We start from the raw sequence: 72,089 nt of genomic DNA, 5'->3' as shown, positions 1-72,089 counted from the left end.
TCCTGGTCTACCATAACTTCAAGGAGGGGTGTGCTCCGGAGTCTCATTATCAACCTCCTATCTTCTTTTATGAATCAATAGGTGGAAAGGATGAAACTCCACCTATATGTCCGTATCACGTGTCTGACCCATAACAGGACTATCCTTGTGTATAGGCACTGAGAAGAAAGCTAAGTGTGTTGCTTCTGCCAGGAAAGAGGACAGTATGGTGGCCAGGATTGGTACCACCAGAAATTAGGGTATTACCACTGTTTTAACAGCCCTTATGTCCTGAACAAAATGATAAAACGCCTTCCCCAGCTTTTTCACTGGTAAAATCAGGGTATTACATGGACTACTAGTGGGAACAATAATCCACTGGTTTAAGAGTGATTCAATAACTAACTGGTATGATGCCTGCTCAGGCTTCTGATTTCAAAGGGTATTGGAAATACAGGTAACTACTTGAAGGGATAGATCTTTATTTGTGCTAGCTTGGCTTTGTGTATGTGTGTTGAATTGGATTCTGCTTCACAGGAGTACAAGGATGAGTAGCGATAAAATGGCCCATTCAGTCCTCGCACTTCTATAAAGCAAAACACAATGCAATCATAAAGGTAAGACAGGGACAATCAAGAGATATACCTCCTTCGCCTTTTGCGTTAACGCGGGTCAAGGGAAGGCTATACTCTTAAGACGGGTGTTAAGGTGAATCAGTAGTGACCCAAACATCACAGTATCACTGTCCAAAATAAAGGGCATGTCCAGTCAAGGTTCTATAAAAATATAAATACTTTAACTAAACACATAGAACAAAAAGAGATTACTATACAGAAATCCACCCAAAGGAAAAAACAGAGAAGATGCACCAGACTGAAGAAAGTAACATCTGATTGTGCTTATAGGGTGGTAAGTAAGTTACTACCATAAAAAGGCTATTGTTGAAAACAGCAACATGTTTTACCTAACAAGTCTCTATTGTTCAAGTGGATTATGGGGGCATCTCAGCGTCAACAGTACCTGGTTCTTGGTGGGCTGACGCATCAGACCTGGTGTCGAGCGTTGATGTGAGCTGGTCAGGCTCAGTTTAGGCACTTAGAATTGTGGAGGCTCTGGCAGCAAGCAGGCGTCAAGTAGGGTTGGATGTGGGTGCTCTGTACGGTCGAACGGCGTCAGGTCAATGAGGCCGGTCGGGTGGTCGAAAGAACGCTTCACTGTTGGCCAGTTCGAGGTGGACTTAGGCCCCTGGAAGGGGCCGGCGACTGATGCTCCAGCGGTTCAAGTCAGTAGGCGACGGTAATTGAAGTTGTGATCGAGGGTGGGTTGATGTACAGTCAATGAGGCGGCAGTTCTCTGGCTAGCTGGGCCAAACTGTGGTTGTAACCCCCAGTTAGTGTCAGCGAGTGACCCCTCCAGTGATTCTGTTTGGATCCCGGCATTGAGAAGTTGCTTTGGGCCTAACAGGTGACGTGCTTTGCTAGGACTCAATACAGTGTTGAGCTGGTTTAGATGCAGTTTGGCTGGTTGGAGGAACATAGATACCAGCACCAGCACATTCCTTAGGGTTCAGGATGCAGGGAACACAGAGTGACCAGTTTGGTGTCATAGAACAGGAAGCTTCGACTGGTCTGGCCCTCTGGTTGCTGTGAGGCCTTTGCAAAGGACTCGAGGACCGGATGCTTACATTCACGGTCTGCCCACCTAGCTTAAGGCGATCCGCTGCAAAGTGGTTGGTCCTGGTCCACAGCACTGGTCACTCCCGATTTGCCCTGGAAGTGGTTAGGGGACATATCTTCCTTCTGTCTTGGACGGCTTCTTCTTCACCTCAGGCTGAGCGATTGGGAGAGTATAACTGCCCCAAGGGAAGTACCGATGAGAATGTACAGAATGACTATTTGGCCTTAAAGGATCCTTGAGAGACAGAGGGAATTCTACTCAAGGGGTGTGTACAAGTCCCCAGGTGATTAAGCTTAATGGACCAATCCCTGCTCCTGGCTGGAGTGGACTTTGCCCTGTTGATGTCACAGTGCTTTACTCCAGCGGAAGTGGAGGAGAAAGGAAAAGGAAAGACAGAAAGTGAGAAACAATATTGTGGAAGGCTTCTTCTAGTGTCCAGAGCACTCCTGCCCCCTTCCCTCCTACTGACAACAAAGACCTTTAGAAATGCACCACCCTGGTGTGAGACTGCTCCTCCTGAATGGGTATGCTCCTTTGATACCTGGTACAGGACAGCTGCCTGCTTTGCGACTGTCTCTGGGGGAGGGTGTTACTGGCCCTGACAAAGAAAATCAAAGAGAGGCTGGGACCTCTGTTTCTGTCCTGCCATGTGGCAGTATTGGGCCATCTGACCCCAACACACAAACCCTTCCACAGCAGAGCTGACTCACAGGCGCTGACACATGTGCAATATCAATTGGGATGTGGCGGTCATGATCATAAGTAGCGCCATGCACTAAGCCCAACCTCAAGCATAGTTTATTCTTAGATATTACCCTGCCACCAGCATAGGGTACTCATGATCATGGAGATTTTGGTACAGGGTGTATATCTTAAATGTCGCCCCTGTGCTGCAGGGACTTAAGCTGTCACTATGGTGATTGAGTGAGCATCTTGTGATCTTTCAACCTGTTCTGCGCCACAAGCAGAGCGGGTGCTGCGGATCAGGATACTGATGCAGTGGGGCAGAAGTACACTATGCTTTTGGCATGGAGTTGATTCAAAGGGGGACCTGCTTAGCAGATTACCCCTTTGGAGAAGGAATTACCTGCATCATGTTATGCTTTAATAAAATGTTACCCTTGCCACATGATTTCAACTACTGCTTTGGTGGCAGTTCAGATTCTGCTGCTGTCTCACTGAACCAAGCCCTTACCAATATTTACTTGCATCAACATATCATCATTCCAACGCATAAAGAGGGTCATATTCGAGACTGGGTATGTACCCATGAGATATCTCTTCATGATTTTACGCTATCACCTTGCCCATGGTCCGATCATTACTTTAAGTTTGCAATGTCTACCCTGGACCTCAAGCCTAGAATACTTACAAAGTTATGGTAACCGAGCAGAATCTTCGTAAGGTTACTAAAGACTCTTGCTCCCCGTTATTATGTACCTCTTCCAAGGGGCTACTAGATCTGCGTGGGAGATCGCAAGCCATTATCATCAAATCTTAACTTCTGCTATGGACAGCATTTCTCCATTAAGAGAACGTACAATCTGTAATACCGTTAATGAATAACCTTGGTTCCTGCCTGACCTGCACAAATTAAAGTCTGAGAAGAATACATTCTATAAGTGACGGCAGAAAACCCTTACCATAGAAGACAAGACACCATATCTAGAAGTAACAAGATGGTACAAGGAAGCTTTAGGTAAAACTAAAAGTGATATTTGTGAACTGTGCATCAACTCTGCAAGCTCCGATTCTAAAGAGCTGTTTAAAATTCTTAGATAGATGGAATATCCTGATGTCAAACCTCAGAACCCAACCCAATTTCCAAGAATAAGGATTGGTGTATATCCATTCAGAATGTGCTAATGGATCAAATACACACAGTGGAGCTGGCAATTGCTAAAAAACAAACTCTTTAAAAAAATGTTTTATTTATAAACAGGTTCAAATTACAGACGACCAGTGAAGTGCACAGAAAATCAGGGGAAGGTACAAATAGAGACACAATAGATGACAATAGGCACTTATCAAATCTAAAACAAGCAGTGAATATAAACAAGCCCCTGTGTTTCAAATAGGCTTTACATAAGCAATTTGCGTGCCACACACGACTCGCGAGGATAGATGTTTTAGACACATCCACCCATCAAGGCAAAACAAATGCATTATAGGAACGTGTCAGGAAGCTGAACCCCACACCCTTATTCCAACTAACTCTACCTAAATGTAGTACTGTATAGCTATCTCAATCCTCATTTACTCCCTCTTCTTCTATCATGGTGTTGCCCTATGATTCTCTAGTCTGTAAAAAGGCTCGAACAGGGCCCAATACGTCTCTGGGCCTGGAGCTGACTGGTAACATCCAACAATACTCCATCTCCATGTCGCAGCACCAGGCAAGGTTCTGTAGCCATTTGGCTATGCTTGGGGCCACAGGACTAGACCTAAGCATTAAAATATATTGCTTTGTTAATAGCATGCATATAGAGAACAGTTTCCTCGCCCCTTTAGAAGTCCCCGGGTGCCACCCAAACATGCAGCAGAGGATATATTGGGCGTCTTGATAAATTATACTACCCGTCATTTCAGTTACCTGTCGCCATAAAGTCGACAGAGACGGGCACTCCCACGTAACATGAATAAATCCTGCATTATCAATTCTGCATGTGGGACACTTTTCATTGTAAGTGCTATCAAATGTCTTCTAAACCATTGGGGACAAATAGGCCTGATGCAGAATTTTAAATTGTATAAACTTGAGCCTGGAACTAATTGCCTCTCCCCTGGTATACGAGCACATATAATGCCACAACATATCTCCCAGATCCGCTCCTATATCCTCTGCCCACAGTGATCTACATGATCGAACCGCCCTAGAAGCTGAGCCTAACACCATCTGATAAACTGTGGAAACCACCCTTCTAGCATTCACAGAGTTAACAAGATAATTCAGGATGGCATATTCCTGAGGTTCGGAATGGAAACACAGTGACCAGGCCCGAAACACCTTGCGAATCCTGAAGTATTGAAATGCCAACCCAAACGCTCCCCCTAACTTAGCCATGGCTTGTTCCCAGGAGACAAAGTTCTTGTCAATGTAGAAATCGAACATATTATTGACCCCTAACCGCAACCACCCTCTCTTAATCATGCCATAACATGTTGGGGCTAGACATTGAATATCCCAGACCGTAAATTCTGGGGTATACAGATTCTGCACCAGCATTCTTTGACACAACCTCCTCCATGCATGGACTGTTCACGATACTAGGTGGATATCAGGGTACTCTGCAAAGAATGTGGGTCGGCTAACCTTCTCTCACTTTGAATATGCGGGAAAGACTGGGAACCCGGCATCCAATATGAGACAAATGAAACCTGAGCCGCCAAGTAATAAAGTTCCATATTCAGCACACTTTTCAGTCCCCCTGTTTCCACGATCCAGTGAGTGTCTCCCATTTAATTCTAGGTGCTTTCAGGCTCAACACTAGCTTAAACAACCATGTTTTCAACTCTTTAAAATATTGGGGACTGGGCCACACAGGAATGTTTAGCATATATGCATACTCAAATAATAGTTGCAGGCTATTTCTATACAGTATTGCATATGGAATGGGATAGATCCACACCTGGTATGAAGCCATTGTTCTGGGCAGCCAAAGCAATACATGAGGGACTGGGAGATGTTGGGCTGTTGGATCTTTGGAGGACATTAAACCCTGATAACAGGAACTTCTCCTTTTATTCCTCAGTTCATGACATTAGGTCCCGCACTTGACATGAGGTCCACTTGCACTTTTCCCCTCCTCCCCTTGCACTTGCACAATCTCAATGTCACTTGGCTTAGTAGGATCGTTGTCTGTTCTCCCTCTGTTTCCCCTACCTTGCCTTGTCGCGCCTTGAAACACTTGTGTATAGGCACGTTATAAATGCCATATCATATCATATCATAGAATATATAATGGTAGGACCGGATTTCATTTGCAACACGAGAAATTGCTCTACGCTGCCGAGGACCTAGTCTGATCACTCCCCAATTTTGTGGCAGTTCATATGGAGAACCTTGTTATTACTAGACCCCACTGGCGTTTTAAGGCTCAGGCTCTATTGGATGTGGTGTACCTGAGTAAGGGACTAGGAGCGGAGTTAAAAGAATTACAGTCTGGGGATGTAGAGCAGCCCTCTGGTGAAAACCTAGCAGCGATTAGGGTATCCCTTGATAATTTAGAGATGAGAAAATTGAGTTGCGGTTTCTTGTGACTCCTCAATTGGCGCAGAGATATGGCTAAGAAGGGAGACCAGGTAGGTATCTGGCTAGGATGGTGAAGGTGAAAAGGGATCACAATGACATCCCAGTGATTAGAAGGACAGATGGTATACTAGTCTCATAACCTGATTTAATCCTTGAAGAATTTCGATCATTTAATGGTAATCTCTATGCAGCCAGTGGGAGGGCGGATCAATATACAATGCAACTCTTTGTTGGGGAGGCCACGTTGGCAGAACTCAATGCGAAGGCCAAAGAAATATTGGGGGCCACATCACTGTTAATAATATTTTGAAAGCAAATAAACATCTCCCAACCTCTAAGGCTCCGGGTTCCAATGGGATTACCTCAGAGTTTTTTAAAGAATGTGGCTTCAAGGTTGCCAACTATTTAATCCAAGTGTGTCCGGAAGATTTGCAGTCGGGTTCTCTGCCTCCTCCGATGCACAAGGGCATTATCTCCTTGATTTTAAAACCCAGCAAGGACCCAATGGATTGTACCTCCTTATAGGCCGATATCCTTCATTAATATGGATATGAAAATGATAGCGGCTAGGTTGCTCGCCTTCTTTCCCTCCATCGCGCAAATGGATCAATCCGGCTTCATCCCGGGTCACACTACAGCGCTTAATTTACAGAGGCTGTTTGTGGTGTTGGACCAGATCGATCCTTCTGTGCAAGCGATTGGAGTGCTTTTAGATATGGAGAAGGAGTTTGGCTCAGTTACCTGGGCTTATCTTTTCACGGTTCTGGGGAGGGTGGGAGTGCCCGCCTAATACTTACAATGTGTTAAAGCCCTGTACTCAGGAGTGATTGCGAGGATTGGTCTTTTTGGCAGACACTCGACATCCTTTGATCTGGGACAGGGACACATCAACAGTGCCCGTTGTCTCCCCTCTTATTCACAATCGCCATGGAACCACTCATGGTTTAATTGAGAGCATTTCACAGACACTGTGGGATTGCAATGGGAGGGATTAGGGAACTGATATCAGTACCCAGATGATGTCATCCTATATATTAAGGTCCCGGAATGTAATTTACAACCACTCACACAGGAGAGAAGCATTTGGCGAAGTATCAGGGCTGCAAGTAAATTGCTCTAAGTTGATCTTATTTCTATTAAAGCTGGAAACCCTTGGGAGCTGAAGGGTTTCGCTGGGAACAGACTTACAGCGACTTCCAGTAGACTTCCAACTACTTGGGTATAACAGTTAGTAGGAATCGAACCTAATTATTGAAAGACAATCATGGGGCTTATTTAGAGCCACTCCTTGGTAAAATAGATTGGTGGACTTCGCTTACGATTTCTCTTATGGCCGGAGCAGCAATTATGAAAATGATGATCCTCTCTATAAAACAAACTATAGTCTGCCTCCTCCGAACTGCAGCGATGGTGTTGCATTTGAGATTCCATTCTTTTAATTTTCCATTATGACGGAACAGGAGGTTGCAGACATCATTGCCTCACTAATGCCCACAGGGCCTCATCACGAGTTGGGCGGTAAGTGGGCGCTATTTCTGCTCAGTGGAAATAGCGTTACCGCTGTGACCCGTGGCCCAAATAGCACTGTATCACAACATTGCAAGCCTGTATACCGGCTCCGGCAGTAACGCTGTTTGCGCCCGGTCAAAGACGCCAAGGACATAGTCAATGATGTGACAACAATTGCACTGAGTGGCCATGCCGTGGAGTTGGTGGGAGGGGGGATAGAGTGCTGGGGAGTTGGTGATAGGAGGTGGGAGGGGTATAGAGTGCTGGTGAGTTGGTGGTGGGGGGATAGAGTGCTGGGGAGTCGGTGGTGGGTAGTAGGAGGCGGATGGAGTGCTGGGGAGTTGGTGGTGTGGGTGCGAGGGGGGATAGTCAGTGCACAATATTTCATTAAAACTGTTGAACTTCATCAATGCAAGGACATTCTTCATTGTTTTTATGTGCAGTTTATTCACAGTGATGGAAGTGGCTTGAACCAGGGTACTGCACTAGAAAATGTGTCTATTTTTTTAATTTTTTTTATTGTTTTTAGTTGAGATAAATCAACTTTACAATTTATTTATCAAAACAAAAGCGAAAAACACGATTATAACAATTAAAATCAATTTAGGCATAAAATGGAAGCCAGTTCACGATAACAAGGTCAAGTGTACCGAATTTGGTCATATTAGCGTAACATTTACTTTACATAAAAACCTTTACATAAAAGTTCACTTCTTTTTATTTCATTTTCATTTTCAGCCTCAGGTGATGTTCAATTTTTATCTGAATTCGTTGTCTCATTCCTTGTCTTTGTCTTGAGTTCTCAGCTCTTCTAAAGTATTTAAAAAATTTAAAGCTCCCATTCTTAGCCGAATAGAAAGTCCACCAACTATCATTTTCCATAGGGTATCATGTGACAGGTTTATGTGATCTTTTACCGCTGGTTTTAAGAATTTGATCCTTTTATTACAAAGTTCACACAATTTACCAATAGGTGGCGTAAGGTTTCTGTTTGTGATGTAATTTTACAGAACCTGCAACCTTTTTCTGTTAAGATTTTTTTCCTTTTTGCTAGAACCTCTTTTGTTGGCCACAGATTAAATCTTAATCTCATAAACTCTTTTATATGTTGCACAGATGGACTTTTTAATAAATATGATTCAGCCAATGTGTATTTCTTATGTATGAACACCGTTCCATCGAAATCGTTATATCGTAAGCACATGTTTCTGTTTCTACCCCAGTCCCACTGGAATAATTTGGTTTTTACTGCATTTGGGTTTTCAGTTAGTAGCTTCAGTCTAACATCGGCGTAAGCCATTGCATTTATGACCTCCTTGCGCCAACCTTGCGCAAAGGTGTCATCTGAGCAGAGTATGTGCTGTGCTAAATCTCCTATGAGCATGTTTGAGTTGATTGCTAAAATGCACTTCCTGCTTAAAGATATTAAGTACCACAAATAACGAGTGTAAATAGAAATCAAGCCCAATTCATTTCTGATTAGTGCTATTGGAGTGCAATTTGGTAAATTTAAAACACTTGTCCAAAATTTTGATTCGAATTTGGACCATAAAGTTTCATGTAGGATTGGTAAAGTTTCAGCTCCATACAATAATATTGGTGTTACCTTTTGTTTGAAATATGTCAGGATTGGTGAGATGGAAAACTTCCCGTATTTTGCTTGGATTATTTTAGCCTGCGAGGTCAGCATATCAAGTTTATTGAACCATTTTGATATTTGTGCTTCATGGGTAGCTCCTGTGATTATCATCCCCAGGTACGTATATTGTTGAACTTTTTCCAGTTTTTGTTTCTGTATTGTCCATATGTAATTTCTGTTTTTTTGCAATGATGGTTTATATACCATAACCTTGGTTTTTTCCAGATTAACCACTAATACGTTTTCTGTTACATATGTAGATAGTGCAACCAGCAGTTTTTATAATCTAACAGGTGTTTTTGACAGGAGTATCAGATCATCGGCGTATAGCAAGGCCGGAATGTTCTTGTTGGCTATTTTTGGTGCATCTGCAAAAATAGCAGTAAAATCCTACGTAAATCTGATATAAAAAAAGCTGAATAAAGCTGAAGCAAGAATAAATCCCTGGCGAAGTCCTCTGTACGTTTGAATAGCAGGGGTCAGAAGACCCTCTTGGTTTAGCCTTATTTGGATACTTGTGTCAGAGTATAGAGCTTTTATTAGATTAATTATATACAACGGGCAATTTTCTTGAATTAGCTTTTGAAGCAGCATTTCCCGTGAGACTGAGTCATAAGCAGCGCGGAAATCTCCAAATGTCATGTGCAGTGGTTGTCTTGTTTGCTAATGATGTTGAATTATTGTGGTTAAAGTTAGTAGATTAATTGAGGTGCCAAGGCCTGCTATAAAGCCTGTCTGGCATGGGTCTCTTTTGTCGTTGTTTATTGCCCGTTTGTTAAAATCCCTCAAAATAAACCTAGTAAAGATTTTCCCTGGTACATCTAAAAGGGCAATCGGTCTGTAGTTGGAAGGGCATGTCCGATTGCCCTTTTTGAAAATAGGTACTAATATCGACTTCCGCCATGATGCCGGGACTATACCTGTGGTTATGATTAAGGAAAAAATGTTGAAGAGAATTTTTGTCCACTGCTCAGGATGTTCTTTGAGCATATAATTACTGAGCCCATTAGGCCTGGTGCTCGTGATTTACTAGATTTCTTTATGAAGCTTAGAATGTCTTCTTCTGAGATAAGTAATTCTTGAAAGTTGTCTTGATTTTTTAAACTTTCTGGGTTTGTCATTCCTTTGCCAGCGTATAGGTCTTGATAATGCCTAACCCAATCCAATTCTAGTACACCATTTATTTGTACTGACAGTTGGGTAGATTGACTTGCGCTATTTAACAATATCCACATTTCAGAGATGTTTTTGGATTCCAATGCAATTAACATTTTTATTCCTTGGTTTTGGTAGAGCCATGCTTTGTGTGTTCTTAACCAGTTCTTATACTTGTTTTATAAGGTTTTAATGACTCCACCTCTCACTTCCATTGGTGAGGTCTTTACCATTTTTATTTCCTTTCTCAACTTGTTTTTACGCTGTTGGATTTTTTCATCAAACTTAGATTTGGAAGCATAGGAATTTTGATTACCCCTACTTGGAATTACTTTATATACTTGTAAACACGAGGTATAAGATTATTTTACAACTTCATTTGTCTTAATTCCTGAAAAAATGTGTCTATTAGTGCCTGCCGGCCCAGTTTCCCATCCCTCACATCATCCCTGTATGTAGTATTGCGCACACTATGTCAATTTTCCCAACTTTGTCAGGGGTGTATATTAGGGCTCCACCAGTACGATCTAGGCACCGGAATCGTGCCTTCAGGAGTTTGAAGGTGCGCTCCATGCACACACGGGTCCGCCTGTGAACATGGTTGGGTACGGTGTACATGGGTCACGCACAGGGGTCATCAGCCATGCCAGATATCCGCAGTCACCTGCATGGGGTGATGCACAGACATTAGTCACTTGTGTCGTACTTGGGGATGGTCTCACACAGTATCGGGGCTTTGGTCATTGTGTTCATGTATGTGTTTTTCCCACCCATGACATGTGTATGTGTGATGTCTCTGCAGCCTTTGTCAATTGTGTCATGCTGTCCTTTTCCTGCACATGCACCCTGTGGCGTTGTGGCGGTTGTTCAGTGGCGTGTCCCTGGGGGCTGTCTTGTGGCTGTGTGGTGCTCTCGTGCATGGGGCATGCTGGGTTCCCTGGCGTCCTACCATACTCTCCTAGGAGCAGTGGGTCAGCATTCCCAGGCTGCTGCGTGTGGGCACATGGCTGTGGCACTGGCTGGCCTGCTGTTAGGTGCTGCATTGTGGTTCTTCGCCTTGCCTAATTCCTGATGCATTGTGGTACATGTGATCATGTGTGTTGTTGTAATTTCTGCAGTATGTTTATGTGAGTGTGTGTGTCGAGTTGTGTCCAATGTGTGCATGTTCCTTGGATATCCCCTGATATTGGTGCGGGTGCTGGCCGGGTGCTGCTATAGGATACACTTGTCATGCCATGCTTCATGTCAGTGTTAGCACCCCCCGGACTCCCAATTTTGATTTTGGTTTGGTGCTTCACTGTGCATATGTGATGGCAATTGTACTCACCCACTAAACTCATTCGTTGTCCTCTGTGCCTCTTCATGTATCCTGGCAGTGTGCTGTTTTGCAGGACCATGGAGTCGTGGGTGGAACCTGGGTAGAGGGCACAGCAGCGGGTGATGATGAGATCAGAGTCCCAGGTTACCTGCACATTGAGGAAGGTGAAGTGCTTCTGGTTCCTGTATACGGTCTAATGGCCCTAGGGTGCCACCAATGCCACATGGGTGCAGTCAATGAATGGCTACAATGACATTGGGCAGTTGGGCAGTGGTATAGAAACTTGCCTTCATATCATTGACCTGGGCCGGGTTGGTGATTGGCAGTGCAATATGGTGGTTCACATGCCACAGGAGGGAATCCAGCACCTGGGCCAGGACTGCAAAGATTGTGGGCTGTGCCATGCCGTGCATCATGGCCACAGAGTGCTGGAAGGCGCCTGTTCCCAGGAACTGCAGGACTGCCACCAGCTTGACCAGTGGGGGCACAGCTGTCCGGATGTTTATCCTGCTCCCTATGTCTTCCTGGATTGTGGCCTGCAGCTTGGTGATGGTCTTCCTGTTGAGGCGGTACAGGGTGACCAACTGGATGTCGGTGAGGGCCCAGGGTGATGGCCTTATCCTGGGGATGGGTGCTCGCCTTGCTTGGCTAGTTCACTTCCTCCTCCTTCTATCCCTCCACCCCCATGCTCCCTGTATTCTGGCCTGGTTGTCCAGCATCTCAAGATCCAGGCACAGCATGAGCAGCTGCCTGTCCTTGCTCGCAGCAAACAATGGCAGCATGGTGTCGGAAACAGGGTTTGTGGTAGGGGTTCGTCTTATATTGCCCTCTGGTGTGTATCGTGTGCACCGGTGGCTTAATTTCTGGTACCTGTGTTAAATACCTGGAAGCTGGAGGTAAATCTCTGCTGTATTAGCGCTGGTTTTTGTCGCTAATACCACCGTACACGGACTTGGGATATGGCTGTAATTGTGCTTTGTGTTGTTGGCGCTATTAGCACCGGCTGTAATAACGCTGGCTGTAATATCGCCAGCTGTAATAGAGCTGGTTGATTTTTTGGCCGGCAGTATTTGCGCCGACTCATGATCAGGCAGAGCGGTATTGGTGCTGTTATTTCCGTTACCGCCGGATTTAAGGGCTACTGCCCAACTCATGATGAGGCTAACTGTCTGCAAAGGATATCCATGTCCAGCTTGCCATTGTTAAGGAGTGTGCTGCCTCTCTTATTCCATCTATTATCAAATGTATTAATGTTTCCTTTGGCACTTAGCCTAGTGTGGGCTCCTAAACTGACTACTTTGGTAGTCTTTTGCATGGATCCGCTCAGAGCAATATCTATATTCTTCAAGCACTGCAACATGGTGCAGTTAGGGTCATTAATCAACTGAAGTGCAGGAATCATGTTACGGAAGCCCGACCACTTGTTGCATTGCCTTCCTGTGAAGGAATGTCTTGCGTTTCGAGTTGCCATATCTGAAGTCCAGATTATCTTTTAGATTTTGTGTGCGCACGTTGCGTTCAGAAAATGCTTGCCTGCTGGCAACACCACAAGTTAATCTTGAAAGAGCAGGCAGATTGGCCTTTGACTCTATTGTTCGTAGTTGGTGGAATGCTCTTCCTGCTGACCTGCAGGCGATGAGCTCACTGCCTGTATTTAAAAGAGCCCTCAAGTCCCTAATTTTCAAATGAGCTTCTTCTGACCATCCTGCTCTTGATTTGTAATGCCCTCTGGACTGCCTTTTGTCTTGCCCCTCGGTTTGTCTATATGGTGTTTCTTTACTTGTTTGTCTGTCGCCTTTGATTCGAGGACACTGTTTGTTTGTTGGTCTGTATTTCTTTGTGCTACACATGTGCTTCTATGCCCTCGGGCATTAGACGCAGTACAAATGAATACACTAATAAATGCATTTAAAAAATGGCAATTCTTCACACACCCCCAGCTAAAAAGGTTGAGAATGAACCTGTGGCCCCAGTTTGTATTGGATGGCCACGTCTAATCCTGTAGGGATATGGCCCAACGCAGTAACTTGGGGTTCTCTCGCTGCATGGGCATAAGACACCTCAGAGGACTGTGGTACTTTTGGACAGTGAAGTGAGACCCCAAAAAAGGTTTCAGCTTGCCTACTGCCAAAACGACCGCAAATGCCTCCTTTTCAATGGTGGCCCAGTCGCACGGTCTCTTGGTCAAGCACATACTTTGGTACGTACAAGGTTATTCTACCCCTTCGGAGTTCAGTTGTGCTAGCATTGCACCAATGCCAAATTTGCAAGTGTCTGTCTGCATGATAAACTTGTGTCAAACATGTGGGATCTTCACAACGGGGGCATGGCCCAGGCCATCCTTCAAGCTCTGGAAAGAGGACTGACAGGCAGGGGTCCCCGTCGGCAGCTTCTTTGAGGTTTAGCATTGAAAAAGAGGCATTTGTGGTCTCAGAGGGATATCTCAGGAGCAACTGCTTGCCTTGGAAGCAAGACAAAATGGAGCAACACTGGTTCGATTACCGGGTCGCGCTTAGAAACCTCTGGGTATTAAGCGCATTATAAATAACCAATGATATGTTATGTTAGATGCATTTATAGAGCGCACAAACACCCGAAGGAACTCTGGCGCTTGGATGAATACAGACCTACCAATAACAAATTAAAACACAGATGTTTTGAGCAAACGCCGAAAGGTAAGGTGATCAACTGTCATCCGCATTGACAGGGGAGTAGCATTCCAGGCCTTTGCGGCAGCCACAGAAAAGGCACCACCGCCTGTACGATTCACTCTAAACCGGGGGACCTTGACCAGAAAAGCAGAGTGAGAGCGGAGACAACGGGTAGGTACGTAATGGGGGAACTTTTCTTGAATATATTCTGGCCCAAGGCCATTGATAGCCTGATGTACCATACACAGGGATTTTAATAATATCCTCTTTTCCACCGAAAGCCAGTGGAGCTGCCTCAACAGAGGGGTAATGTGGGCTCCAATAGGGGGCCGGAGGATAGCTCTGACAGCAGCGTTCTGCAATAACTGAAACCGATGAATCACATAGCGGGGCTGGGCAAGATATAGTGAGTTGCAGTAATCTAGACCACTCAGGACGAGTGCTGCTACCACCGGAGCTCAAAATTTTTCCAGTTTAAAAGGGAGGACTTTCTGGAGTATGCACAGCTTAAAATGACCACTCTTACATACTGCCACAACCTGGGTGTCAAATCGCAAGAGAGGAGGATATCACAACCCCCAAATTCTTTATGGATGCCACAGGAAGGGGGAGAGGGCCAAGGGAGGCCGGCCAGCAATCATTAGTCCAATAAAGAAGAGGCGAGGTGGTACCAGCCACCAGTACCTTCGTCTTACTACCATTTATTTCAGATCATATCATATCATACGTCGTTCTGGGGAAGGGCAGAAGTCCTATGTCCATTAATGAAAGGCTGGTAACAACCTGTGAGGCTCAGGAAGGCCCTCACTTGAGTCTGGGTGGTGGGGATGTGCCAGTGCATCACCACCTGGACTTTGGCAGGGAGAGGCTGTTTCTTACCACCACTGTCCTGGTGTCCTAGATAAGTCACAGTATCCTGCACTATCTGGCATTTGTTCGCCTGGATATTCAAACCAGCCTTCTGCATGGCGTGAAGTGTGTTAGGCAGAATCCTGTGCAGTGCCCTTAGGGACCACTACACACAATTAAGGCTACAAGTGGTAATACAAGTTCACCTTTGGTACAAGCCTGTACTACTATGTTAAAGTGGTAGCAGTAGCGCAGCAGCCAGGCTTATCTCAAACGTATATGAGCAGTAGCAGAGATTACACAAAGGGACCACAATTACTGTGACTCAAGCAAACACTGACTCAAAGTTTCAGGTAAAAAATATAAGTACATTTATTTTTAAACCATGTGTTATAAAACACAACACTTCTATAAATTCAAAACCACACGTAAAATACACTACACACAACCAATTCACTTGGTACAGTATAACTCAAGGTAAGTATCCTATGTTTTAATGGGCCGGTGTTGTGAAACAAAAGACGTTACCGGGAATACATATGCGATCACTTTTTGAAAGTAATGACAGTTTGGTCTTACTAAAGATACGCGTATCCGCGGCAAGAAATGTTACTGGGGCAAAAACACACTTAGCACCTGAGTTAACCAGAGAGAGTTGGGGGCAAAAATCATAGGCAATACTTTTGTCAGGGCAGACAGAATCAGAGAACACTCGTTGACAGAAATACAAGAGTCAATAGGCCGGAGCCAGTGTCAAGTGGAACCGGGTTCCTGCTGTCGAGGATCACACAGTCGGACAGTTTAAAATTCAACGTTGCCAGGAGTACCTAGATATTGTCAACAGAGGAAGCAAAAGTTATAAGAAGGAGGGAAGATAAGGACAAGCCTTGAAAGAGGAGAAAAGGGATTCATCCTAGTTCCTCAAAGCAGAACACAGTACCTTATTCAAGGCAGAAGCTGGTGCCACAAAAGTTGTTTCTGGTAGTTTCCTGCAGACCCACGGTTCCTGGAGCTGCGGAAAGAAGGAGGACGTCTGGAGGGGTCTACACCACACAGGGATGAAGCCAGCAGCAGCAACGGTGAATAAAAGGTGCGCTCCCTTAAAACAGTAGAGGCTCTTCAGGTGGCTATCCGGACCACTACAGCAGTGTGCAGCGATTTCAACCACGAAGAGGATCCTCTGACTGTGGAAGATGAGCTGGTTGACCCCACCAGGCTCAAGGGAAGAAGACTCCGGATTAGATCTTCTCTGGTCGTCGAAGGGTAGATAGCTCAGGACTGCAGCAGGGCTTCACCGGGACAGGGTAGTTGCAGCAGCCGTCTTCTTCTCCCTGTTTCTCTTCGGTTCCTTGTAGTTCCAGTGGCGACTCTGACTTCCAGCCCAAGAGTCCTGCCTTTTATGCGAAAATCCCCCATTCACACCGCCTCGCTGTCAATCATGCAGTAGGGGGGTTGTCCAGCCCGGACAACCACCTCAGCCAATCATGGCAAAGTGCGACTTGGGTTTCCTAGGATAGTCTGTGTAGGGGGTGACTACACCTCTCCCTCACATTCAGCCCACCTAGACACTCAGGTGCCTAGAGGAGGGCTTCTTGGCAGAAGCCCACCAAAAGACAGTGAACAAAGGAGGCAAACCTGGTTTGCCGCGCAAAGTAAAACACAAGAAGGACTTTAACAAAAAGAAATGGCGACTAAACCCGACCGGAGCCAAAAGAAAGAGTATTTGGTCAAGCGGGTTTATGTTCGAGGCTAATATAATAGCCTAAAACAGTACCACGGTTACATGGTATAAACGCGGTACAAAAGTTAGGGTAGATACCACTGCCACCAGCCAAGTCTAAATGTTAAAAGAGCAAACCAAGGCTCTAGGAGGTACAGATAAAAGGGGCTAAGGAGCAATCCTTTCCAGTACTCCATGTAAGAGGGGGTGTACTGGATCTGTGGTTAAATGACTAAGTAAAGTTAATGGCAACTTTACCCTTTTCTGGGGACAGTAGTCAGCCCCAGAAATGGAGTTGGCGGGAAGTCTAAAAGACAAGCCTGTGTCACTGCACTGAAGGTGCTGTGTAACACACAAAAGAAAGGGGCTACTGAAGTGTTGTACTCCAGAGTCCACAATCACAAAAATAGAGGAAATACACATGGCAAAACATGGGTAAGAGTGGGAGAAAAGCTCACACTCTTACCAAGCGGAAAAAAATAAACTCCAGAAATCCAGCAAAGCTGTTGGGGGACTCACTAGGTGAGGGAAATTAGCCATAAAATGAGAATTCTCCCTAACAAAGCACATGTTCCAGATGGGATAGATGGTCTTCCCAGGTGTTGCTGAATTTGGCAACGTCAACGAGGTATGTGACGTGGAAGTCTTCCGGCCCCATTAGGACCTGATTTACCCTCTTCTGGAAGGTGGCAGGGGCATTATTTAGTGTGAATGGCATAACAATTAACTGATAATGCTCGCCTGGGGTGGAAAATGAGAACTTCTCTTTCTTAAGGTCGTCAGACCGACCTGCCAGTGACCGTTCGGTTCAAAGGTATTCATGAATGGGTCAGCGCCTAACCGGTCAATTAGCTCATCTGCCCATTGGTTGGGGTGTGCATTTGTCTTCGTGACAGAGTTGAGTCCCTGATAATCCATGCAAAAGTCGACCTCGGTTTACCCACCACTGGACTCTTTAGGGACCAGTAACCCTGGGCTAGCCCAGGAGCCACAGGATGGCTTAATAACCCCCAAGGCCCATATTTTGGAGACCTCCTCCTTGATGGTATCCTTGACCTTGTCCAACATCCGGTGAATCCTACTTTTCACCGGCTTACTGCCTCTGGTGTCTATGTCATGAATGCACCAATTGATCTTCCTCAGAGTCAGGGAGAACAGACCCACATGCTGGTCCTGCTGCTGCAGGTAGTGTAGCCTTTGCTGTTCAGTGAGGTCTGGGGAGAGTTGAAGACCCATCAGTGGGCTGTGCATGCAACAAGTCACGGAGGGGATTTGTCTCCTCCTCTGTCTCGTCATCCATGACCAGAGCTGTCACCAAGTCATCCAGGCTGTAATGGGGTATTAGCTGGTTGAGGTGAAAGACCCGATGTTTCTGCTTTGGGGTCTTTGTATCAAAGACCCCAAACTGACTAAAAGCTCTGCTATTGCTAATCATACCTGTTCAGGCCATACTAAGTCAACTAGTACTGTATTCGTATTGTTTACATCTCCCGTAAAGGCCCTAGAGATCTGACACATGCACCATCTCTGGATACATACTAGGCCATGACATAGTGTTTAATTGATCTGCTCTGTACATATGCCATATATACATTGCACTACCCGTGCGATTCTAACATTGCATTGTAAATTATGCATCTTGCATGCTGCTTAGTGTCACCACCTTGTAGCGTTGCTGGAATAGCACAGTCATACTGGCGCCAGTCACACTACTGGTTCTATTTCCTGTCTAGATTTTAACATGCTCTGCTACATTACGCCTGCACGGCAGTGTCCGTGACTAGGTACCTACGTATCCTTGCACGAATAACACACTATAGCTGCCTCTACTGTTCTTTTTGCCTATGCGCCTACCAGCATTGCATTATTGTGTTTTCGATGTATAATTATGTTCTGACTTATCTGCTAGTTGCCCTTTCACTGGCTAACCATATGCCACACTGCAATTAATCACACTGCCCACATATTTCATGCCCTATTGCCCTGTACTGATTAAGTGACTATTATGATTTGTACTATTGTCTAGATGTGTTACCTTAATCCTATTTCAGCCACTTAATTGTGCTTAGGCCTAAGTGACTATTTGACTCCTAGGAATTAAACCACCTTCCTTATACTGTTTAACTGACTACTTTGCGGCCCCTTGCGTTGTGCCACCCTCTCTGACATTATAATTGGAAAGATGTTAAATCTAGCAATACTGTTCTTCAGCATGGCTGTCTCCATGTATGCTAACCCTAGAAGCCAAGATCACTTTGCTCAGTCTCTGCTAGTACCTATCTTAGACCCTGGCCTGCCTACCATATCAAATACTGTTACCATGAGTCAACCTATATATAACAGGGCCCTAGAAACAGTATCCTACGCCTCTCTACCCTGTGCCACATCCAATAGAAACGCGAGACTCTGCGCTAGATTAACTAAACTATATGAACCTCTGAGAAGATCCCTTCCGGCTACCAACTTGAAAACTAACTACAAGACTACCTTGATACCCAGTCATCTAAAACTGTCTCCACCATTGTCCACCTCGAATACGAATGCCCATCAGATCAATAATTACAAGCACAAGTCTTGTAATAATAACTCTGACAAATCCGTACTAGTCAACAAAGTAGCTGAGCGCCCTCCCTTAAAGGAGTGCTTCTCAGTGTAAGATCGCTTTTCGCCCACGCCACCGACATTGCCGACCTAATCACCGAAGGTAATATGGATTTCCTTGCAATTACGGAAACGTGGCTCCATAATGCAGCAGGACCAGCACTCATGTTAGCTATCCCCGATGGCTACACTATAGTTAGACAAGACCGAGACAGTGCCCGAGGAGGCGGCATTGTCATTATTTCTAAAACTTGTCTCTGCCTCAGACTAGCCCCCATCCATCTGTCACAATCATGTGAAGCTCTCTCTGCCAAATTCCAGATAAATAACTCACAATCAATCACCATTCAGTTAATATATAGACCGCCTGGTCCTCTTGGCACCTTTGAGGAGGATCTGCATAACATAATCACGAGCAACCTGAAAGCTTCCTCGCAACTACTCCTATTGGGGGACTTTAACTTAGGCTTTAACGACCAAATTGACAAAAATGCCACAGATGTAATCAATATAATCAATGCACTAGGTCTTTCCCAAAAAGTCAACAAACCTACCCATATAAAAGCGAGAATACTGGATTGGATAGTGGATTATAACTGTTCAGGCACTATCGCATCCATCCTGCCGTTATCGTGGACAGACTGCTCTCTGGTGTCATTCCACCTTTCTACTTTAAGACCTACTCCAGTGGCCCAGTCATTAGCGCCACCATGCTCAACTAGGAGTAAAAAAAGTATCACAGCAGAGAAAGTCATCCCTGCTATCCTGCCCACCCTTAATGCACTGCCAGAAAATCTTGACCCTAGTATCTTAGTTCAGGAATTCAACAATATTATGCTCACCACTCTAGACAAAATTGCCCCAGTGAAACTCAGACCTAGCAAACCAATAGCCCATTTAAACAAATGGTTCACTCCACAACTTAAGGACCTTTCAGCTTAAAAAAAAACTAACTGGGGACTTTGCCCCTCCAGCGAGAACAAAGCTAAATTAACCTCACTTTCCTCACATTACAAGAAGGAAATCTGTCGGGCGCAAACGCAACTCCTACGATGAGCGTATTGCCAAAGCCAACTCTAGTATGAAAGAACTCTTCTCCATACTCAAACAAATAGAGTCCCCAATAGCCATACCCGATGTCTGTACCAAAGACAAATTTTGGTGTACAGACGTCCAACATGCTCTAGCTAATAAAATCAACATGAACCTACAGTACCTGCCCAATAACCTCTTGCCTAGTGTTTCACCTTCGGCACACAATAGCACTTTCTATTTTTCCAAAATGTCCACCTTGGAAGTAGAAAAAATGATCTTATCACTGAAGCCTTCGAACTGCAAAGGCGATATCTGTCCTGCACAACTAATAAAAGACGCTGCCAGAGAACTATCCCCATTCATCACCAAACTGATAAATGCCTCCTTTGCCACAGGCACCATCCCGGCTAACCTCAAACAATCATGTGTGCCCCCTCTCCTCAAGAAACAGACTTTAGACCCTCTTATCCCCACTAATTACTGGCCTATTACCACAGTCCCATTTCTATTACAAATACTGGACAAAGCCGCCTACATCCAAATTCAAAAACACCTTGAACTGCACAAACTCCTAGGTAACAGACAATCTGGTTTCCGTCCACTACACGGAACAGAGACAGCCTTAATCGACCTAAAATCCCAAATAGACAAGCTGAGAGACAAAGGTAAGACAGTACTCCTGCTCCTACTTGATCTCTCTGCTGCATTTGATCTGGTCAATCACAAGGTCCTATGCAGACACCTTGACTCTGTGGCCCACTTCTCCCGGAAGCCATCAAATGGATTGAGTCCTTCCTGAGCGAGAGAACTATGAGAGTCTTCTCTCCCTTGGCAGCTGCAGACCCGACACCTATCATTTGCGGTGTTCCTCAAGGCTCCTGCGTCTCGCCAACCCTATACAATTGTCATGATCTCTGCTTCCAAAAGGTCAGGACTTACCCAACTCCCTTGGAAGCAGACCCATAACCCAGGTTCCAAGTGCCAACCAGTCCCAATTGGGACCTTTTAGACCCTGTCCTGGCGCCAGTGGCACCAGGCTCATAAATATGCTCAGTCCCAGCGCTGGAAGCGTCGGGCTCATAATGCTTGGGTGGACTTACCTGCAGCAGACCATGCTGCTTACTTACCTGCCAGTTGAGCCTCTAATCCTCTTCTGTTTGGGACTACTTTTCCTGTTGGGTGGGGCAGGAGCCACTCCCTAGGTTCAGAACACTGGAACTCTTCTGGAAAGCAGGAACTCTTTTCTTACCTAGGCGAGGCTGTGGAAGGAGACACCTAAGCACTACAGGAGGCTATTTAAACCACACCCAATGGATGAATCTTGCTTTGCGTTATTCTGCATCCTCTGCAGCAGAACGCTCATCCTGTCTTCTGCATCTGATCCTGGGCCTAAGGGAAAAAGGCTTACCATCCTGAATCCAGTCTTCAGCAACACCTATAAAGACAAGAAAGAACAGGTTAGCATTACGGTCTTCAGTGACAGCTCTTCACTTACCTGGTCCATCGGCTGTCACCAACGCCTCGCGCTGCATTCCGGCATCTGAAAGACAAAGGCTTACCTACTCTTCGTGCGCTCCGGAGGTCTTCACACTGCATTCCGGCATCTGAAAGACAAAAGCTTACCAACTCTTCGCACGCTCCGGAGGCCTTCGGCGCTGCATCCCGCATCTGAAAGACAAAACAAGGTGCGTTTAAAGACATTGGGGAACTTTAATACTCACGTGCCAGTACTCCTTCCCACGCCGAACCCAGTGGGTATTCCGGCACCCTTCAGCAGCTCCGAACTTGTACCTGCAAGATAAAAGGACAGTTAGTGCGCATCGTGAAGCAGGCAACAAGCGCTTACTTACGTGCTTCCAGGCGCTTCTATTCCTCACACGGGTTCCATCCTCAACTCACTTCAGCCCGTCATCCGCCATCGCCGGAACCCTGCAAAACAAGAGACATCATTACAAAAGACTTTTAAAGACATTTGAAATACTCGGAACTTACCGTTCGTGCAGTAAACGACGGACAGCAGTCCTCTGAGGTCAAGAGGCCTGCACCCTTATCCAGTGAAGAAACTGGTTACGGCACCCTGCCCCGAGGCAGATGGAGAGCTCGGCGTTCTCTTACCTAAGGTGAGAGCGTTAACTTTTGGGGTTCTACAGGAGAAGAGAAGGGGAAGAAGAGAGAGACACCCAATAGCCCCAGTTCATTAATCCCATATTTTCTATCTGCAGACATCTTACTCTTCGAGTCAGACATACAGTGCACAGAGGTCCAGCCCAAAGAGCCAACCGTGTGTTACACATCACCTTTGAAGATACGGTATTCGCCCAGTCAAGACCGGCGCCTCTGCGGGAATCAGGTGAGCGTTACAGAACGCAAAGCCTACCGCAAAACTCCCGCCCAGGCGCTATGGAAACCTCGAATACCGACCAGCTAGCCCAGTTACTTGGGGAACTAAGAGCAGAAGTGCATGCAGCCCGTCAGGAAATGAACGCTCTAAGAAGGGAACTGATTATTTCCAAGGAGCGAACAGACGATCTCGCTAGACAATTGCTACAGTCACAAGCCGGACAGACCCCATTACCCGCATCAGGGGCAAATCTTCCTTCAACATCCTCTATGAATCCAGTGCAAATCAACCTACCTGGGAATGTACCTCTGGCTCCGCCCGAGCGATTTTCTGGTGACCCAAAGAGGTTTGCAGTATTTATTAATCAGTGCCGGTTGCATTTCTTATGCCGGCCAGCAGCCTTTCCAACTGATCAAGCTAAAGTAGCTTTTGTACTTTCGTACCTTAGTGGCAATGCGGCAGACTGGTCGATCCCTCTAGTTAATCAAGATGATCCGGTTCTCCATGATTTTCAAGCTTTTCAGCTCAGTATGGAAAAACTGTTCGCAAGACATTCAAAGGGGCAGGCCTTGGACAATGAGCTTCTTTCATTGCAACAGGGTAATCAAGACCTTTTGGCTTATATTGCGTCTTTCAACAGACTGATAGTGGAAACTCAATGGCCTGAGGACAAAAGGATTACGCTGTTTTATAGAGGTCTACGTGGAGAGCTCAAAGATGTGTTAGCCCAAGTAGTGAATCCCCCGCAAGACTGTTCGGACTACATAGACTTAGTCGTTCAAATAGATCACAGACTGCAGAACAGGAAGGCCGATCGTTCCAAGTTTGATGCTCGAGTATTTTCCAAACCACCAACTCCTTCCAAAGGAGTAGACTCCGGGGAACCCATGCAAATAGGGGGCTTGAAAGGACCACTAACACAAAAGGAGCGGGAAAGGAGAAAACAGTTGCAATTATGCCTCTATTGCGGAAACTCAGGGCACTTTCTTTGAGACTGTCCGGTGAAACCAGCCAAGAAGGCAGTAGGAGCTGCAGTTACCAAGGTCACAAACTCTGAGCAGGGAAACGACCTCGCCCGACAAGAATAGAGGTCCTCTTGCCGAGCGTTAAAACCAGTTCCGTGACCTCGCATTTCGTGATACCTATGGTCCTCATTAACCCTGATCATCCGGATCGATTACATGCGATTGAAGCTTACGTCGACAGCGGTGCCATCGGCAATTATGTGGATCATGAAATGGTTTTGAGGATGAATCTAACTCTTTGTCCGAAGGCTGTAAAGGACGTCATTACTACGGTGGATGGTACGGAGATAGCCTCCGGACCAGTAACGCATACCACTCAAGAAGTGACGCTAGTAAGTCAAGATGGACACCATGAGAAGATCGTGTTCGATGTGATCAAGGCCCCTCAGTTCCAGATTATTCTAGGAATACCTTGGTTAGAGAAACACAATCCTCAGATCGATTGGCGAGCAAGAACGGTTCAGTTTCCAGAATGTGTCTCTACTTGTCACCCTCCACCTGGTGTTGCACTGGCAGCAATTTCTTCGGAGACTCCCCAGTTACCTCCCGAATACCTAGAATTCCAAGATGTTTTCCGGAAGGATCAGGCTAACTCTCTGCCTCCTCATAGGTCTTATGACTGCCAGATAGACCTGATACCTGGATCTACTCCTCCTTGTAGTAGAATTTATGCCCTCACCGAGCCTGAGAACCTTCACCTCCGACAATACCTGGATCAATACCTAGCGAATGGGTTTATTCGTCCTTCCAAGTCCCCTGCTTCTTCAGCTTTGTTCTTCGTTCCAAAAAAAGAAGGGGACCTTAGAACTTGTATAGATTATCGTGCCCTGAACCAGATCACCGTTAAGAATAGATATCCGTTACCTTTGATCCCTGAACTCCTGGACCAAGTCAGAAAAGCATGCATATATACAAAGCTGGATCTTAGAGGAGCCTACCACTTGGTACGAGTAAAAGAGGGCGATGAATGGAAGACAGCCTTCCGCACCAAGTATGGGCTATTTGAATATCAGGTCATGCCCTTCGGACTTTGCAATGCCCCGGCCGCCTTTCAATATTTTATGAACGATGTCCTCAGAGAGCTCATAGATGTGTGTGTTGTTGTTTACATTGACGACATCCTCGTTTATTCTTCATCGGAATCTGAACATCGGAAACACGTGAAAATGGTCCTCGAGAGATTGCGTCAACACAAACTTTTCGCCAAGTTGGAAAAATGTGTTTTCAACGTGACTGAAGTTGAGTTCTTGGGATTCATATTATCACCTAGCGGAGTGCGTATGGATTCAAAGAAGGTCGATGCAATTCTCAAATGGCCATCACCATCCTCCGTAAAAGGTGTTCAAAGCATGTTAGGCTTCGCTAACTTTTACCGCAGGTTTATCCCCGAATTCTCTCGAATAGTACAGCCCATCACCGCCTTGTTAAAGAAAAACAAACGTTTTGAATGGTCTACCGAGGCGGAGCAAGCTTTCCAGAATTTGAAGACTAAATTTATCTCTGCACCAATTTTAAAACATCCTCGCCCCGAACTCCCCTACATCGTTGAAACTGATGCTTCGAGCCTTGCCATGGGGGCAGTTCTATCACAAAAGGACCCAGTAACCAATGAGTTGCATCCCGTGGCATTTTGGTTCCGCAAGTTCTCGCCTCCTGAAATCAATTACACTATTACTGATAAGGAACTTCTGGCTATCAAGTCTGCCTTTAAGGCTTGGCGGCATTATCTTCTGGGGGCCCGACACACCGTTACTGTGATTACGGATCACCGAAACCTGCAATATTTGAAAACCGCAAAAGCCCAATCCTCTAGACAACTCCGTTGGGCACTATTCTTTGCCGAGTTTGACTTCATAATTACCTATCGACCTGGTACAAAAAACGGTAAAGCTGATGCCCTTTCCCGGATGGGAGTGGAAGAACACTTGATCAACCCTAAACCTGTACCTATCATTCCCGAACAAAGAATTCTGGGTGTAATCGCCACACAATCCATTGAGGAAGTTAAGGATGAAGCCAGGCAACTTGTAACTCCAGCAGACATACAGAATTGGCATCTGCAGGGAAAGGACTTTGCAGTGAAGGACAACTTATTGTATTTCCAAGAACGATTATACCTGCCCAGCACAGATTTACAGAAAAAGGTAATCTCTTGTTATCACGATTCCTTAATGGAAGGACATCCCGGTATGGCCAAAACCTCAGAAAAGATCAAGCGCTACTTCTGGTGGCCGTCTTGGAAAAAAGATATCAGAGACTTTATAATGTCCTGTGGAGTATGCGCCCAAAACAAGAGTCAAAAGGAAAAACCAGCCGGGCTCTTACGCCCTATTGACATCCCACCTCGCCCTTGGCTTACGCTTTCTATGGACTTCATCACCGATCTACCTCCATGCTCCGGATACAATACGATCCTAGTAATCGTGGACTTATTCTCCAAGATGGCGCATTTCATTCCACTCAAAGGCTTGCCAACAGCAACAACTCTGGCCCGAGAATTTCTCGAAAACATCGTCCGACTGCACGGTTTTCCTTCAGTTCTAATTTCGGATCGAGGTAGTCAATTCATTTCTCATTTTTGGCGAAGTTGCTGTCGGTCGGCTCAAATTGATGTGAGACTATCGACCAGTCACCACCCTCAAACTGACGGACAAACCGAGAGGACCAATCAAACTCTGGAACAGTATTTACGCTGCATGCTGCAACAAACTGAAAAAACTTGGAAAGATATCCTTTGGATAGCCGAATATGCCTACAATAACTCTGTCCACTCGGGAACTGGGAAAACCCCGTTTTTTCTTCTATACGGCAGTCACCCTCGAACCTCGGAGTTGGATCCACTCCAAGATCTTGGAACACCAGCAGTAGACTACCTGCATTCTACAATCACCCAAGACTTTAAGGAAGCCGTTTCTCACCTTCAAAGGGCTAAGGAACAATACAAGAAAGGAGCAGATCAACATCGGAAGGAAGCCCCCCAATATCAAGTAAGAGATCAAGTCTGGTTATCCACCAAATATCTACCTCTAAAAGGACCACGCACATTCAACCCAAGATACCTTGGTCCCTATTCCATCACTACCATAGTAAACCCAGTAGCGGTCAAGTTGGACTTACCCCCTCACATGAAGATACATCCGGTCTTCCATGTCTCTCTATTAAAACCCGTGCAACCTCAAACCCGACTAACTAAATCTCCAAAACCTATCCTAGTTGATGGAGAACTCGAGTTTGAAGTCAAAAGCATCCTGGACTCCAAGATCTCCAAATCTAAAATATTTTACCTAATTGACTGGAAAGGCTACGGCCCCCAAGAAAGATCCTGGGAACCTGCAGAATATGTCCACGCTCCTCGTCTAATCAAAAGATTCCATCGAACATTTCCTGACAAACCCAAACCCCCGGAGAAGCCCGGTTTGGGAGGGGCCTTGAGGGGGGGTGCTGTCATGATCTCTGCTTCCAAAAGGTCAGGACTTACCCAACTCCCTTGGAAGCAGACCCATAACCCAGGTTCCGAGTGCCAACCAGTCCCAATTGGGACCTTTTAGACCCTGTCCTGGCGCCAGTGGCACCAGGCTCATAAATATGCTCAGTCCCAGCGCTGGAAGCGTCGGGCTCATAATGCTTGGGTGGACTTACCTGCAGCAGACCATGCTGCTTACTTACCTGCCAGTTGAGCCTCTAATCCTCTTCTGTTTGGGACTACTTTTCCTGTTGGGTGGGGCAGGAGCCACTCCCTAGGTTCAGAACACTGGAACTCTTCTGGAAAGCAGGAACTCTTTTCTTACCTAGGCGAGGCTGTGGAAGGAGACACCTAAGCACTACAGGAGGCTATTTAAACCACACCCGATGGATGAATCTTGCTTTGCGTTATTCTGCATCCTCTGCAGCAGAACGCTCATCGTGTCTTCTGCATCTGATCCTGGGCCTAAGGGAAAAAGGCTTACCATGCTGAATCCAGTCTTCAGCAACACCTATAAAGACAAGAAAGAACAGGTTAGCATTACGGTCTTCAGTGACAGCTCTTCACTTACCTGGTCCATCGGCTGTCACCAACGCCTCGCGCTGCATTCCGGCATCTGAAAGACAAAGGCTTACCTACTCTTCGTGCGCTCCGGAGGTCTTCACACTGCATTCCGGCATCGGAAAGACAAAAGCTTACCAACTCTTCGCACGCTCCGGAGGCCTTCGGCGCTGCATCCCGCATCTGAAAGACAAAACAAGGTGCGTTTAAAGACATTGGGGAACTTTAATACTCACGTGCCAGTACTCCTTCCCACGCCGAACCCAGTGGGTATTCCGGCACCCTTCAGCAGCTCCGAACTTGTACCTGCAAGATAAAAGGACAGTTAGTGCGCATCGTGAAGCAGGCAACAAGCGCTTACTTACGTGCTTCCAGGCGCTTCTATTCCTCACACGGGTTCCATCCTCAACTCACTTCAGCCCGTCATCCGCCATCGCCGGAACCCTGCAAAACAAGAGACATCATTACAAAAGACTTTTAAAGACATTTGAAATACTCGGAACTTACCGTTCGTGCAGTAAACGACGGACAGCAGTCCTCTGAGGTCAAGAGGCCTGCACCCTTATCCAGTGAAGAAACTGGTTACGGCACCCTGCCCCGAGGCAGATGGAGAGCTCGGCGTTCTCTTACCTAAGGTGAGAGCGTTAACTTTTGGGGTTCTACAGGAGAAGAGAAGGGGAAGAAGAGAGAGACACCCAATAACCCCAGTTCATTAATCCCATATTTTCTATCTGCAGACATCTTACTCTTCGAGTCAGACATACAGTGCACAGAGGTCCAGCCCAAAGAGCCAACCGTGTGTTACACATCACCTTTGAAGATACGGTATTCGCCCAGTCAAGACCGGCGCCTCTGCGGGAATCAGGTGAGCGTTACAACAATATCTTCACCAAACCTCTGTTTGACGATCTGGACCATCTGGGTGTCATCTATACCAATTACGCAGATGACACTCAGATTCTCCTCCCGCTTTCTGGGGATCACAGCAAGGACACGGGATTGGTGAACAAAGTATATCTTATCATCCAAGCATGGATGGCCACTCCTGGCCTATGCTTATACGATGATAAGACCGAGCTGATAATTTTGGGCTCACAGGCCAACATTAAAAAATTAGACCATGCATTTTCCTCATTTAATATTTACGGGAACACCATCAAAGTCTCCAAGGAGGTAAAAACCCTTGGATTCTATCTGGATTCCACATTGTCCTTTGATAAACAGGTAAAATCCCTCACCTCTTCCACAGCTTACACCTGCAAGCTACTCAGAGCTGGTAAGCCATTCCTCTCTGATGACAGCTGCCTGATCCTGGCCAGAGCCCTAATACACTCTAGAATCGACTATTGTAATGCCCTATACAGTGCTGCGAATAAATCTTCTATCCAAAAGCTCCAAACACTACAGTACAATGCCCTAAGAGCAGCCTTGGGCATTAATAAAAAAAAAACACATCTCCGCCCTTAGGCGCCACCACAAATGGTTATCCACGCCTAATAAAATACAACTAAAAACGCTTTCTTTGACTCATAAAGTCCTCATCAACGTCGGCCCCAAGCTACCTTACAGATAAAATCCAGAAAAGAATCTCTCACAGACCTACCAGAACTGGAAATGTTAACTTTCTGACCATACCCAAATACAAACTCACCACTATTGGTGGTAATAGATTCCCTGTAAAGGCAGCTAAATTCTGGAACTCACTGCCACAAGATATGAGAGCCGACCAACCCTATCTTCACTTCAGGAAAAATGTAATAAAACATATCATTACTACTGACCCCTACTCTCCCAGTACCCGTCTCAGATTTGTCCGCAACTGAAGAGACTAATACATGAAGACCATGTGCAATCTAGTCTTCTTATCGTGATATACGGAGGGTATCACCTTCGCAACCTATATTTTTGTACATTGTTTACTGTTTATTTTTGTAATTACATAGGCCTTTTTTAGTTTTTGTTCTTATTTGTACATTTTGTATATTCCATAAGCATGTAATTATTGTATCTGGTGTATTTTTCCGCAATTTTGTAAGCTTTGCATTTTCATACGGCTGCGCACTTTTACCTGCGAGCCTGGTGTGCAAAATAAATGAATAAACAAACAACAACAAACAAACAATGAGGTAGTCAACCTCTGGCTGGCCTTCAGGTTCTGGATGCTCTGTTCTCTATACTTGGCCATCCAGGATTGGAGGCTGAGCACATAGTCCATTATATCGTGGGAAGGAATTTGAGGATTGCCTTCCCATCCTTCCCGCACCAGACTTAGCGGACTCCTAACAGGATGGCCAAACAGGCACTCAGCGAGACTGAATCCGACACAGCTCTGTGGTACCTCCCAATAGGAGAACAGGAGGCCTGGCAGGAGAATATCCTGAAGCAAAGGAAAAGCCAGAGGTCAGGCTCTGGGGAAATCCCCACGCCCAAGAAATGGAGGAGTCTAGAAATGTGACAAAATTACTATTTTAACAACAAGTTTCAAAATGCAGGGATAGGCACAAGTACGTCTGAATATTCCAATGCACTCTTAACTCATTATAGGCTGGTAATAGGGTTTAATTACACAGTGACATCACAAACAAAAGATACATACCTGAACTTCAGATGAGACGGATTGGGTGTACAGTATGGGTAGACATACATCCGATAGGGGATAGATGATCTAATTGGTCAGGCCACATCGGGTAGGTCCACCTGGGACCACCCACAAGATGTTGCAAGTGAGATCATGTCATGCTAGTGGATTGTGAGTGGCTCCTGCAACAAAGTGTGAGCAGTGTTAGAGGTAAGTAAGGAATGGTTATTACAGGCCATCTCAGCCTGGGAAAGCAACTGGCACATAAGCACAATAGGAGGTGGGGAAGAGGACCCCAGAGTGCTGCCTTTTCCAAATAAGGTTCCCACTCGCTGACTCCTTTGGCTATGAGGAGGACATTCTAGCTTCCAACGACATGCTGTATTACTTTTGTCTTCAGTTTGGTGGGAACAGCAGTGTCTGTCTGGCTCTAATAAATGGGCTTTGTTTCCCAGGTTCAGATCGTGTGTTTAGGGACCGTAACATTGAGTTTCTCTGCTTGCATTTATGTAGAATTTCAGCTTCCTGCCCTTGCAGGTGTACTATCTTTTCTGTTGACTCAAAACATAGGACCTCATTACGAGTCAGCTGGTCCAGACTTAACATTTCCATTATAACCACACCAGCGCCGTTTCCGTGATCGCCACATTCTGACCTACGAATCCGGCAATACCACCATACACCATAAACCGCCACCACGGACTTAAGGCATCCGTAAACTTCGTCGGCACGGAAACCCCCCAGTTAGCAGTATTACGCAACACTGTGTGCATTTGAAGTATTACAGACATGAAAACACCGCCACAAGATTTGCGTAAAAACCGTGAACTTGGTGGCGGTATCGCCACCACCGTGAACATGACGTTAAACAGTGCCTGGTGAGCTGAATCAAGCCACAGGTGCACCAAATGAGCCCAGCCGGACCCAGCAGGCCCTTGGGAGCTCACAAAAGGGCCACACCCAGGCTAACTCCAAACACAACTATGCAGGCAGCAGCTCTAGCTGCATTGGGACTGGGGCTATTGAACCAATAGGCAGCACTGCACATGGTGGCAGTAATGGTGCAGAGGAGGATGAGGCGGAGGCGGAGGAGGCACAGGCAGTTGTTAGCAAACCCTGTACCCATGCCAAACCCAATTGTGCAGCCGGCACGACCCCGCAGGCAGCCTGCAATACCCTGCACCAGGGCCTCGCCCTGCAACCTGACCCCAGGACAGATCCACACATTATACCGGCTGGACCGTCCGACAATCATGTACATCACCACCATGATAGAAGACGACATCAGCAGCCACATTGACATTTCCACTGCCACCCCCACCTCCTGAAGGTGGTGTTGATACTGCATTTTCTTGGCACCGGAAAATATTGGGACAGGTACTGGATGCCCTGTTGCACCATGTGTCCGAATACATCGCCCTACCGCGTACCCTTGCCCAGGTCATTGCCACCAAGTTGGCCTTCCATGCTATTGCGGGCATGCCAAATTGCATAGGTGCAGTAGACTGCACCCACATAGAGCTGACGGTACAAAGTGCAATCGAGATGGTGTACCGCAATAGGAAACTGTACCACTCACCGAACGTACAAATGGTATGTGATGCCAGACAAGTCATAACACATTGCTGCGGGCTCAACACATGACTCAATGGTCCTGCGGAATTCGACATTGCCATGGTACATGGAACGCTACGCTGGACAAAGCGCATGGCCATTGGGTGAGAACAACTGCCAATGCACAGGCCCTGTGGAAGGGGGTGTGTGTCCAGGGCAATGACCTATTTGAGTGAGCTGCTACAACAGCACCTGCAACATCCCCCTGCCCATGTAATGGACAGTCAGCACAACCCAAACACCACAAAGCTACACATGACAGGTTGCCACAGTGTGCCCGTACACACCCTGCCAAATGAGATACACAACCAATACTACCACAAGCCCATACAACGTGAGCCACTCAATGCATCCACCCACACTATGCACCACTGCCCCCAATGCACATGATGCCTGCACATGAGACATCCTGCATCAACCACATCATCACAGTCATTTGATTGACTCTGCCATGTGTGTACATCACTGCACAATGCCATACTTACCAACCACTATTGTCCACAAGGGCAACTACATATGCACAGCAAGTCGTTGGTCAATGTACAAATGCCAACAACGGAACAATGACCCAGGAATGGTAATCACACACCGGTCCAACCACTGCTTGGCACATATGGATGACTGAATGATGACACAAGATTGAACTGCATCTGATCAAGACATGATACCAGACACTGACATGTCCCCCACATTTCAATCCCATGTAGGTGATGCTGGATATTCACTGACGCCATGGCTGATGACGCTTGTACGGAGGCCAAGGGACAGGCATGATGAGGCGTACAACAGGGCACACATCCGCACACGTGGCATGATTGAGAGGACAATTGGCCTACTGAAGGCCAGGTTCCACTGCTTGAGCAGATCTGGCGGATCACTGCTCTACAGCCCAGTGAAGACGGGTAAAATTACGCTTGTGTGTGCCATGCTGCCCAATCTGTGCATGCACAGGAACATTCCACTGCCCCCAGACACAGAGGATGATGATGGAGCTGAAGATGGGGATGGGGATGAGATGGCTCCATCTCCTCCCGGGGGTGCACAAGATGGCCAACGAACACAGGATACACTCATTCGCATTTACTTTTGAGAGACTGCACATTGACAGCATCGCATGGATATGACGATGGCAGTAAATAAATGAATAGACTGCAAATGAAATGATGGATGTCCACTCATTAATGATTTTCTCAAAGATGATATATTTTAAACAAAACAGGGAAGAAGGTGCATTGGGTAGGGAAGCTGTGCACCCGTGCCCACCCACCACCTAAACGTACCCACCCCCAACCTGGCTCCAATGTACTAACCCCCTAATGGACCACCCCCACCACCCAAACGTACCCACCCCCAACCCGGCCCCAATGTACTAACCCCCTAATGGACCTCCCCCACCACCAAAACGTACCCACCCCCTTACCCCCTTTTTGTCCATGTATGTGTCCTGCACTGCCAAACACACATGGCATTATTTGCGTGTGCGCTTCTGTTCATGGGCATCCTTTCCTGAGGGCCCTGTCAGGTGACTTGAGCTGGTAGTGGCGGAGCCAAATGGGGTGGTGCTTGTAGATGTCATGATGCCTACCCCCAGGCATCCGGACCAAGCCCATCAGCCCCGGGAGCAGGCATCTAGACATTTAGTAAAACCTCAGCAGCCCCGGCTAGCGGCTATCTGGGTTCAGTCCTGGCGCCCTAGGCGCCAGGCTTATAGTAGGAATCAGTCCTGGCGCCTAAGGCGACAGGCTCATAGTCATTACTTACCTCAAGCAGACCATGCTGCAAATGACTCCAATCCAACATGAAGCCTGAAAGGGACTATCTTTCTACAGGGACTATTTTTTACTCGGGTGTGGTTCTAGGGACTTCTTACCTGGGACTACTTTTGAGGCTATTTAAACCACACCCGACCAGCAACACACGCTTCGCGTTATTCTGCATCCAGCAGCGTAACACTCACCGTGCCTGCAGCGTAACACTCACCGTGCCTGCAGCCTGCAACCAGTCTTCTGCCACGCCCGCCTCGAATCCGGAGCTCCTAAAACAAAGAGGAAAGAAAGGGACAAGGTTAGAAAACGAACGTATTTCTATTCCACACCTGATTCTGGATCCATCTTGTCTCCGGACCTGTAAAGAACATCATTTCCGCACGCGCCGCACCTCCAGCTGCAGCGCCACGCCATACTCACCAGTCTTCACAGCATCCTTCGGGTCGGCGCTGCCTCTATCATTTCTTCGCCGAACTTCGGCACCTAGGAGACAAAAGAAAACCACAAGGTGAGCCGAGGGAACCAGCAAATATAATTCTTACCACCATAGACTTACCCGATTTACCACCGGAGGCATCCGTTTGTGACTCTCCATATTTTCACGTTCCGCATCTGTAAAGAGAGACAAAACAACACGTTTTCCTCGTGCAACATTTACCGGACAGCGCCGGGTGACAGAGACTCTTACCTGAGCGCCACCAGCTGCCACAAGAGCATCTTTTCACGAGCCAGCTGCAAGACAAGAAAGGAAGGCGGGAACAAGAGTGAACATCGGACATATTGAACTCTATGAACTTAACACTTACTGGTCCTCACCAGGAACCTCAGAGTCAATACTCTCCGAACTCTCCCGAGCCTTCAAACCAGTGAAGTAACTGGAATCGACGCGCCCCTGCAAATCCACGCAGGATGGAGAGCTCATCTTTCAAGAATATAAGGTGAGATTGCTGTAAGGGCATTTCGGAGGTGATTAGTTGGGGAGGACTGTGGGGGTGCCATAACTTGAATCCACAAGTGGCTAAATCCATCTCTCCACTTGCAGGAGAATATTTCTGTGGGTTAAGCGGACAAGATTAGGAGGGCAGATCCAGTCAGTCATCACTGCACTACGCATCAAGTGGGTGGAGACCGCAGCTGTCCGGGTCCGACCCACGCCCCTGTGGGAGCCAGGTGAGCGTAACAGAACGCGAAGCCTATCTACAAATCCCCACCCGGGCGTTATGGAAACCTCAGAAACCGACCAACTAGCCCTATTGTTAGGGGAATTTAGGGCAGAAGTGCACTCCGCGTGCCAAGAGACTAATGCCCTCAGGAGAGAACTGATTGTGTCAAAGGAGTGCACTGATGACCTAGCTAGACAATTACTGCAAAACCAAGCTGGGCAAACACCATTACCTGGACTTGGGGAACATTCCTTTAGCTCGACCCAAACGTTTTGCTGGGGACCCCAAAAAGTTTGCTGTGTTTATGAACCAATGCCGCTTGCACTTTTTATGCAGACCTGGAGCTTTTCCGAACGACCAAACCAAAGTAGCCTTTGTACTATCATATCTTAGTGGCAGCGCAGCGGATTGGTCAATTCCATTAGTTAACCAGGATGACCCTCTTCTTCGGGATTTTCAAGGTTTTCTATAGAGCATGGAAAGACTATTTGCCAGACATTCACAGGGACAGGCCCTGGATAACGAACTTTTATCATTACGACAAGGTAACCAGGATCTACTAACCTATATCGCCACTTTCAATAGGTTAGTGGTGGAAACCGGATGGCCAGAGGTAAAACGAATTACATTATTTCATCGTGGACTTTGGGGTGAACTCAAAGACGTTTTGGCACAAGTTGTCAACCCACCTCAGGATTGTGCAGAATATATAGACTTAGTGGTCCAGTTAGACCACCGACTTCAGAATAGAAAGGCTGATCGAGCTAAGTTCGAGAATGTTAGTGGGAAAAGGTCGTGGGAAAGGTCGTGGGAACCTAGTGACCACGTCCATGCACCTCGGTTGGTGAAAAGATTCCATCGGAACTTCCCAGACAAACCAGGGCCCAGGGGAAGAACAACTTTAGGAGGGGCCTTGGGGGGGGGGAGGAACACCCTCAAAGGAACAGATGTATCAGAACCGATGCAGATCGGGGGGGTTAAGCGACCCTTAACTCAAAAGGAAAGAGAAAGAAAATGGCAGATGCAATTGTGTCTGTACTGTGGGGCCTCAGGACATTTTCTACGGGATTGCCCTATAAAAACATCTAAAAAAGTAGTGGGAGTTGCTGATAAAAATCAAACAGAGCCTGATTCGGGAAACCACCACGCCCGACAAGTGTAGAGGTCCGCTTGCCGAGCTTGAAGAAGGATACTCAGACCTCGCACTTCATCACACCAATGGTCCTTATAGATCCAAGGCAGCCATCACGTATGCACGCATTGAGGGCATACATTGATAGCGGGCCATAGGAAACTATGTGGACCACGAGTTGGCTTCTAGGATGAATCTATCTCTCTGCAAAAAGACCACTTCGGATGTCATCACCACAGTCGATGGAACTGAAATTGGCTCTGGGCCTGTAACTCATTCCACCACAGAGATGACACTATTGGGTCAGGATGGGCATCGAGAGACTATTGTGTTTGATTTAATCAAAGCCCCGCAGTTCCAAATAATACTGGGGATACCTTGGTTGGAAACACATAATCCTTGTATTGATTGGCGAGAGAAGAGAATAACCTTCCCGGATTGTGCACATACTTGTTACCCAAAAAAAACCTTGAACCAAGGCCTGGCCACAGTCGCTACTCCAGTCGTGCAGTTACCTCAGGAATATCAAGAATTCCAGGATGTTTTCCAAAAGGAACAGGCAAACACTCTACCACCTCACAGATCATACGATTGTCAAATCGATCTTATACCTGGTGCACAACCTCCATGTAGTAGGAGCTACGCCCTTACGGAACCCGAAAACCTTCACCTATGACAATACTTGGACCAATACCTTGCTAATGGCTTCATTCGTCCATCCAAGTGGACTGCATCTTCAGCTTTGTTCTTCGTGCCTAAAAAGGAAGGTGACCTCAGAACGTGCATAGACTACTGCGTATTAAATCAGATCACGGTTAAGAACCGATACCCATTGCCTCTGATCCCCGAATTACTAGACCAAGTAAAGGACGCTTGCATCTACACTAAATTAGATCTCCGAGGGGCATATCATCTGGTACGTGTAAAGAAAGGCGACGAATGGAAGACTGCTTTTCGCACTAAGTACGGGTTATTCGAATACCAGGTGATGCCCTTCAGGTTGTGCAATGCACCAACAGCCTTCCAGTATTTTATGAATGATGTCCTTCGTGAACTCATTGACATATGTGTTGTTTTATACATAGACGATATTCTAGTGTACTCCTCTTCAGAATCGGACCATGTGAAGCACGTTCGTGCAGTCCTTGAGAAACTACGCAAGCACAAGTTATATGCAAAATTGGAAAAATGCGTTTTTCATGCTACGGAAGTTGAATTCCTTGGATTTATCCTGACTCCAAAAGGAGTCCGAATGGACTCTCGAAAGGTGGACGCAATCCTCAAGTGGCCATCACCCAGTTCAGTTAAAGGAGTACAAAGCATGCTCGGATTTGTTAATTTCTACTGCAGATTCATTCCGGATTTCTCACATGTTGTACACCCTATCACAGCACTTTTGCGAAAAAACAAACGCTTCTTGTGGACCGAAGAAGCTGAAAAGGCCTTCCAAGAACTGAAAGCGAAATTCACGTCTGCACCTGTCTTAAAGCATCCACGCCCCGAACTTCCATACATAGTTGAAACTGATGCATCCAGTTTAGCCATGGGAGCTGTCCTGTCCCAGAAGGATCCTGAAATCGGTCAACTTCACCCAGTAGCATTTTGGTCCAGAAAGTTCTCGGCACCTGAGTTAAACTATGCGGTTACCGATAAAGAATTATTAGCCATCAAATCCGCCTTCAAGGCTTGCCGGCATTATCTTCTCGGTGCCAGGCATACCATTACAGTAATCACCGGAACTTGCAGTATTTAAAAACAGCCAAGGCCCAATCGTCGCGTCAACTTCGATGGGCATTGTTCTTTGCCGAGTTCGATTTCGTGATCACTTATCGACCAGGTTGTAAAAATGGCAAGGCAGATGCCTTATCCCGAATAGGGATGGGAGAAGCATATGCGAACTCAGAACCGGTACCTATAATTTCAGAACAAAGAATTCTTGGCATAACCACTCCCGAGACACTAGAGGATATTCAAGTAAAGATCCAACAACTCTTCGATCCAACAGCCCTGCAGGACTGGGTGAAGAAAGGCCCGGACTACTCAGTCATCAATGACCTACCTTATTATCAAGGGCGACTATTTCTACCACACAAGGAACTACAAGAACTAGTCATCTCCAATTATCATGACACCCTGATGGAAGGACACCCAGGTATCGCAAAAACTGAAGCTAAAATTAAGAGACAATTCTGGTGGCCCACCTGGCGAAAAGACGTAAAGTCATTTGTAATGTCTTGTGGCATTTGCGCCCAAAACAAAAGTCAGAAAAAAAAAACAGCTGGCCTCTTACATCCTTTGGATATTCCACCTACACCATGGCACACATTATCGTTAGACTTTATTACAGATCTACCTCCATGTAATGGATTTAACACCATTCTAGTTATTGTGTATCTTTTTTCCAAGATGGCCCACTTTATTCCTATAAAGGGATTACCTTCTGCTTCAATTCTGGCCAAGGAGTTCCTCGAAAACATTGTTCGAATACATGGATTTCCTTCCGTATTGGTCTCTGACCGAGGTAGTCAATTCATTTCACATTTTTGGAAGAAATGTTGTCAACTGGCGCAAATCGACGTGAGGTTATCAACCAGTCACCATCCCCAGACCGATGGTCAGACGGAGAGGACCAAACAGACCCTTGAACAGTACCTACGTTGCATGCTACACCAGACCGAAAGTAATTGGAAAGATATTTTATGGATTTCCGAGTATGCATACAATAACTCTACATTCAGGAACCGGACAAAGCCCCTTTTATACCATATATGGACATCACCCTCGAACCTCAGAACTAGATTCGCCTCAGCATTTAGAAATGCCTGCAGTTAGTCATTTGCATTCTACTATTACACAAGCCTTTAAAGAGGCAACAGAACATTTGAAACAAGCAAAAGAGAAATATAAGAAAAATGCTGATCAACATAGAAGTGAAACTCCACTATACCAGATTGGGGATCAAGTTTGGCTGTCTACAAAACACATACCTCTGAAGGGAACTCAGACTTTTAACCCTAGATATTTGGAACCTTACACTATTAAGGCCATTATCAACCCGGTAGCCGTCAAATTGGAATTACCCTCTAATATGCGCATTCATCCTGTCTTTCATGTTTCACTTTTAAAACCAGTTCAACCAGGAACAAGATTAACCAAACCACCCAACCCCATCTTGATAGATGGAGAACTTGAATTCAAGGTAAAAAATATCCTGGACTCCAAGATGGTTAAATCAAAACTTTTTTATTCATTCGATTGGAAGGGCTACGGACCACAAGAAAGGTTGTGGGAACCTAGTGACCACGTCCATGCACCTCGGTTGGTGAAAAGATTCCATTGGAACCTCCCAGACAAACCAGGGCCCAGGGGAAGAACAACTTTAGGAGGGGCCTTGGGGGGAAGTGCTGTCATGATGCCTACCCCCAGGCATCCAGACCAAGCCCATCAGCCCCGGGAGCAGGCATCTAGACATTTAGTAAAACCTCAGCAGCCCTGGCTAGGGGCTATATGGGTTCAGTCCTGGTGCCTTTAGCGCCAGGCTCATAGTAGGAATCAGTCCTGGCGCCTAAGGCGCCAGGCTCATAGTCATTACTTACCTCAGGCAGACCATGCTGCAAATGATTCCAATCCAACATGAAGCCTGAAAGGGACTATTTTACTACAGGGACTATTTTTTACTCGGGTGTGGTTCTAGGGACTTCTTACCTTGGACTACTTTTGAGGCTATTTAAACCACACCCGACCAGCAACACACGCTTCGCGTTATTCTGTATCCAGCAGTGTAACACTCACCGTGCCTGCAGCCTGCAACCAGTCATCTGCCACGCCCGCCTCGAATCCGGAGCTCCTAAAACAAAGAGGAAAGAAAGGGACAAGGTTAGAAAACAAACTTATTTCTATTCCACACCTGATTCTGGATCCATCTTGTCTCCGGACCTGAAAAGAACATCATTTCCGCACGCGCCGCACCTCCAGCTGCAGCGCCACGCCATACTCACCAGTCTTCACAGCATCCTTTGGGTCGGCGCTGCCTCCATCATTTCTTCGCCGAACTTCGGCACCTAGGAGACAAAAGAAAACCACAAGGTGAGCCGAGGGAACCAACAAATATAATTCTTACCACCATAGACTTACCTGATCTACCACCGGAGGCATCCTTTTGTGACTCTCCATATTTTCACGTGCCGCATCTGTAAAGAGAGACAAAACAACACGTTTTCCTCGTGCAACATTTACCGGACAGCGCCGGGTGACACAGACTCTTACCTGAGCGCCACCGGCTTCCACAAGAGCATCTTTTCACGAGCCAGTTGCAAGACAAGAAAGGAAGGGGGGCACAAGAGTGAACATCACACATATTGAACTCTATGAACTCAATACTTACTGGTCCTCACCAGGAACCTCAAAGTCAATACTCTACAGAACTCTCCCGAGCCTTCAAACCAGTGAAGTAACTGGAATCGACACGCCCCTGCGAATCCACGCACGATGGAGAGCTCATCTTTCAAGAATATAAGGTGAGATTGCTGTGAGGGCATTTCGGAGGTGATTAGTTGGGGACGACTGTGGGGGTGCCATCACTTGAATCCACAAGTGGCTAAATCCATCTCTCCACTTGCAGGAGAATATTTCTACGGGTTAAGCAGACATGATTAGGAGGGCAGATCCAGTCAGTCATCACTGCACTACGCATCACGTGGGTGGAGACCGCAGCTGTCCGGGTCCGACCGACGCCCCTGTGGGAGCCAGGTGAGCGTAACAGTAGACGGCACTGTTGGTGTCAGTGTTGGCATATGTCCCAGATACACCTGCTGGGCAAACAACATGGACTCCACTATCGTGGATGTGTTGTTGTTGCCCTCCCGGACATGGCATGCCAAGGTCACAATGGTGGTGGCAAACCATCTAATGGCCCTGGACATCCGACGCACAGATGTAGTGTAACTCTCCCTCTGCAGCCTGGCCTCCTCCCGCTGCAGCCTGGACTCCTCCAGCTGTCTTTCAACTAGCTGGGTAAGGGTGGCCTGCTGATCCTTCCATCCACTGCATACAGGCATTCAGCTCAGCCATGGAGAGTGTTGGCGACCTCATGGGACTATGCAGTGATGGGGTGCTGAACTGGAGGTCTTGGAGGGATGATATGTCACCCAGGTTTGGCTCCTCCCCCTGTGGCCCTATTTCAGCCTGCAGGGCTGGGGCACTGTTGTCACTGCCTGCAGCCTCCTCTGCAGGGCAGATGTTCTCAGGGATGGCATCTGTGGGCAAGATGGGTGGGCGTGGCACTTTTGTGGCAGCAGGCAGCATGGGGATGGTGGTGTTGGCTGGTGCATCTGTGCCAGATGCAGCTGGTGGCTGAGTTGCAGAGCAGCTTGCCTCATCCTCCTGGGCGGGGGTGCTGGGTTCTCCACATGCAGGTGCATGTTGCCTCACCTGTTGGGAGTTGTTGCTGACACTTGAAATGGCTGTGGAGACACAGAGGACATGCTATTAGTTGTGTGCTGCTACCTGATGGGTCCATCACATGCATCAGATAGGTGGCCATGTATTGTGGGGGTGTTGCTTCTCGTCTGGGTCTTGAATGGGTCCTTTGGAGCACTCCTGGGGGGAGGGGTTGTGAATGGCTCCTTTGGGGCACTCCTGGGGGGGCTGTGAATGGGTCCTTTGGGGCACTCCTGGGCGGGGTTGTGAATGGGTCCTTTGGGGCACTCCTGGGCTCAACAAGTACTCATGTCAATGTAGCATGTGCACTTACCAGCATAAGCAGATGGGCTCACTCCTGCCTCTCCATCTCCAATTCCATGTATTGCCACAAGGTGGTGGACACTGCTGCAGCGCTCCTCCCATGTCTGCAGTCTTAGTAGTGAAGCAGGCACTCCACCTGTGCCACTGCTGCGCTGCCGGTGTGCAGCAATTAGGTTTCGCACCCTCAGTCTGAGGTCGTCCCATCTCTTGTGGCAGTCCTTCACGCTGCGTGTGGTGACACCCACAGCTGTACACTTGCGTGCAGCTTCTGCCCACACCTCCTTTCTACGCTGCTGGGTTGCACGGCGTTGGTCAGCACTGATCAGCATTTCTGCATGCTGCACAATGTGGTCCACTAGCACAGTCAGCTCTGCCTCGCTGAAGCGCTGTTTCCGCTGTCTCTGTGCAGGGATCCTAGCTGCCATGGTGTTGGTCCTTTTTGCCTTCTCAGAGTGGTGATTTGGCCTGTGCTGACTCTGGATGGCAGTGGATTGTGGTTTATATAATGGCCGCCTCTCTCTTCCGGTTTTCGCGGTCATGGTATTTCCGCTTCTGTGCCTGTGAGGACGGCGGTGGACACGGTTTTTACACTGCTTTTGGGGGTGGAATGTCCATTTTCGAGGGTGTTTACGTGGCGACAGTGACACCGTTTCTGCATCGGCGTGGTGCATGCGACCGACAGGACGTAATTGGCCGCTCTTTCCGCAACATTGCGGACGCAGAAACTTTATTACCATCATCACGGAATCACTGCATTCCAGACCGGCGGACTCGTAATGAAGCCCATTCTCTCCTGGTGTCTTTGGCAAAGCTGGGCACAATAGCTGCACTGCCAGCCCAGCCTGCGTTTCTCAGGGAAATCAGTGTGTAAAGCCTCACCCTGTTCTTTGAGTCTCTCTAGCGTCTTCCATTTATTTCAACGAAGCTGTAGCTTCCATCTTTATTTTCATGGCCGGTTACGTTAGTTGTGTTAAAGCGTCAATAAGCAGTTCATGTTTGTTCTTGTGCAACTAGCTAAGTGAGCCATAAGCATGTTCTTCGTGCCTAAGAGTAATGTGGCCTAAGTGTTTGCATAGCTTTGTGCAGGAATGCATGTGCTTCATGTCTTAACGCATCTAAATGTGTGTGTTTTCAGCCATGTCACCTCTTCGATTACTTTGGTGATGTCATCCAGTTATGGCCTGTGGGCTGCTTCAGTGAGTGGCATCTGTCATCTTGGTGGTATGCTGGGGGGGGTTTGATTCCCCCACAATAGTCCCCCCTCTGGTCCATATATATAGACCAGACATACTCAAAGCCCCTCCCCACTGATGGGTGTCTTGTGGTTCCACACCTTTGCCACCCCCTTCAGGTTGCTTGAGCTCCTTCTGTGTTGGTCTGTGCTCCGGGTCATCTCCTCTTCACCCTGCTCAGCTATAGCGACCTCTTCTTCCTCCAATGTGCGTCCAGATTGGGGAATCCATCAATTTCTATGTTTGTCTGGGGCACCACCAAGGCTGGTGTGTTCAATGGCACCAGGGTACATACTCCTCCTCTATCTGTGGAGCTTCAGGCCCAATGTTGGTCCGTGAATATTGCTTTGCCTCCTCTCATGCCATGGACCTTCATCCTGGTAATGTAGTTGTGTTATTCCTGAGGGGCATTCTGGACAGAACCCTACCTTGTTTTCTACCCATGTGAGCAGCATGAACTTCTTTGCCCACACCGTGAGGTATCATCGTTCTCTCTGTCTGCACCATCTCCACTGGAACCTCCAGGAGCACTTGTGCTTTGCATCCCTGCAGCCCTTCAACCCATTCTTCTCCTGCAAACTCCTGTCCATGTACTGGTAGCTGGTGTCTCTTGCAGCATTCAGACAGCCCCCCTACTGCTCTTTTTCTGGTCTTAAGTCACTGCATTTCCCCTTGTGTTACAATTCCTGCTCTTCCTTTGTCTGGGCCTTTCAGGATGTATTGTATCTGGTCATCTGCATTTCAGCAATCCTCTATCATTGTCATGTTTTCATATAACTTTCCTCATTGGGTAATATCTTCTGTGTCATTCACTGTAGTGTAGCCTGCTTTTTCTGGAACTGTCAGAGAATTCTTGTAGATGCTCATGGCCAGGGAAGTGGGAGAGCCCTCCCCTGAAGTTTCCCTCCCCACACGGGTCATGTGGTGGTTAATGGTGTGGGCCAAATTGGACATACAAGCACTCATGCTTTTTTTAAAAAATGGGTACTGGCGCTCCACTGCTGCTTCATCTCTTTACAATACTTGCAAGGGGTCACGTCATTACTTCAGTAATTCAAGGAACATACTTGTTCAGGTGCATAATGCATGCATAATAAATTGTTCCTTTTTTGCTCTCCTAGGAGGATAAAGAGGTAGAGAATACAGAACAAACATAGATAAAAATAATTCCAGCTGTAATTTCCTATTTGTACATTATTTATTTATTTTCCTCTTTCATGCACAACAGGTGACCCTTGCCACCACAAGCATGGGGGAGGCCACTTAAGTGATGCTCCGATACTTCTGGTGGGACCGAACAGTCCATTGGTAGTTTATTTTTTTTGTTGAAAATTTGCCACCCCAAAATTCATTTTCTCCGCTGCCCCAAAGGTCTGTCTCTTACCCCTGTCCCCTTTTTCATCTGCCTAGACACCATGTAAGTCCAACGCTCCCTCAAGTACATATGCTGGATAGTAGGATAGTTGGTGCACAGGGACAAAATTATTACTAACATTATTATAGGGGAACATAGGATTTGGCGAGCACACAAACAGTGGCTTTTCTTGTGTCCTAGCTTCGTGACATCTAGGCATTATGCTGGGTCCCATAAACCCTCTCGGCGATAGGGCCTGCTGTCTCTGCTCCTGGGCTCGGGTGCGGGGTCATTCGCTGCGCATTGCTCCTCCTGCTATTTGTGTACAAATCCCTTTGCCTGAAACACAGAGAAAATCGGGTGAGCTTCTCAAAGTGTATATACATTTGCTTTATTATTACGTCCTACCGTTGCCTAAGTACTCGCTACTACTACTTCTTCCTTTTATTTATCTATCACTTCCATCTAATTCACATCTCACATGCTCACTACTCAATCAACTTCTGCCTTTAATGTCATTCATTATGCTGTTGCTCTCCTAATTTCTCTGGAGTATTAGCAGTCCCATTTACCGTTAACCACATGAGAGAGACAAAGAACACAACAGAAACAAACACAACATAGCCCTTTTCCAGTCCTTGCTACTTCTTCTCCTCTTCTGAATACATCCTTGAGCTGAATTAATTTATCTTGTAGAGACCAAATGGGGAAAAAGAGTCATACTAAAGTAATGGCCAGAATGTTACTCCCCTTTTAATAAGCTCTCTCTTCTCCTGCGCATGGTGCTTTTGCCATGCCGCAGTGTGATTCCTCCAAGTGACGAGCTGGAAATGTCTGTGCTCTGCGCCAATGTGATGGTGATGGCTTTCACGCGAGGTCCAAGAAGCCTCCTTTTCTTTCACTAATGCTGAACTTGTCGTTTTCTGTTGCTGTGTTTGTTGGCAGGCCTGCATGAGCTGCCTTTGTCTTGCCATTTCTCCTCTTGCCCACCTTCTTCATGCTGTGTGGTGCCTGCAAAACACAACTGTTACCTCCCTAACCTTTCTTGATGCTGAAACTAGCGCATGGGATATATGTGTGCATGCAGGTATGAGATATGTGTGCACAAGTTTGCCTACCATCTCTAGCACATATATTTCTGTCCTTTCTCCAAATGCTTCGACCATACATTTCACATTTCACATACATTATGTTTCAAACACATAACAAAACCATTGCATGATATTTCAATATATATATTTACATTTTCTACATCCCATAAAAAAGATACTTTTCTTCTTGTCTACCTGCCATCCCTATTCACCTTTCCTTCACTTCCACAAGAACTGACCTCCTCATGTGTCGCTCCGTACAGTTGCATTGATATGCTACACCAACGGGGCTATATGAAAGAATGACATTCCTAAACTTTATGACACATCCAGGGTCAGTTAATAATATACACAAAGTTATGTTACTTACTTTTGTACGTTGCATCCTTATTGGCAAATGCGTCCCCATTTTGCACATTGAGCTTCCCCCTCATTCCTAGCCATTGTTCTGTTAAACATCTGATTTCTGCTATTCAATCTGGTATTATACTCATGTTGCAGGAATATTATCTGGTATTGTAGTGGGGAAATCCTTATGTACCATGGGTGTTGCCCCCTCCCCCTATCGACCAAAAAAGGAAAAAATGGACAAAACCCCCAATGAAATACCCTTCTTTCTCCACAAATGTTGTGCACCATTACCCCTCTCTTTCCACACCTCCAACTTTGCTCCCCTCAATGTGTGACCATTGTTTGTGCTACAGCTTGCAATATGCTTAATATTGATGCCAAAGCCTCCCTGTCCCTGTTTGAACACAAAACTTACATTAAATACCCATTCATTTGGTATGAACAAGCCTCCAGCTATGAAATGAGTCAGCCTACCCCTACATCAACAGCTGTCTCCATTCCCGACTTCACTCACTCATTATTATCCCCATGTGAAGTCACTCTGTCCTCCCTCACCATTGCAACTCTCATAGCTGTTTTGTCACTCTTCCTTCTCTATGCGTGTCTTGCATTTGATTAAAGACCGCTGTTAGTACCCGTGATAGTCTGCTCTTTGTCTCTGCCAGTCAGGCTGACTGTGTGTGTGTTTTATGGGGAACTACTTCCCATTCTAATGGCGCACTCCTGTGTTCCTTCTAGCCATAGAATGCTGACATCAATGGTGTAAAAAAGGTCATGTTCTCCCAGAAAGGGATCTCCGCCCAATGCCACTACACCCCTTGTCCTGTATGTGTCTGCATTTGCAATGGTATTTATAGCAGCCGTATTTGTCTGTGATGTAGGTTCAACTTGCAGCGCATTCGTCTGACACTGTGCGACCTTGGGCATACTGTTCATGTGGTTATGCACTGTACCGTGAAGGGAGTGCTATTCCCTCCTCTCGAATCTTGCCAATTTTCCTTGCCTTGCTTTTTTGCATGCTTGAAAAATGTGTCCTAATGTTACGCGTTTGCTTTCTTCCTCTCTCCCTCATGCTTCTTCGTCTTCCTGTTATGTTTTGCACAGCCCAACTATGTGCGTTTCTATCTGGGGCTACTCACTTCTCATAATCATGTCTGTATGTTTCAGCGTGGCCCTGTCTTGACCCTTGTTAGGCAAAGTTTGCATGCAGTACCCTCTGGGACCACTACACACAACTATGACTACAGGTGTAAGCAAAACCAATCTTTGGTATAAGTTTGTTCCACACAGGTTTTGGTAGCGAGCTGAGCAGCCAGGCTTATCTCAAGAGGGAATGTGAGCTTGTAAGGGTGTTACATAGAGGTCTACAATCACAAGTATTCAGATAGACACTTATACTAAAGGTTTCTTGGTAAAACACTTCTTAATTTATTACACAGTCAGTTAGAAAACATTCACTAAAAGGAGGAAATCAATATCACACACATTTTTTTTACAGTACTTCACACTATCCGGTTCTGTGACATTTAAACTACTTTGAAGGAGGAGCAAAATGGCATTCAGAGCATTTGAAGTAGGAGCAAAAAGGCATAAGATAATAAAATGATTAATACAGTTACTCTTAAACAGTGCAAATAGCTTGAGTTCACCAGAGGAGTTAGTGCAATGCAATAGGAAGGCCAAAGTGAATGGACTAGAGTCTTGTATAGGTAAAAACGGTTCTGATAGTTTAAACGGAAAAGCCTTTGTCACGGTTCTCCGAAGTAGTTGATAGAAGAAAGGTTCACATGTCGGGTCACAAGCTGACTAGGCCTGCAAGTTGCCAAAGTTTCACGCACTTTAGCAGTGAGAGGTAAGTTCTCTGGGTCGGGTTTTCACAGTACCTTATGTTGAAGAAAAAGATGCAGCTGAAAACTTCTGTTCCTGGCATTTCCTGCAGATCTCGCTGTTCCTGAGCCTCATTCATGGGGACAAGAGGGAGGATGTCAGGGGACTCCTGCACTACACACGGACTGGTCACAAGCTGGCAAACTGGAAAATCTTCGATTCCGGTAGCTGTCGTCAAGCACACAAACTGGTGTCCTTCTCCCTGGCTATTCGGTTTCCTGCAGCACTCTGAGAAAAATAGAACCAGCTTCGAGAATGGTGTCCAGGTGGCTTACGATTTGATTGGTCCCACCAATTCAAAGGGATGAGTAGTCCTTGAAGGGCTTCTCTGTGGAGATGAACTTGGCGATTCGGACCTGCAGCAGAGCTTCACCGAGCAGGCCAATGGTCCAGGAGTTGCAGCAGCCGTCCTCTTCCAGCTCGTCTTCGGTTCTTTCGTTCCAGTGGTCGACGCTGCCTTCCAAGTCAAGATACTCGTCTTTTAAACCGTTTTCTCCCATTCATTCCAGCCTAGCTGCCACTCACCCAGCAGGGTGGCTGTCCTTGCCGGAGAGTCAGCCAGCCAATCAGGCCAGATTACATTTGGGTCTCCTAGGAGAGTTAGCACAGGGAGTTTCGGGCACCACCCTCACTTCCTGCCCACCCCAGACACTTGGGCGCCAGAGGCGGTCTTCAGTCCTGAAGCCCGCCAAAGGCGTAGGAACAAGGGACCAAACCTGGTTTGCCGCTCAGAGACAAACTCTAGAAGGACCTTTCCACAAAGAAATGGAGAATAAAGAAGACCGGGACCTGTTTAAACAGAGGTGCTCAGACGCCATCTTGAAAAACATGGCTCCCGCGATTTAACGCTACCGTTGTTCGCGGTCGGGAAAAATCTGGGTAGTTTGTTGTAAAACCACTGCCACCAGCCATTTCGAGAGGAAAAGGTAGCATTTCACTGCTACATGAGTTTCTAGACACAGGGGATACTAGGTAACCCCTCCAACACTCTATTGTAAGCTAGGGTGTGCGGGGTCTAGGAATCTGAAAAGTCTAGCAAAGTCAATTTCACTTTACTTTCTCTGGGAAACAGTAGTTTATCCCAGAGAAGGTATTTAAACCCTGGGGCAGCCTAAAAAGCTTCCCTGTGTCACTGCACTGAGGGTGCTGTGTGACACAAATGAAAAGATGATGCCTATGGAGTTGTCTTAATCTCCATAACCAAATGTAATAAACACAGAAAACAAACAGAATTAAAAAGGTAGAGGGAATTGGCACATTTATGAGAATTCTCCCTAACAACCCTTGAAGTCATTCCTGTCTCACTACATGTGTGTGGGGAAACATTGGGCAGGCATCCCTCTTTTCCAAATGATCGTCCTGCAATGCATCTGAACTCCAAACATGGTTTCCCTTGCAAATTCGAGAGCGTCTCTCCCTTGTCCTCTGTGTGACTGCTTTATGCCCTTCAAAGTATCCTGCTTATTGCTAATGAAGCCACTTGCATGGGAAACATGATATATAAACAAAATATTCTCTAACGTGTCTTTACGCAGTGCTCAAATGAAATACTTGAACACTGTATGGCACAGTCCCAAATTCAAAACAGCAGATCAATTGTGTGCTTTGAAAGCCGAAACACAGCCTCTGCGATCGAATTAATGTATTATTTTGGGCCAATCTAAATTGTGTGTGTGCGCGCAATAGAATGGAATGAACCCTAGTTTGAGAAAATGTGTTACCCATGTCATAAATGTGCACACCGCATTTTAATCCATATAACATATCCATATGTAAACAATCACTAACCCAGAAGGTGTCTTTACCTCATACAACCTCAAACACTAATCCATTATTCACACATACCAATTAAAAATATTCTAATGACACTACCTTGATACATCGCCTGACAAAATCAATGAATATACCGCCTTTTCACTGCGCTTCCTTTGTTACAAACCACTCAATCTTAAATTCCTTTAACTAAAAATGCCAATCTAATCGTCCCCAAAAAGTGACCTTCACTGTCAAAACAACATTATTATTCATATAGTCCTCGAAAGCTTTAATAGGGAATAACCAATCCAATGAGTCCTGGTTCTGGGCAGTATTTAGATACTGTTGGGGCTCTGGGCCCCAGCCCACTTAAAGACCTACATTAACAATACATTTTTCAAAGCACGTCATCATACCCATCGTAATACTCGCTCCACTAGCAATGTGAGGCAAACATCACTTTGCTCACTATATACAAGATTTTGCTTCATCCTGTGTGAGAAACCTAAGGGTATTCTCCCAAGTAAATTTCGGGAAACCCTTATTCAGGTGGCCAGGGGAGGGCTGGTGCTCTCAGATCATAACCCTGATGGTGGACGAGCAAAGGAGGATCACCGGGGTAAGGGAGCCCGGGGTTGTGCTCAGTGGAATGCCCAAGGTGAGACGCGATAGTATACCGGAGTAAGGGACGAGGAAGATGAGGTCCCGAGACTTTTATGGGCTGGATCAACTCGACCTCCCTTCCATCCGATAAAGGTCCTTTTTGAGAATCCACCACCCCCTCCCCTTCTGGTGAATCCATTACATACCCCGTGCATTCAGAAACCATCTTTCTCAGAATCATTGTTTTCCTGTTCACTATCCGAATACTCCCAATAATTCTTCTTCCCCTCCCTGATTATTACACACTCCCCACCTGCTCAGGTAAAATACTACAGTTTCCACAACCCCCCTTGTTTATTTCACAATCCCATCTATTCCCATTTGCCCCACAAGCCCTACCAATCCCGTTCCTCTGATTGTCACTTTCCGAACTCCCTGTCGAAAGTGACCAACACTTAGCTCCCACAAACCCTCCTACTCATTTCCGAAACCCTCCAAAACCCACCATTCCAAGATCACGAATATGAGGACTATAATTCCATGTAACACCTCTTTCCCTTCCTATCCTGCAGAACACCCCAAAACTCCCCCCCCCTTTTCAGACACAGACACTTTCTAACACCACAACCGAAAACGGGCTTGTAATAAAACTGTTTACCTGACCTGTCCCGACATCAGGGTCAGGCGAAATCAGGCAATTGATTTAAATCACACACACCTGACGGCCCTTCCTTTTTCCCACAGGGATAAAAGGTGGAGCAAGTTAGCACAGTACGAGCAAGGGAGATGGCACAACGAGACTGCTATCCACAACCGGCAGTTCAAGAGGAGGAAAACGGTGGGAAATATCAAGAGGCTGACGAGGAGAGACATGACCTTGTCCTTTTTTGACAAAACCCCACGAACCCCCCGCTGAAAGAAATGTAAGACCGAGGACAATAGCCCAAATGTGCTGCAACAGATGTCAATGGTACACAGAGCTGATTGACACTGATAAACTGGAGCCAAGGAGACTCCTGCTTCTGTGGTACTGGCCTTGACTCCAGTAAAGAGGAAAACCAAGCAGTTCATCACAGCCGGGGAGTCGAGGGGAGAGTTGATAAGAACAGGGCTGTGGTGAAGGAAAGTTGCAAAGTGAGAAAAGTTCAAAGAACTGAAAAATTGAAAGGGAAGACCAGCTGCAAAAGGGGACCGGCACCACGTGGGTGCTGCTCTGAGAAACTCTGGTCGAGCACCCTCCGAGTAAAACTATAGATACTAGAAGGCCGTAGGAGAGCTGCCAAGATAGGTGAAAGTGGTCATAAAGGAGGTCAAGCAAAATCCCCGTACAGTCAAAAGCCCTTTGATCTATGAACTATAAAGAAAGCAGGGGAAGTGAATCCTACCACATTAGAAATCAAGGGAAGTGCATCCTGTAAACATTAAAAGTGAATGTGAAGGTGAAGTTGGCAAGTGTGAACTCGGAAGAGGGATGCTGACGAGAAGGGGCAAAGTCTAATGTCCCAAGAAACTGTGTGTTGCCAAGAGTGAACCCGGCCGAGGGATGTCCACTAGAAGTGTTTAAAAAGACATTAAGAGCTGTGAAGGAAGAAAAAGCCATATTGAACCCGATGGTGGGAGGCTAACAGTCAGGAGGGGTCCGAGCCCAAATGAGGGAGATCCACAGGTGAAGCCATCACCCAAAGTCCATTAAGAGAAGGAACTGTTATTTGATTTGTGGAGTACAATTTGTGATCACCCGAGAAATACGTAGAACAGAATTTTGTGTTTGCTGTTTTTCTTGGAATACCTATCAGGCCCACGGGACCAGGAAATCATAACCCCAGAGGCCTTGATATTGATAAGAACTGTTTTAGGATCTAAAACCCAGAAGAGGGAGAACCGAGGGGTTAAAACCGATCACCCAAGATTACGAGGAACAGGGGACAGCGCCAGGGACGTCATTTCACCAAAATGCCTGGGGTACCGGAAGTGACATCACATAAACCTTGACCTCTGATGAAATCACAGGAAGTGATGTCATTTGACCCCACCCTGAAGTGATATTGTGGAAGTGATGGAACACGACCTTTCACCGCTTGACAAAACAGGAAGTGGCGTCAAATAGCATTGTACCTAAATACACTACGAAAAATATGGTTGCGATACCACTATAATGTGATGTACATTTCATACAAGAATGGATCGCCATATGTATTGTTAGGATCAGTGCAGTGTGTATAGACCCATATTACCAAATTACGGTGAATGCAAGCAGACGTCTATGGCCAAATGATAATGATGTGTTATTATATAGCACTTACGCGTAAGCGCTTTATATAGAAAAATATACACCCGATATCACCCATCCTGTGTTGGTACTCATTTATCAGCCTCAGAAGGATGAAAGGCTGAGTTGAGTTGTTTTAAGGACAGACTAACCAAGTGACTCACCCCCTGAAGTGTGCCTGAAATAAACCTTTAATGAGTCTAGCAATTATTGAATACAATTCCAGAAAATCACATTATTTGGTATTCCTATTTTTTCTTATTTAGGGTTAGTGATGAACGTGTTAGACTTGTGGCACCCCTGTTCTGTTTTCTTTTTTTTTTTTTTTAAGATGCTTGAACAAGAAAGCCAGCCACTCCAGAAGTAAAGAACCACATTTTGCTGGCCACAGCCTAGGAGCTTGCATTACACAAAAAAAAAAATATCCTTTTTAAAATTCTTTTTTTAGAGGTATCAAGGGAGACTTCAGAGGTCGCAGTTGCGACCCCTAAATGACGTCCCTGGACAGCGCCCAGATGAGGCTGACCAAGGGGAGAAGAAGCCTCACCATAAGTAAAACCAGGAAACAAACTTTCATTTTGTTGACAGAACTTTTGTTTTGTTATTGAATACGTCAGGCCCTCGAAGGCAAGAGACTTTTGCAGAGAAAGAAGACTTCAGCGGTCCTAATAGCTGCAAGTGGAGCTGTCATTTCGTGCTGGGAAAGCTCGAGTATGTGCTGTGCTCGAAGACTACATCTTACCCCGTGCTCAAAACGTGGGGTCGGGAGATCCAAGCCACCGCCTACTGACATATTATTTGTGAACACTTCTTTGTTTTCTTGAAAACCATCCCACACCCTTTTTGTATTAGTTGTAAGGTTTGGCAATAGGTTTCTTAGTATAGGTCCTTTTTATTTAACACAACGCCACAAAGACTGCCTTATTTACATTTGATGGTCGACGCCTGCTCCCATCTTAGGTTTAGTTTTAGAATAGGCATTTTTCCAACCTGCATACAGTGTAATAAACACCCTTGAACTGTGATCACTTGCGTTTGTCTTTACTGTTGCCACCATGAGTTCCTTACACCTGGTAAAGATAGGAATTGCAAATCTTCGGCTTATTCGTTTCCAAAAATCTCCACTAGTCATACTTACACACCTATATATATCATCTATAACCTCACTTATTCCTATATATTCTAGCCCAAATCTCATGCTTTCCCTATCTATTTTCCCCTGCGCTCATCATATGCGCCTCAGTTCATACTACTAAAAGGGATTCATCCTCTTTAACTGACTTACTTCATAGCCCTCTTCCCTTCTGCCTCCCAAATCACATCTTGTAAGCACCGTACACGTTATGCCAGCCATCCCCTATCTTGTCAAAGGTCCAACGAATCCCACCTTATCCAAGGACTCCCCTCCTTGTCTTCTCCTTCTCTGTACCCCTAGCATTTTATATTATTCTTCCTTCCCCAAACCACCTTTCCAAGCTTGTCATGTCACCACTGCATGTAAGGTTACCACCAAATAATTGCTAACACAATGCATCTCCTTTACTTTGCACCTAACACTTCAATGTCATACTTTTCCCTGATGTATGTATGCCGACATCCTTGCTATTGTTGTGTAATCAAAGTCAACATTCACACAAAAAACTCTTCTCTTTCTATGTCCAAATACTTGTGTACATTGCTTCTCGAATATCATTGCCACTCTGGAACATTGCTTCTCGGGGGGTTGGCTCCATATAGTGTACTTCAATTACCTACCAAAATACTCAATACATTGTCCTTTAACTTACTTAATTTTACCTCATGTTACAGCAAGACATAGGTTGAAAGATCAGCTGCATGTGCACTCGCTCGCTGAGCTAGAGCCAGCTAGCCTGCTTCAATCTCCCCCTCCCTGTACCCCACACGGCCTGTCACTGGCAGAAATATGGGCTCCTGCCAGCCATTTACAAAAAGCTCTTTGTTTCTCCTTTTTATTTCCTTTCTACATAAGTGGGGGTTTTCCTCTCCGCTGGCCAGCACTCCATTAAAGCACAGAAAAAACACATATATTAGACAGACAGCCACAGCATGAAAGAGGAAGAAACAAGACAGACTATTTCTGCATTCTTCAGCACACACACTGTCTGCATATCTGGGTGCACCCCAAAACACACCAGATACCATACACCACTTTCATTTTTTACCTCCGCCGTTAAAGGTCAGTCCACAATTCCTTCACGTGCTCTTCGAGTGCAATCGAAATGGCATTACACTCTTTAACAATTTGAACATTACCACATCAAGTTAAAAACCATTGCCTTCTGTTCATAAATTCTTCCTGTTCTCTTTTCTTTTTTTTTCCTTTTCCTCCTTTTCTCTTACCACCACATCTATGCCCCACTACGGGCCTTCACTCCCACATCAACGCACCATGTCCTATTCAACAACCTTATATGTGACATCATGACCTTAAGGCAAAAATCCCAATACTTCGAGTACACCCCCAATAATGACAATATCCCAAGACATACCAACACAGATGACATTAAACACAGCCATCTTCCTGCTTTCAAATCACAAGGGATAAAAAAAAATCATGTGGTCCTTCTTCTATACTGCTGCTTATAGGAATACATCTCCATGAGATAAACTAAGAAACCACCTTCCGCGACCAAGCTAGCACCTAGACACAGGGATCCATACATAAATCATCTGTAACTAATTTATCTGCCTAGAACAGGTATCCTTTTCTTAAAATCTTTTCATATATTTCATCCATAAACCAAACTGACAGCCTAGAGTACAGGTATACATTTTATTGTCATTTTACTTTTTTAATCCATAACCTAGCTAACTCCTAATAACATGGATCCTTCACAATAACGCAAAAACGAATCAAAAACAACAATTATTACCCTTCCCCAATATTTATCAGATTTCTAGACCCATCATACTTACAGCTCTGTGGATCTGCTGAAGCCCTCAAACACCAGCGCACCCACAGCCTGCCACTCCACCTTCTGATCTTCTGGACTTTCCACAGGGAGCAGGCAGGAATGCGGAGGAGACAGCATTTTTGCCGAAGGCGTTAGCAACCATCCTCTGCTACCATTTGAAGCGAAGGAAAAGCCAGAGGTCGGGCTCAGGGGAAATCCCCATGCCCAAGAAATGGAGGACTCCAGAAATGTGACACAATTACGGCTTTAATAAAACATTTCAAAAAGCAGGGATAGGCACATGGACATTTGAATATTCCAATGCACTCTCAACTCATTATAGGCTGGTAATGGGGTTTTATTACACAGTGACATCACAAACAAAACATACATTCCCGAACTTCAGATGAGACAGGATTGGGTGAACAGCATGGACAGACATACACCCTATGGGGGATAGATGATCTAATTGGTCTGGCCACATCAAGTAGCTCTGCCTGGGACCACCCACAAGATGCTGCCAGTGAGATCATGTTATTCTAGTGGATTGTGAGTGGCTCCTGCAACAAATGTGAGCAGCGTTGGAGGTGAGTAAGGATTGGCTATTACAGGTCTTCTGAGCCTGGGAAAGCAACCAGCACATGAGCACAATGGGGGGTGGGGAGGAGGACCCTAGAGTGCTGCCTTTTCCCAAAGAGGTTCCCACTCTCAGACTCCTATGGCCATGAGCAGGGACATTCTAGCTTCCAACGTCATGCTGTGTTACTTTTGTATCTTCTGTCTACAGTTTGGTGGGAACAACTGTCTCTGTATGGCTCCAATAATTGGACTTTGTTTCCCAGGTTCAGATCATGTGTGTAGGGACCGAAAACTTGAGTTTCTCTGCTTGCATTTCTGAAGAATTTCAGCTTCCTGCCCTTGCAGGTGTCCTATCTTTTCCGTTGACTCAAAACATTCTCTCTTGGTGTCCTTGGCAAGGCTGGGCACAATAGTTGCACTGCCAGCCCGGTCAGCCCGACTAGATGTCATGCAGAATTTGCCAGGAACACCATAGTGCTCATGTCGGAGCTCTGAGATCCTCTTTGACATGAGCACTGTCCACTGTGTGTTCGCAGGATTTTGCTTGCATTCAGGATTTCTTGCTCCCCTCTGCCAGCAACGTGGCGCATGCCGGCAGCGGGTAGCTAGAAATCCAAAATGCGAGCAAAATCCCAGCGAGCAAAATCCCACAAACACACAGAGGAAGTGCTCATGTCGGAGAGGATTTCAGGGCTACCCTGAGATCCTCTCCGAAGTGAGCACTGTGGTGTTACTGGCAAATTCTGCATCACATCTGTTTGCCAAAATGGCTTTATAGTGAAACTTTGAGTGGGGGAAACAGGCAAATGGTGGTGCAGTGCACGGCTTTATGTTTCAGCTGGATCCATGTACAGGTGCCATGCCTCAGTACAGTGTGATTGAAGCTTATTTTGTAGGTATATCTGCCTACCCCGTGTATTGGTTGCTTCCTCTGGAGTGACCTCGCTTTTGAGGCATCAGTGTTTAAACACAGCAGGTGAATAGACCTGTGCAGTAAGCGTCACATGGCTCTGATGAGATCAGCTCTTAGTTGCCTCTCTCCACTTAATAGGCTCTATGCTCTGCTTTCCACTTTTTTAAATGTCACCAGCATCAATGATCCCTCTACCTGTATGCTGGAAAATGCTCTGCTCTGCATCTGCAATAAGAAAAATCTCCCAGTAGGGGGATTTTGCTTGATTGTTGCCGCAAGAGCACAGCATTAACTTTCACACACAAAACTGCTCCATCTTAGAAAACGGCTGCCTTCAAGTGCTTGAAAATCAACACTTGAATGGTCATTTGAAATATTATTTGCCATGGAAGCTATATCTTTTTTATTATGGCTAATATTTTTAAAGCATAACATTTTTGAGTGAACTACCCCTTTAAGTAACTGCATTTGAACAAGGAATGTCACTGGATCTGTATGTTGGGCACGTTGTGTATTGTTTTTCAATCTGTTTTAGTTCAACATTTCTCCAGCACTAGGGTTGTTTTTTCACACTTCGTACAGACTAAAATCAATGCACATTTCATAGTCTTTGAGCAGTAAGGGCCTGTGAGAGGTACAGTACACTGAGAAGCAAGGCCTCTTCCCACATTGTGCGCTCTGTGAGAATGGATTGTAAATGAGCAACAGGGGAAGAGCTAGCACAGTGGTTACTTTTTCCTCTCACTGCATCCATGTGATTGCATTCAAGAGGAGGGCATGTCAGCGCTGCGCTGTGTGCCTTCTTCATGACACTCCCCAGGCTCGGCTGCTGCAGCTCGTTGGAAACATTCTGTTCCCAGATGGGCTTCCTTCCTCATGTAAACCAGCTGAGCTTCGCAGCCCATGTCCAGGAAAGAACTTAACGTTGAATAAATGAACATTTTCGTACGTTTCAAGCTCACTCGTGAGAAGCGTAGATGTGTTTGTCTGATGATTGTCAAAAGAGTGAAATTTAAAATATGTTCCTACTTGTAAACAGTACTTTGTAGAATTCTTGGTTTTCATATTTATTCTTGAAGCACTCCACCTTTCACCTTGTGCCTGTGTCGTTAACTTTGGGACGTAGATTTTCTTTGAAATGTCCGATGACAATTTAACTTCTCACTCACAAAGACGCACAATCTCCCCCACCCCCAATCCAGAATTTTCCGTCTAGGGTGGCCAACTTTAGAAAATGGTCACTGCAAGCGGTTCCATACGGTGTCATTCACGTCCATGCCCCTCCCAACCATCAACTTTTTTGTAACATTGGGGGCATATGGCATTTTAGCACATACTCAGCACAAACAAATAACAAATAACAAACAAACAAGCAAATAACAAAACTGTAGGGCTATTATCCATTGCATTATCCATGCAGGACCCGTACTGTTAGAGGTCTGTCCAGGCCACATGCAAACCTCCTACTTTCCCTATGTATTCACACCAACAGAAGTGACATCACAGGAAAGGGTACTGCAAGGAGCATCATCACTTTTTTATAGTTACTGATAAAGATGGGTGAGCCCGGTGGGGCTTGGCCAGCCTGGGCCTAAACTGGTGCTCTGGCCTGACCCTTCTTTTGGGCCAGTGCCTGCCCAAAGCAGAGGCTGATGAAAAGCTTTACCTGCTGCCCGTAAAATGGAAAATAATTTACAAAAATGCTCCAGGCATGCTGGTAGCACATACAGGTGCCCCACTTCTGACTTCCTGTCCGAGCTGCCAGACTTCCTGTCCCACCCCAGTAATTTTATTCGCTGGAATGAGCCAGAGCACTTCCTGGAACGATTAAAGGTAAGTCAAGCGCCTGCCTTACTTCTACAGCATTTGTTTCCATTACCCATACTCTCCCAGCCTTATCCTCGCTATAATAAAAAATACTCATGCTGTCCGCACCCCGCCCCAAGTGACATCATCATCTTTTTCCCTGTTCCTCCTGCCATCCCCAAAACAGCAGTGCTGTCCCCCCTCCCCAGCACCAACATCCCCTTGTTCTCTTTCGCAGCCCCTATACCCATAAATAAGACTGCCACTGCCCCTGTAACCCTCCCCACCATGCGGGCCGCCATCCCCCTTGGCCTCCAGCCCTGGTCCAGCCACCATGGGACACAGGCTCGGCCCGCGTTGGGCTCTAGAGTCAGAGCCAAAGGCTTGGTCCTGGCACGGCTCTACCCCAGTGTTTGCTGCCTCTGCCAGCTCTACTTAGTGGCAAAATGAGAAGGGACATTACAAGAAGTTGCAATGAGTAAGTGGAAAAACAAATATCTTTGATGTGAAATACATGTATGGTCACTGCTATGTACTTAATATTTACTTGTGACAATGAACATAAATAAGGAACTTACATTGAAGACTTACTTTCAGACTATTACTTGCTTCCTGTCTACTGCATACCACAAAACTATTGAAAAACCAGGCCCTGCCATAGTGGTATTAACTGGAAGCTGATAGTAGCAGGTGCAAAGCCCAAACTATGCTTATTTGTTTTGGATCAGGGTTGAAAGCCTGAGATGGAAATGTTCGAGGGAGAAAGACTGAAGATTATTTTTCCGAAATAACCTTCAGTCTTTTCTACCCTGACCATTTATGACTTGACCCCTCCGCGGTGTCTGGCAGTGGGAGCAATGGGAGTTTGTGTCATTCGGTAGAAGCAGGGGCCCCAGGGTCCATTGGTTTTCTCAGCGTGGGCGGAGTTGTTTTCAGGGCGAGGGGCTGCCATCTCCCGCTCGGAGTCAGTGGGTGGAGGACTCAGCCGGCTGCCATGGCTGCAAGAGTGTGTGGGGCAAGTTGGGGGCTTTGCTTCCTTGAGTGCGGAGTCCGGGCGGTGTTCAGGGACGTTGCCGGAGCACAGTGTGCGTTAGCTGCATCTCCCGTGGGGCTGCGGCTCTAATCAGGCGGCTGATTACACAGTGGCGCTCCGTGGCCGCTAGGAGGCAGTGCGGATCTCTTAAAGGAGACACACCCCCCTTTTAGGAAGGATCAGAGTTTTGGAGCCTATTGTTTCTGGCTCTGAGGTGTGCTCCACCAGGAGTTGCTTGTGGGTGGGGGACCCAGATAATTAAATTAATAATAATAATAATAAAAAATAAATAAATAAGAAAGTATATAGAATATTGAGAGCCCGGAAATGTGTACAGAGTAGTTAGCAGCAGGGGGCTATAAGTGGGCAAGGTACCCTTGGTTTTTGCTCATTGGGTAGGTTAGGGGGTTTTCAGGTGTTAGTTTAGGGGGCTATCTTTCCTCTACAAAATTAGCTAGTTAGTTTTCCCCGGGTAGGTGGTGGCTCAGGGGTCAGTTCATTTAGGGGCAGTTCAGTAAGGGGCATTTTCTTTGTACCCTGTTAGAGTATCACGGGTGTGCAATGGTGGGGCAAGGGTCTAAGAAGAAAGGGCTGGTGGATGCCAAGGTGGTGAAGGACGCTTTGGAGATCATTAGCAGGGCGTCCAAAGCCCAGCTTGAGGGGGCTGTTGGGGAGGTTATGGGTGAGGTTGGCAGGGAGTGAAAGGTCACAGCGGAGAGCAGTGGCAGATGGGGCTCTCGCAGCAGTGATGGCATGCAGCCCTGCGGCGGGTGGAGGGGAGGTCTGGGAGTCGAGGGGCAGGAAGATGAGGAGGGAGATTGACAGGAGAGAGTCCAGGGGGTGGAGGGGAGGTAGGAGAAGGATCAGGAAGGGCTTCGGGGGACAAAGACCAGGTGGAGGAAGGGGACGTCAGGAGTTTGCAAATAGGTGCAGGGTGGATGGGGTGAAGGTGGGGGTGATGGGGGGGCGGAGAGGGGAGACAGGGCGGAGGGGTAGGGGGTAAATACCTGCAGAAGTGTGCAGGTGGGAGGAGGAGAGAGTGGTCCTCTTCGATTAGTGAAGAAAGGGAGGGGCGCGAAATGCCCCCCCCCCCCACTGCTAGGAGGATTTCAGGCGGAAGGCACAGAGCAGCCCCTGCTATTGCAGAGGTGGAATATGGAGAGGGTTTAAGAACGGCCCCTCCAAAGAATTCGTGCAGGTGGGAGGAGGAGAGAGTGGTCCTCTTCGATTAGTGAAGAAAGGGAGGGGCGCGGAATGCCCCCCCTCACTGCTAGGAGGATTTCAGGCGGAAGGCACAGAGCAGCCCCTGCTATTGCAGAGGTGGAATATGGAAAGGGTTTAAGAACGGCCCCTCCAAAGAATTTGTGAGGACAGTCTAGAGGGCACAGCATAGCCCCTAGTGAGGAGGACCACAGCGTGGAGGAGAGGACCTCTCGCCCGAGAGAAGAGGACCAGGAAGGGTTTCTGCGGCCCCGCCAAGAAGTCGCCAACGGAGTGGCGGGGCGGACGACCCGGGCTCACAAGAGGAGGATCTGCCCGGCCCGAGCATGTGCTCGCAAAAGCAATGTTATTACATGAGTGATGATGAAGGGATGGAAGAATATGTGGGACATTGGGAGGATGAAGGGTTCAGTGATGTGAGGGGGAGGGGAAAGACAGGAGCAAGGTGGCTGGAAGGCAAGAGGCCGGGGGGATAACTGGCCGAGTGAGCCTGTTGACATGTTTTGTCCCCGCAGCAGGAGCCCAGTAAGGAAGGAGATGAGGAGCGTCGGAGTGGAGGCCAAGCTGCAGACGGGCGATGGCAGGGCAGAAAGAGGTGAGAGGGAAGAGGACTGGTCAGCGGCATGGCAGAGGGGGACACGAGGCTGAGGCCAAGAAGGGAAGGCTGTCCCAAGGGGTGAGGAGAGAGATTGGTGTGCAGGCTATGGGAGCCTTGCTGGGGGAGAAGGAGATTTCTTCGGTGGAGGTGCAGACAGACAGGGTGATTGAGCCCTTGGCACCCGAGGAACAGGTAACTAAGGAGAAAGATGCAGAGGGAAAGCGCAAGGAGAAAAAGCTGCCATACATGGGCATTACGAAACCCCTCAGAGCACATTTCATGACAACGACAAAGGATAAGATATGGGCAGGGGAATTTTTGGACGTGTTCAAGCTGCTTCATAGGGAAGTGAAAGCCAAAGAGGGTTCTAAATAGGAGGAAAGGGAGCTGGCCTAACGTCCAAAGGTACCGGTGACGATCAAGAATTGGACGTCTGCTTTTATTGTCTATGCAAATGTCTATTGTTAGAAATTCCCAGAGAGATTTGTGGCTCTGTTAAAGTACATGGTCGTGATCAGAAAGGCATTCATGAGTTTTGGGGGCTTTGCATGGGTGCGTTTTGACGAGGAGTTTAGAGCAAGGTTGGTTGAGGACAGTCAGGCGGTTTGGGGGGAGATAGATATGGATCTCTGGTTGCAATGGATGGCGCTGACAAGGCCAGCTCCAACGGTACACACGGCAATCGGCTTACCAGTGCCTTATGGGCCGTTTCTTGGTCGCCCGACCCGGGAGGGACAGGGGGATGAGGCAGAGGCCAGCCCTCAGCAGCATGTTGGGCGTTCAATAACGAAGGTTGCATGAGGATGATGTGCAAATTTAAACACAAGTGCAGCAGGTGTGCGGGTCGGCATCCGATTACACATTGGTTTCAGGCAGGGGACAGAGGGAAAGGGTGAGGAGCGGGGCAAGGAATGCCAGTTAAAGTGGGGGGTTCCTGTACATGGGGCATCAGTTTATCAGAAAGGGAGGGGGCGCAAAGGTTGGAGAGAGGTTTTGGGGGCGATCCCAAGGGTGTAGGAGATGGGGTGAGGAGGAAGACGTTTAGGTAGGGGGGGAGGGCTGCGGGGGGATGTAACTGTGAAAAATGTTAGGGGGTGGTGGCCATCGTTGGGAGGGTGTGGAAGACAGTGGCAAAGCCCTCACACTTGCCGCACTACAAGGTCAGCAAGCTTTGGGGGGACGCGAGAGGGTTATAGCGGCATAGAGTCAATACGGAGAGACGCACAGAGGTTAACAGGATATCGCAACTTTGAGCGTACATTAGTAGCCCTGGTTTGCAGGAGGGGCAGGAGACAGGGCACATGCTAGGGCCGGAATTGAGTATGCACAGCACGGGATGAACTTGGCTCGTTTGGCCCTTGGTGCAGTTGGGGGAAGTGATGAGATGTGACTGCATGGATGAGGGTGCACAAGGGCCCCTGGTGCAGGTGGGAAACATGGTGTAATGGACGCAAGATGCTGGAAGAGTAAGTTATATAGATTGGACTGCATGGACGGGGGCGCAGGTTTGGCCCCTGGTGCAGTGGTGGAGTGGAGTAATGACTAAAAGGGCCTGCATGGACGGGGGTGCACCTGGGCCCCCGGTGCAGGGTGGGCAACACGGGGCAATAGTAGGAAGGTGATGAAGGGTGGGGGGCAAGGGTGTACAGGCGGGTAGTAGGATAGAGGAGGAAGGGGGTCTAAGTGGATGTAGGTGGATTGTCTAAAGAATGGGTGTTTAAGGTGCGAATTATAGGGGGCCAGGTAGGAAAGGACCAGGGGGTGTTTCCGTAGTGGGAATAAGGAGGTGGTGAGGTGAGGATGGGTTGTCTGAGGAAGGCGTTGGTAGCGGTGGGGGAAAAGGTGTAGGAGTTTGGAACTCATTCGTTTAGGATGGGTCGGCATCTGAAGGTAGTCGGGGGTGTCAAGAGCAATAAAACCGGTTTATAAGATGGACCAAGTCTACCATGCGGCTTGTGGAATCATTGTATATCAAAAAATGGCTGCCATGGAGCTGGAATGCAAGGTTTTGAGCAGAGCCACGCATCCATTTCCATAACTGTTGTGGTGGGTGGCGGCTTGCTGAATAAAGCAGGGGAGTGATTATGGCTGAGGTGGAGAGGTTGTCTCTGAGCATGAGCGTGGGTGGCGGGGGCAAGATCAAACAGATGCGACTAGCTGGCAGTTTGGAACGACGGTCTTCATCAGTAGTTTCCACTTGCGTTTCTCACAAGCTGATTGGCTGACTGCCATACCCTGGTGGCTAATTTACAATCAAAATGATTTCCTCCTTTCTTGCTGAAGACAGAAAACATCAGCAGGTCTTTGAGGTGTAGGCCACTGCATGAACGAACAATTTACATTTTTAACAGTGTGTTCCAGAGGCAATTGTTCTGAACACCTGTTCACAAAAGCTCTCAGAAAAGAATATATTACTGATATTTATATATATATACTTCCTTCCATTTGTAAAGTGCAGTGTATTCACAGTGTGTACGTTACATCAAGGGACAAACTTCCTCTATTGTATGAGAACTACCTGAAGAAGAGCCTTATCTTGCCATAAAATTGTGGAAAATAAAAACATAATTAGCCTCATACTTTATTTATTTAAGAAGAAACGAACAGCATTTTAAACGGAACTGAATTAGGAGGAAACTGAGGCAACAGGGCCCAAATGTTGACAGAAAACTGCATTTGGAACCGCCATTGTTGTTAAAGGAATGTCAGGAAACGAGTTGTTTCGGATAGGATTTTCACATGGTAGTGCAGTTGTTTTATTGGAGTGCTGTCCCAGCATCCTCTGATGAGCAGGGTCGGGCTGGGCCAGAGATATGGTCTCGAGCACCAATGAAAAGGTGGCCCACAGTTGCAAATGACTATTCATTCCTTTTGTGACACTGTTTGAATAGTATCCAAGGTGGTAGTTTTTCGATGAAATGTGATGCAAATTGTGCATTTAAAAAAATATTAATTCAGCAACACTGGTCAAAACGACTAGGCTCAAAGTAACTCATCAAACTGGCCCACATTGGCCAAAAAAGTGCCCCCACTTTGACCCAAAAAACTGGACCACACCAGCATTTTGCGTTTCTGGTTCAGCCATGGGCCTATTGCACTATAGGCCAGTCCGAGCCTGCTGATGATCCAGAACCCCAATGATGCCAGGAGCTCTATAGTGATACAACGTTCACCCATCACTCATTTTTTCCACGGCACTTTGTGCAGAACATTTTTTGCCAAAAAAAATTTAAAAAATATGGAGCAGGGTGCGGGGGGGAGTTAAGGGCATATAAGGTGTACGATGGGGTATAGCGAATAAATAATAGGGGAGGGGAATTTGGGGTGGGGCAATAAAAAAAATACAAAATCAATGCATTTTTTGGGCAAAAATGTGTTGGCAAAAAAAACCACGGAAAATAAAAATGGGGATGAATGAACATAGAACCCTCTATAGCATACATTGCACACTGGTAAGTGGTTTCTTATAGTTTATTTATTCTTGAAGTATAAAACGGGACCCCCGCTGTCTTGCCCCACCCCACTTCTCTGCCACCGACCTTGCTCCCGTTCCAGAATCTTGCAACCACATTCTTCTGTGCATGAGGATGCTTACACGTCTCCCTTCTTCACTACAATTACATGGTAGCAACGTGGATGGTGTGGTGTCAGTGATGGTAAATTGAACATATATTAATGGTCTTATTGGAAATGACTGGAAAAAGGCTGTGGGAAGTGAGAGCGTGGTGTTTAGTTGGTTTGACCTACTCTTTTAAGTACTTTGGTCTACCACACATCCTCTAATCTTTTATACATTTGGATATGGTGTTACTGTACTTTCCTGCGCCTGTCTTGTTTACAGTGCAACTTCTCTCTCTCCCCTTGTACCTTCTGGTGATCTGTTTAAACTCACTTCTTTTTTTTGGATGTTCAAACTGTTCCATATGTGATTTTGATCATGAAAGGCATTTATCTTTCTATATGGGCGTGCCCAGACTTTTTTTTGTTTCTGTAAAGCTAAAGGACGTTTTATGCAAACACAATCTCCTACCTGTAATTTCCATGCTTTGCGTTTGTGAAATAGTACAGCGTTACTTTTTTAAAAATCTATCTCTACTTCTATTTTCTATGTCTTCCCGCCGCTTTTTTTTTCGTTTCAATTGCCATTACCATCCATGAGAGACATACACTAGTATTCGGTTTTCTCTCTATATATTTAAAATGGAGAAAGGCCTCTAGTTGTGTTGAGAGTGAACCCGTGTGAAACTATATCGTGTGCTCTCCAATTTTTCTCTACTCATATCACTCTTAGAATACTTTCCTTAATGACTCGATTGAATCTTTCTACAGTGTCATTAGTTTCTGGGTGGTATATTGAACTGGTACGATGTTCTAACCCGTTTCTTTCAACCCCGTAAGAGTAAGGGTGTGTATGTTCATCCTGAATTCCCATAAGCAATCATTTTAGGCTGTGGGGTAAAACATGCTCAGTGAAAGAATAACTGAGCCTGGAGACACCTGTTGTGTAGTGAACACTACTTCAAATAATGATTACATGTTTGAAATTATAGTCTTTGTAGAAATAAACTGCACAAGTCCTTGAAATAAACTGCACAAGTCCTTTAGTTGTCTGTAGTCAGAAATATTTCTATTTTATTCACTCAAATAATTGTTTACAGAAGCCCTGGCCGATGCATTTCGAGCACAAGGACCTTCTTCTGGGCTCTATAAGAAAATAATACATACAGTCTTGTAGAGACAGAATCTTATAACAGAATGTTTAACCGCACATAAAACATAAATAGCGACATCCGCTTGTTTCATAGAACATACCTGCCCAATACAGAATATCGAAGGAAATGCAGTGATCATCACACATTAATGTGTTGTTGCACTCGACTGTCTAGTATTCATCAGTACACATTGCCCAGTGAAAGAGAACATGCCATCAATCTGTATGTGAGGGAGCATACCATGGTTCTGAGTGTGACCATACATTTATGTGTGTTTAAACTATTGAACTCTACTTGATGTGAAAAGGAGGTCACCTTCGCGATAATCCAATCGTCCTGTACTGACTGGTTCTTGGACCAAACTATTGATCCACATGGCGGTGAGTCCGTATCTCCAATACCTATTGTATTGATTTCCTCCTTTCTTGCTGAAGACAGAAAACATCAGCAGGTCTTTGAGGTGTAGGCCACTGCATGAACGAACAATTTACATTTTTAACAGTGTGTTCCAGAGGCAATTGTTCTGAACACCTGTTCACAAAAGCTCTCAGAAAAGAATATATTACTGATATTTATATATATATACTTCCTTCCATTTGTAAAGTGCAGTGTATTCACAGTGTGTACGTTACATCAAGGGACAAACTTCCTCTATTGTATGAGAACTACCTGAAGAAGAGCCTTATCTTGCCATAAAATTGTGGAAAATAAAAACATAATTAGCCTCATACTTTATTTATTTAAGAAGAAACGAACAGCATTTTAAACGGAACTGAATTAGGAGGAAACTGAGGCAACAGGGCCCAAATGTTGACAGAAAACTGCATTTGGAACCGCCATTGTTGTTAAAGGAATGTCAGGAAACGAGTTGTTTCGGATAGGATTTTCACATGGTAGTGCAGTTGTTTTATTGGAGTGCTGTCCCAGCATCCTCTGATGAGCAGGGTCGGGCTGGGCCAGAGATATGGTCTCGAGCACCAATGAAAAGGTGGCCCACAGTTGCAAATGACTATTCATTCCTTTTGTGACACTGTTTGAATAGTATCCAAGGTGGTAGTTTTTCGATGAAATGTGATGCAAATTGTGCATTTAAAAAAATATTAATTCAGCAACACTGGTCAAAACGACTAGGCTCAAAGTAACTCATCAAACTGGCCCACATTGGCCAAAAAAGTGCCCCCACTTTGACCCAAAAAACTGGACCACACCAGCATTTTGCGTTTCTGGTTCAGCCATGGGCCTATTGCACTATAGGCCAGTCCGAGCCTGCTGATGATCCAGAACCCCAATGATGCCAGGAGCTCTATAGTGATACAACGTTCACCCATCACTCATTTTATCCACGGCACTTTGTGCAGAACATTTTTTGCCAAAAAAAATTTAAAAAATATGGAGCAGGGTGCGGGGGGGGAGTTAAGGGCATATAAGGTGTACGATGGGGTATAGCGAATAAATAATAGGGGAGGGGAAATTGGGGTGGGGCAATAAAAAAAATACAAAATCAATGCATTTTTTGGGCAAAAATGTGTTGGCAAAAAAAACCACGGAAAATAAAAATGGGGATGAATGAACATAGAACCCTCTATAGCATACATTGCACACTGGTAAGTGGTTTCTTATAGTTTATTTATTCTTGAAGTATAAAACGGGACCCCCGCTGTCTTGCCCCACCCCACTTCTCTGCCACCGACCTTGCTCCCGTTCCAGAATCTTGCAACCACATTCTTCTGTGCATGAGGATGCTTACACGTCTCCCTTCTTCACTACAATTACATGGTAGCAACGTGGATGGTGTGGTGTCAGTGATGGTAAATTGAACATATATTAATGGTCTTATTGGAAATGACTGGAAAAAGGCTGTGGGAAGTGAGAGCGTGGTGTTTAGTTGGTTTGACCTACTCTTTTAAGTACTTTGGTCTACCACACATCCTCTAATCTTTTATACATTTGGATATGGTGTTACTGTACTTTCCTGCGCCTGTCTTGTTTACAGTGCAACTTCTCTCTCTCCCCTTGTACCTTCTGGTGATCTGTTTAAACTCACTTCTTTTTTTTGGATGTTCAAACTGTTCCATATGTGATTTTGATCATGAAAGGCATTTATCTTTCTATATGGGCGTGCCCAGACTTTTTTTTGTTTCTGTAAAGCTAAAGGACGTTTTATGCAAACACAATCTCCTACCTGTAATTTCCATGCTTTGCGTTTGTGAAATAGTACAGCGTTACTTTTTAAAAAATCTATCTCTACTTCTATTTTCTATGTCTTCCCGCCGCTTTTTTTTTCGTTTCAATTGCCATTACCATCCATGAGAGACATACACTAGTATTCGGTTTTCTCTCTATATATTTAAAATGGAGAAAGGCCTCTAGTTGTGTTGAGAGTGAACCCGTGTGAAACTATATCGTGTGCTCTCCAATTTTTCTCTACTCATATCACTCTTAGAATACTTTCCTTAATGACTCGATTGAATCTTTCTACAGTGTCATTAGTTTCTGGGTGGTATATTGAACTGGTACGATGTTCTAACCCGTTTCTTTCAACCCCGTAAGAGTAAGGGTGTGTATGTTCATCCTGAATTCCCATAAGCAATCATTTTAGGCTGTGGGGTAAAACATGCTCAGTGAAAGAATAACTGAGCCTGGAGACACCTGTTGTGTAGTGAACACTACTTCAAATAATGATTACATGTTTGAAATTATAGTCTTTGTAGAAATAAACTGCACAAGTCCTTGAAATAAACTGCACAAGTCCTTTAGTTGTCTGTAGTCAGAAATATTTCTATTTTATTCACTCAAATAATTGTTTACAGAAGCCCTGGCCGATGCATTTCGAGCACAAGGACCTTCTTCTGGGCTCTATAAGAAAATAATACATACAGTCTTGTAGAGACAGAATCTTATAACAGAATGTTTAACCGCACATAAAACATAAATAGCGACATCCGCTTGTTTCATAGAACATACCTGCCCAATACAGAATATCGAAGGAAATGCAGTGATCATCACACATTAATGTGTTGTTGCACTCGACTGTCTAGTATTCATCAGTACACATTGCCCAGTGAAAGAGAACATGCCATCAATCTGTATGTGAGGGAGCATACCATGGTTCTGAGTGTGACCATACATTTATGTGTGTTTAAACTATTGAACTCTACTTGATGTGAAAAGGAGGTCACCTTCGCGATAATCCAATCGTCCTGTACTGACTGGTTCTTGGACCAAACTATTGATCCACATGGCGGTGAGTCCGTATCTCCAATACCTATTGTGGGTTCAATATACAGAAACAGTGCCTAAGACGCCTGAGCAAACTGATGTCTGAATACATATAGAAAAATAATACTTGTTGCGCAGCAAGGTAGTGTTTAGCTGCTAATAGTTGACTGGCTTAACTTAATACTCAGAAGTGGATGCTAGGTGCGCTCAAGGGAATACTACAGATGAGCTACGCAATGTTAAAAAAGTGTAGAACCTGGTGGGAAATGTTAGGGAGAATTCTCATTTATGGGTAATTTCCCTTACCTAGTGAGTCCCTCAGCAGCTTTGCTGGATTTCTGTGGTTTATTTTTTCCACCTGGTAAGACTGTGGACTTTTTTCCCACTCTTACATGTGTTTTGCCATGTGTATTTCTACTTTTTGTGTGATCTTAGGCTCTGGAGCCACACCACTCCATGAGCCCAACTTCTTGTGTGTGTTACACAGCACCTTCAGTGCATTGACACAGGATTGTCTCTAAGACTTCCCACTGACTCCATTTTTCTGGGCTGACTACTGTCCCCCAGAAACAGGTAAAGTTTCCGTTTACTTTATGTCGTCACTTAAACTACAGACCCAGTACACCCCATCTTACATGGAGTATTGGAAAGCGTTAACTTTGACCCCTTTTGTCTGTACCTCCTGGAGCCTTGTTTTGCTCCCTTAACACTAAGACTTGGCTGGTGGCAGTGCTATCTACCCTTACTTTTCTACCGCGATTATAGTATAAACGTGGTACTGTTTTAGGCTATTGTATTAGCCTCGAACATAAACCCGCTTGACCAAACACATTTTATTTTGGCTCCGGTCGGGTTTAGTCGCCATTTCTTTTAACATCCTTCTTGTGTTTTACTTTCCGCGGCAAACAAGGTTTACCTTCTTTGTTCGCGTCCTTTGGCGGGCTTCTGCGAAGAAGCCCTCCTTTGGCATCTGGGTGTCTAGGTGGGCTGAATGTGAGGGAGGGGTTTAATAACCCTCTGCACAGGGTCTCCTTGGAGACCCAAGTCGCACTTTGTGTCCATTGGCTGAGGTGGTTGTCCTGGCTGGACAACCCCCCTGCTGTGTGATTGACAGCCAGGCTGGGTGAATGGGGGATTTTGGCATAAAAGGCAGGACTTTTGGGCTGGAAGTCAGAGTCGCCACTGGAACTGCAAGAACCGAAGAGAGGTGGAGAAGAAGACGGCTGCTGCAACTCCAGAATCCCGGTGAAGCCCTGCTGCAGTCCTGAGCTATCTACCCTTCAATGACAGAGAAGATCCAGTCCGGAGTCTTCTTCCCTTGTGCCAGGTGGGATCAACCAGCTCACCTTGTACAGCCAGAGAATCCTCGAAATCGCTGCACGAAGCTGTAGTGGTCCGGATAGCCATCAGAAGAGCCCTCTCCTGTTTTAACGGAGCACACCATTTATTCACTGTTGCTTTGCTGCTGCTGGCCTCATCCCTGGGTAGTGCAGATCGCTCGAGATGTCCTCCTTCTTGTCCCCATGACAGAAGCTCCAGGAACCGTGAGTCGGCAGGAACTACCAGGAACAACTGCCGTAGCACCAGCTTTCTTCATTCGAATAAGGTACTGTGTCCATTTGGTTGTTCTCTCCGTTCGACCTGGAGGAATCGGGGTGAACCCTTTTTGTTGCCGAAGGCTTGTCCTTTCTTCCTTCCCTCTTATAACTTTTGCTTCCCTTTGACAATATCCAGTACTCCTGGCAACATTAATCTCGAGCTGTTCTAATCGCGTGATCCTCAACAACAGAGCTCTGCTCCTTTTGACACTGTCCTCTGATTATAGGGCCTTGACAAAAGTATTGCCTATGATTTTTATCCACTATTCCTGGTTTTAATTCAATGTGCTGAATGTGTTTGACTACGGTTACAATTCTTTCTGCAGGTACGCTTTTTTTTCGTAAGACCGAACTGTCATTACTGTCAAAAAGTGAGTGCATCTTAAACCCCGGGTAACCCCGGGTAACGTCTCTTGTTTCGCAACACCGGTCTGTCAAATCCTAATGTACTTACCTTGAATTGACCTGAACCAAAGCAATTGGCGGTGTGTGGTATATTTAGAGTGTGGTTTTGTTTAATAGAAGTGAAGTGTTTTGTGAACAGGTGGTTTAAAAATAAATGTACTTGTATTTTTTAACCAGAAACCTTGAGTCAGTGTTTGTTTGAGTCACAGTAATTGTAGTACTTTGTGTAATCCCTGTTACTGCTCATTTGCTCTTGAGATAAGCCTGGCTGCTCAGCCATTGCTACCACTTTACTGTGTAGTACAGGCTTGTACCAAACGTACCAAAGGTGAAATTCTACTACCACTTGTGGTCTTAATTGTCTGTAGTGTTCTTTAAGGGTACTGCAGAGGATTCTGCCTAACAGGAAAATATACACATAGATTACAGTAATGCTGCAGATAATTGAGCGTTCTAAAAAAAGATGAGAAAAAGGTTGTCTGAGCACTTACTGGTTGCGTTATGGTTCTGTAGCAGTGATAGTATCCCTTGCAGGGGGTCCAGGCGCATCTCTGTGTTGGTGAACGCTGGCGTTGACATGGGAGCAGCGACACCGGGCCCACCAATAAGGTAATAATTCTCTACTTCATTGCGTGGGAGCACGATGACATGGGTGTGCTAACACTGTATCTGGTGATCATGGAAGGGATCATGGTTATTGTAGTCTCTTAGTCATTCGAGACAGTCATATACGTTCTAGCCGTTGTGTGGAACATTCTAATGAAGCATATAATGCCAA

At 46.1% G+C, this 72,089-nt stretch overlaps 1 protein-coding gene across 1 annotated transcript; it reads right to left on the bottom strand.

Moving 5' to 3' along the window:
* Positions 1 to 41,029: 41,029 nt before the first annotated feature.
* On the bottom strand, positions 41,030 to 42,309 carry LOC138568825 (myb-related transcription factor, partner of profilin-like). The gene is made up of 2 exons (XM_069646595.1): positions 41,781 to 42,309; positions 41,030 to 41,490 (listed from the first exon to the last, which is right to left on the bottom strand). Exons 1-2 carry the CDS (start codon positions 42,307 to 42,309, stop codon positions 41,030 to 41,032), a joined length of 990 nt encoding a protein of 329 aa, XP_069502696.1.
* Between the last annotated feature and the right edge of the window lie 29,780 nt (positions 42,310 to 72,089).

The sequence above is a fragment of the Ambystoma mexicanum genome, chromosome 2q (assembly GCF_040938575.1).
Source record: "Ambystoma mexicanum isolate Mex_15411 chromosome 2q, UKY_AmexF1_1, whole genome shotgun sequence".
Classification (NCBI taxonomy): domain Eukaryota; kingdom Metazoa; phylum Chordata; class Amphibia; order Caudata; family Ambystomatidae; genus Ambystoma; species Ambystoma mexicanum.
Note: the sequence above shows the minus strand (reverse complement) of the source record. Positions and strands in the feature narration are given on the sequence as shown.

Excerpts from the sequence above, each read along its gene's own strand:
- LOC138568825 (XM_069646595.1), bottom strand. The coding sequence starts at position 42,309 with ATGACCGCGAAAACCGGAAGAGAGAGGCGGCCATTATATAAACCACAA. Across the intron at positions 41,491-41,780 it reads GAGCCCATCTGCTTATGCTG|CCATTTCAAGTGTCAGCAAC; the intron begins GTAAGTGCACAT and ends GTGTCTCCACAG.